Source organism: Haliotis rufescens, unplaced genomic scaffold (assembly GCF_023055435.1).
Source record: "Haliotis rufescens isolate VD_foot unplaced genomic scaffold, xgHalRufe1.0.p SCAF_19, whole genome shotgun sequence".
NCBI lineage: Eukaryota > Metazoa > Mollusca > Gastropoda > Lepetellida > Haliotidae > Haliotis > Haliotis rufescens.
In genome coordinates this window covers 16145295-16217383 of record NW_025963879.1, presented here as the reverse complement: position 1 = coordinate 16217383, position 72089 = coordinate 16145295, and the positions used below count along the sequence as shown (strand labels likewise).

At 39.2% G+C, this 72089-nt stretch overlaps 2 protein-coding genes and 1 long non-coding RNA gene across 3 annotated transcripts in view; 2 read left to right on the top strand and 1 right to left on the bottom strand.

The window, feature by feature from the left end:
- Positions 1–10278, bottom strand: part of LOC124137630 (flocculation protein FLO11-like) — a 35716-nt gene extending 25438 nt beyond the window's left edge. Inside the window, exon 1 of the mRNA XM_046504025.2 lies at positions 9979–10278. Within this exon, the coding sequence (XP_046359981.2) occupies positions 9979–10278 (300 nt within the window). The remainder of the gene's footprint in view (positions 1–9978) is intronic.
- Positions 10279–19984: 9706 nt separating this feature from the next.
- On the top strand, positions 19985–21274 carry LOC125381636. The gene is made up of 3 exons (XR_007221923.1): positions 19985–20083; positions 20665–20752; positions 21081–21274. It is a non-coding gene; the product is annotated as an uncharacterized LOC125381636 (long non-coding RNA).
- A 28848-nt stretch (positions 21275–50122) lies between these two features.
- LOC124137652 lies at positions 50123–56445 on the top strand. Its single transcript, XM_048398742.1, has 6 exons — positions 50123–50404; positions 50976–51063; positions 51393–51592; positions 53600–53685; positions 55523–55721; positions 55950–56445. Exons 1-6 carry the CDS (start codon positions 50204–50206, stop codon positions 56064–56066), a joined length of 891 nt encoding a protein of 296 aa, XP_048254699.1. The 5' UTR covers positions 50123–50203; the 3' UTR covers positions 56067–56445.
- The last annotated feature ends 15644 nt before the right edge of the window (positions 56446–72089 follow it).

The window sequence follows — 72089 nt, the reverse complement described above, 5'->3', positions numbered from 1 at the left end:
TGACTGTCGGACAAGAGGCTGAGATTCAAGTCAGTCTGCACAGAGGAGTGTACCAGGTAGGGCAATGACCTCTCGTGCCCTTTTGTGATCAAGTGGATGGTTACACATGACCTATATCAGGTTGGTCTATGACCTTTTGTGCCTTCTTTTGATGAAGTGGAAGATTACATATGACCTATATAGGGTTGGGCAATGATCTCTCGTGTTAAGTGAAATGTTGTTCCCTGCAGATATCATCTACAATGCTCGCTGGTGTTCATGCTGATAGAGGAGGGTCATTTAAGGTGAAGCAACTCGCTATGCAGAGTTACTCCACTTACCGCGCTAGAACCTTTGACAGTTGGTTTGAATACCAGGTTCTAGGTTTGTCAGCACCAACCCAGTGTACCTGGGATTCACCAAAGTGGTAACCAGGGGTAACCACCAACGACCTCCACCATTTCTAGTGAGTGAGTGAGTGAGTGAGTGAAGTTTTACGCCGCTTTTAGCAATATTCCAGCAATATCACGACGGGGGACACCAGTAATGGGCTTCACACATTGTACCCATGTCGGGAATCGAACTCGGGTCTTCTGCGTGACGAGCGAACGCTTTAACCACTAGGCTACCCGACCGCCCCTCCTCTCACATGAAGCTGAGACACAGAAAAACTATTCAAAGCTCAGATTTTCAAAGGGGTGTTAAACCCAACTCACTCACCCACACAACATGTACCAGGTCAATCATTGGCCTCTTGTAACCTCTAGCGAAAGAGGATACAATTCAAGGGAGGCCAAAAGGGTGGTGGGGTAGCCTAGTGGATAAAGCGTACGCTCGTCACTTCAAAGACTCGGGTTCGATTCCCAGCACGGGCACAATGTGTGAAGCCCATTTATGGTGTCCCACGCAGTAGTAATACTGGAATATATCTAAAAGCAGTGAAACATATCTCACTTACTCACTCAAGGTAGGTAAATAACAAAGAAAAACATATTTACCCTTATGCCCTTAGCCCTCTTAGAAATAACTACAAGAGAAAGATAGTTCTATGGCCGACATCAATAGCAAATCCAACTATAATGACTGCAGTTTCAAACAAACGTCACACAGCAACTATGTTTCTGTATAGAAACTCATCAGCACAAAAATCTAGATCCATAAGTTTTTGTTCTCCTCTGTTGACTTGTCACCCTACATAGTTAATGATTGTCGGTTATTTGTACGACTAATTATATAATGAGTTTCACTGCATGAACATGAGACTTTACACACGATAGCTATGACCATTGATAGAAGTTTCTTCTATATTATCACCTCAATATTGTATTGTTTTCAGGATTGAGATAAACGAGTGGTGCGATGCACCATGTTGCCATGTGATTCTCAAAGCACAGCATTCTAAAAGCGATGCGATGCGACGCGATGCGATGGGAATAATATTATCTGCTTATTGTGTGTGGTTACAACACGACACTAAGCCGATCCCGTGATCTGTTTCAGCTTGTAGTGGATGGTCACAACACATACAACTTCACCGAGAGAGTAAGGGGAGTGCTGCCCGATCACGTTCTGATCACCGGAGACGTCCTTGTACGAATGATTGAAGTCAATGTATGATCCAGGACGCACTGACCCTGGTAAACGCTGGTCTACTGGCCGATCAGATGACGCCTTTGGGGAGGCTTCAGTGGATGGAGGTGGTGTTTATGTCATAGAAGGCATTGTTTCAAAACTGTCTGAAGAGCGTCATTTTATAGTGAACGAGTGAATATGGTTTTACACCACTTTCAGCAATATTCCAGCAATAACACAGCTGGGGACATCGGACATGGGCTTCACACACTGTACTCATGTGAGATTCGGTGTGAAGAGTGAACAATTTAACCACTTGGCTTCCCCATCGCCCTCTTGAGTGAGTGAGTGATAGATAGACGCTTTAGTATTTAGTTATACCACTGAGTGTCAGCTAAATAGGGTCGGAACACCAAAAGGGGCTACAGTCAGTGACATTTACAACCTTTACAGTAAAAATAAGGAAGGATATGGTACTTACAGACCAAGGATCATTATCGGTGAGATGAAACCACACATATGTACACCATATCCTGGTGCAGCTCAGGTCGTTTGAACATGACAACCAGGCGTAGAATTAACGACATATTCAAGTCGGGCTATTCAAGATAAATGGTGTTTGCAAATGCACCTTTTTGTTGCTTCTATTTTGTTTGGACTGGCGTGACGAATGTAAATACCCCCAAGACATTTCTGTTAGTTAGTGTCAGCATCGTAAAACGTCGACGGCTTGAGGCACAAACGACGTCAGCCTGGTCACTGATGATAACTTGTATTGTGGCATCGTGGGGCATGGACACGCCCACACATATCGGCGGCAGATGTTTGTACCTACAAGGATTGTCAACAAGCCAATTGACTACTAGTATTTCATTGCAACTGTTCAAATTATATACTGAAAACATGTAAATATTTTTACTCATTGACATCTTATAATTCAAATAAATGTAACACAGCCTCTGGTGTCAGCATTATATTGAGAGAAGGGGTGGATGTATTACCCTGCACTCAGACTGTAAATAATTGACTCTGGGCCAGGCAAACAACTGGAAGCTTTCATGAGCAAGGTTCCACGCCGTCGAAGAACGATGACACACAATCAGCTCGTCTCACTAGGTCTAAGGGACCGCAGCGCAACGATTATTGTAAATCCAACACTTTAACACAGGCTACAGTTGCTCCATTTCTAGTGCTGAGATCGCTTCGTGCAAGGGGCCCAGGTGCTGATCATACACGGTGACCAATCGGTCTTCGTTTTAGTGGGTGGTAAGAATGGCTTATTCTGCCCTTGCAAACACACGGGGGTTAATTACTACTTTCATAGCTTTTCTCAGTTCGGTGAGCGACCATCGTAACACTACATTTGCTTTGGAGAACGTGGTAGACAAACGGTCTATGCAACAGGTCTCTCAAGATACAATGGACATGCCAAACAAAACAAAATGACCATGAGTTTAGGTGACAAAGCTGCTTTCATTCATATTCCCAAAATTTCCGTGTAGGCAGAATGTATTCTACATCGATTGTACCTTAAAAACTGTGAAATGTAGAAACCAAACTTGAGGCTGAAGTCATCACTCCTGCAGTCTTGTGGATATCTATTGCCACTCTGAATCCCCATGCTGAGACTTAGCTTTGGTAAAGATATCTAAATTAACCAGATCACGCAGCTGTACATATATTATTTTGTACCACTTTTAGCTATTTCAATTTTGGCTCTTTCCTGATAAGGCCTTACGCTTCTTCCAGAGCAATTTAGACTTTAGAAGGCCGTATTCTTCTTCTTTTGATAACGCTGCCTTGACATCTTACATACATTCTTATACCTATTTCTAGTAGTGGCGTACAATTTGAAGCTTTAGGTGGTTTCTCATGCATTCAGAAAAGTTTCTCAAAACACTAGTAAATAACTCACTACAACTGTCAACATCTATAGACGCTTTACAAATAGCAACAGTACAGAGCGATGATAGAACTCTTTCTGCATATGTTTAGAAATACCAATCGCAATGCATGCAACATGTAGAAATACAATTTACAGGTGTGAAAAATATACAAAAACCATTTACATGTACGTGGAATGTAGAAATACCATTTACATATATGTAAACTGTAGAAATCCCATTTGCATATATGCAAAATATAGCCATATTATTTACATATATGTAGAATGTAGAAATACCAGTGACATGTATGTTAAATATAGTGAGTGAGTGAGTTGGGTTTAACGCCGCTTTTAACAGTATTCCAGTTATATCGCGGCGTGACAGCTTAATGTGGGAGGAAAGCCCGAAGTGATGCAGGTCTCAGACCGTTTACATGTACGTGGAATATAGACATATCATTAACATATATGTAGAATGGAGAAATATTATTGACATATACGCAAAATATAGAAAAACGTTTACATGTACGTGGAATATAGAAAAACCATTTACACATATGTAGAATGTAGAAATGCCATTTACATGTATGCAAAATGTAGAAATATCATTTACATGTACGTGGAATGTAGGAATACCATTTATATGTGTGCAAAATGAGAAATATCATTAACATGTATGCAGAATGAAGAAATACTATTGACCTATATGCAAAATATAGAAAACCGTTTACATGTACGTGGAATATAGAAATACCATTTACATATATGTAGAATGTAGAAATGCCATTTACATGTATGCAAAATGTAGAAATATCATTTACATGTACGTGGAATGTAGGAATACCATTTATATGTATGCAAAATGTAGAAATATCATTAACATGTATGCAGAATGTAGAAATATCATTTACATGTATGTGGAATGCAGAAATAGCATTTACATGTATGTGGAATGCAGAAATATCATTTACATGTATGCAAAATTGATAAATATGATTTAATTGTACGTGGAAAGTAGAAATAACATTGACATGTAAGCAAAATATAGAAAAAAACGTTTACATGTATGTGGAATGTAGAAATACCATTTACAAATATGTAAAATGTAGAAATACCATTGACATGTATGCAAAATGTAGCATTTTCATTTTTATGTATGCAAAATATAGACATATCATTTACACATATGTAGAATGTATAAATACCATTTATAAGTATACAAAATGTAGAAATATCGTTTACATGCAGAAATACCACTTATATGTACGTCGAATGTGGGAATACCATTTATATGTACGTGGAATATAGAAATATTATTTACATGTACGTTGAATGTAGAAATGCAATTTACATATATGTTGAATGTAGAAATACCATTTACATGTATGTGGTATGTAGATATACCACTTTTATGTATGCACAAAGTAGAAATATCATTTACATGTATGTGGAATGTACAAGTACTATTGACATGTATGCAAAATATAGAAAAAACGTTTACATGTATGTGGAATATAGAAATAACATTTACATATATGTAGAATGTAGAAATACCACCTACATGTATGCAAAATATCGAAAAAACAACATTTACATGTACATGTATGTTGATTGTAGATGACCATTTACATGTATGCAAAATGTAGAAATACCATTTACATATATGTAGAAATAAGATGTATGTTGAATGTATAAACACCATATCCGTGTATGTAGAATGATACAAGTATGTCGACTGCAGAATTATCATCTACAAGTGAGAAGAATATAAAAGTACCATGCACATGTATGTAGAATGAAATATATATATGTACATGTATGTAGAATAGCGACGAAATAGTCACAATTGAAGACGATCGTGTTGAAGGAATTTTCACAATAGGTAGAACGATAAAAATGATTGGAGGTTATTATCCATCCTCAACACTGTCGTTGACATGAAAATAGCCTCTTTAATTTAATCACTAACCAATTCATTTCAGGTGAAAGAATCTTAATTGTTTTGACCTTTCAAGAAATGAAATATCAAGAGACCATTGGGAATCAGAAATTAAACAGCAGGTAGCTTCATTTTGCAAATTTCTGTATTGTAAGAAGGGAATATACACGTAAAGGAACAACGGGCAAATGAAAGTACATCCAATGTCAAGGACCGGGACTTTGTATGGACATATTTTGTCAACTACAGCTGCAGAACCAGATATGTTTTAATTAAAACTACGAACCTGAATATATATTTTTAGATAAAAACCTTGCAAAAATGTCTTTTTTGTGGCAGACAATTTCCTTTTTTTCCAACAATCACAAGTAGAATTATTTTTATTAAGAATTTTCTGGGCCAGCAAAGTTTCACCACAGAATATCAAATGGTTGGCCCCGTATCAGATATTCGTAGTCTAATTCATAGTCCCGTTATCAGTGACAAAAAGGTAATAATTTAATGTCGTCAACATCATAGGCATAACTCTTTCCCAGATTCTACCAACATCAATTATTGATGAAACCAAAAGAGACGATTCAATTCCTTTCACCTCAGTTTTCTCCCTTTCAGTTGAAGCTGAAACAATCTAAAGCATTTGCAGGTTATTGTGATGAAGATGTTTCATCGTAGAGTTGGTATTGTCTTACTTATTTATAAAATTGTGAAAATAGTAAATTGTAACAACTGTTTTCACTGGTATTCTGCATTACAGCATGACAAGTACATGACACAGGTGTTCAGAAAATTGATTAGTGATTCTATATACGCCTGTGCTTCTGAATGTCTGATGTCCTCTCTCTGTCACTCCATCGGCTATGAACCCGAGACACGCACCTGTTTCCTCAACAGTTACAGTAGCGGACGTGGGAGACTTGATCATAGACCAGGATTTATCTTCAGCGACATTGAACACTGGCCAAAGGTAGACAATTTCACACATACGTGTATATATGTTTTACTTTTACATGTGACTGTAAATCTATGCACGGTACTAGATTTAAAAGAGCTTCATACGACTCTGTTCAATAGTTGTTTGATAAGGGTTACAACATTCAAGGCCTCAAGTTTTCAATTTTTTTATGGTAGACATGCATGTGGCGAATTATTTTTAAATTTGACGCGTCAGTGAGATAAAATATGTTTGATGCATTTCCCTAGTTTGACTTGTTCCATATGTTCCAGTGATTTTTATCTGATGAACTACTGACTTTCATTGTTTGATTTAGGGTTGGAGGGGAGAATGTTCCGCGCTGTCATGCGCGAGGACCTCCAGGTGTCATGTAGATCGAATGCGTCGCGCAACATGTGTGCCTGGTAATATATTAATATATTATTAGTATATATTATGTTATACCAATGCCGTTCAATAGTAAGTGTCAATTGTTTGAATGCGAATAGGTTTTAATACCTTAGCTAGAGAGAGAGCGAGAGAGAGAGAGAGAGAGAGAGAGAGCGAGAGAGAGGGGAGAGAGAGAGAGAGAGAGAGAGAGAGAGAGAGAGAGAGAGAGAGAGAGAGAGAGAGAGAGGGGGCTTAACAGCCTACCCCCACCTTTCCATTATATGGTTAAACTTGGTAGCCGAAATATTCAACCATGAATTTCAGCATGAAGTGTAGTTCCGGTGAAATAAATTTTATTGATTATGAATTTTTTAATGGGTTGTTTTCCAAGCTTCAATTATTCTGTTTCAGAGTTCCAAGGATGTCTGTATCCACCGGAAGTAGCAGGCATGCGCAGAACCTATGATGGTCTTTATGAAGGGGCTGTCGCTTCCTACCGGTGCAAGCGAGACTTCAAACTTTGCCGTAATGGCACTCTCAGTTCTTGTCAGCCTCACGGACAATGGGAGGACATAGCTGGTCTGTGTGATCAGTTTAGATGGCATAACGCAGTAAGTACAAGATCATCTGTACTCTGTGAATGAGTGGTAATGGATTTGTGCAGAGGTATAAATAATACAGTTCTTCTTGCTATAGATACCAACGGACGTTATAATGGCCCGTCGTCAAGCAATATGAGGGCACCATCAAGTTACAGTGGTCCGCTCATTTCTGATAGCACCAGGGCGGTTGAATGATAATTCTATCCATCTTAGCTGTAATAAGAATTAAATTGAAGATTCTACCCTTAAGAATCACTGATAGGTTACGGTAAGGACACAAGGTTATCACAACAGTTCATGTTCACAATCGATCGCCGTCTAATGTTCTAGTTTGTAGTCATTAATTGTAGCATCATCCGACGAGTAATTCTGAAAAACCATAAGCATATTTTTTTATTTTGTAAACGATTTTTACCTTGGCTAATAAATATTATAAAATCATCATGGTAATTTATCAGCTATTCATAATTCGTTACCAACACATATCCCAATGTCACTGGGAGTCTTGTATCCATAAGTGCATGTAAAAATAAAAGCGACAAAACATTTTCCATACTCACAAGGTATCTCTACTAAAAGCCTTTTGTACCATTCAACTATATCATGAGCACGTGTTTATGAATCAAAATCAAATAGTGATGATACCAGGTGTTCGCAAAAAGGCGTGGCGGTCGGGTAGCCTCGTGGTTAAAGCGTTAGCTCGTCACGCCGAAGACCCGTACATGGGTACAATGTGTGAAGCCCGTTTCTGGTGTCCCCCGCCGTGATATTGCTGGAATATTGCTAAAAAAAGCGGCGTAAAACCAGTCACCAACACATGTACAGGAAAGTATGACCTGAAAAAAATCCATATGGTACCAGTCAAAATAGGGTTTTTGACCGACATCATTTTTGTCACTGATGCGCCATACTTGTAAATGTCCTCAACCTGCCATAAATGTTGTAACCCTGATCAAACAACGTTTGAGCAAGAATTGTATGGCGTACTTTGAATCTTCGTGGAAAGGGCATGCTCGATTGAACCTCACTATAACACAAAATTCAACAATGACCCAAACAGGTGCGCACAACCGGGCGGGTAATAGCAGGAAAATCTTTAAAGTAGGCCCCGATACAAGAACAACTTAAAGATGAAGCTGAGTGAAACCTGAGGCGACAGAAAAATCGCTAAGATTAGTTTTGTTTGTTTGTTTGTTTGTGTAACGCCGCACTCGGCAATAATCCAAGGTACATGACGGCGGTCTGTAAATAATCGCGTGTGGAGGAGACAATTCAGTGATTGACATTATGAGCATCGATCTAGGCAATTGGGATACGATGACAAGCGTCAACCAAGTCAGCGAGCCTAACCACCCGATCACGTTAGTCGCCTCTCGACAAGAATGGGTTGCTGAAGACCTATTCTAACCGGATCTTCACGGGTGGCTAAGATCACTAAATGGTATTGAACTCAAACTTTCCCCTTCCCTATGCTCCTGACAGAGGTAAGATGGCAAGTCGAAGCTGACTTCTTTATTCTTGTGTTAGCACCATTCACGTGCTCGTGGGTTTCACCAACGTGGTAAAGGTCTGAGACCTGCAATACTTCGGGCTTCCCTCCCACATTAAGCTGACACGCCGTAAAATAACTGCGTTCTGTTCAGAGCGGCGTTAAACCCATCTCACTCCCTCACTCACTTTATTAATTTTGATGCAAGTGGATTTACAGCATGAAGGAAGGTATGTCTCTGATGAAAATGGTTTTGCACCTGTAGACGGTGCCGTTCCGTTACCCCGTACCGTGTGGACCAGCGAGCAGGGTCAAGGTCACCGTCAGGGCAACAGCAACCAAAGCTGTAAGGTAAGTCGAATTCGAAACATTTTTATGAAACTGAAAATTGAAAGAACTGTTGTTAAATTAATTATTTCTAATTCCCCATCACTCATTCCTACAACAGTTTGTAAAAAGTAATCTGTGGCTGGGTAATTTTGTGTAAAGATACATTTGTTCTTCAAATGTCATCCGAAGTGAGACCAATCTTAGATTTTCTAACTGAAGCAATCATCTTATAATGATGGCGATGGTGATTATTATTATTATTATTATTATTATTATTATTATTATTATATATTTATTTTCTGTCTGAGTTATCATTTGTTAAATACATGCTGAACTGTATGACAGAGGGGGGTGATTTCAAATTAACTCGATATGGGAGAGTCGCGGATTTAGACACCATGACTCCATCAGCCCTAGTTTTGTTGGGGGAAGTATTCTTGTTTGCGTACCTGTGACAGGACTGATTTATTTCAGATGGTACGTGATGATGAAGAAAGGCAAAGACGTACTGTACATGGTAGACTTCCGGTTTAAATATGGAGGCGTTGTTAACCGTACAGTCACCAACACGGAAATAGGCGGCCAGTGGGGGGAAGAAGTTAGCTTCCCGTGGCTTCCTGTAACTCTCGGGCAGGAATCTAGGGTCGTGATAACCCTCGTTAGCGGTGTGTATGATGTGAGTATATTTCAATAACAAAAAACAGTCCTGTGAGTGATTGAGTAGGTGTGTAAGTTGGGTTCAACGCCGCTTTGAACAGTGTTTCAGTTATATCACGGCGTGTATCAAATCTCCCAAACCTACCTCAGAATTGTCAGGCATCTGAGTGAATGATAAGCTCAGTAATAAAACAAGAACGGTACCTGACAATATGTCTTCAACGAAAGCTTGCTCCTCTCTCCGAGAAAACAACTGCTCATCACGGCGTTCTTCTTCAGTTGACAGTTGATGGCGTCCCTCTCATCAAGTTCAAGGAGAGAACGGTCGGAGCAGCCCCGGACCACATCTTCATCGAGGGTGACTTGGCTGTGACAGTGATGGAAGTCACAACCTGATGACCTGCTGTCACTCGGGACTTCTCGGCTAAAACCGCTACCTATATTACGTAACACCCAGCCAACGGCGGAGTAGTGATACTGTTTGATTTCACACAATCGCTTCATGCAGTTCGTATAACGTTTTTTTCTAAAACAGGCTAAACTGGGAGGGACAAACGTTTACTCTTTGAACGTTAATTAGCGAAAGACCTGTCGCTAGACTTTACTGTGTCATGGAATAGTCCATTTGTGACAATTGGTGTCATTCAGGGTCAAGCTGAATGGCGAATCGTGCCCCTCTCTTGGAAATTTTATCAAATTGGTTCCATGATCGCGCAATCAGCCATAGCTAAGAAACCAGTCGCCTAGTTGCACCAGATCCGCCTCTGCTTTGTAAGTTGACATGAATATTGTGGTATTAATTTTCATCATCCGTGTATAAGATGTCTATTTTAATTTTGTTACAAAGATTTTCCAAGGTTTCAAAAGCTCCATATCTTTCATTTATGACTTGAATGTCCAATTGGGCAAGGTTATTGTTATGGAAACCCAGAAAGGACATTGTCGGCCTTACAAAAACAAGCAATTAGCCATTGGTCGCATTGTCGCGCTTTGAATAATATATTTTATTTTATCAAAGGGCGACAACGCGAATTTTTTCAAGGTCAACATATTGTCGCATTGTAGACCCATCAAAATGTGTAAAAATGGCGTTAAAATGCGCGACCACGCGACATATTAATAATGTCGCATTGTCGCCCTTTTCAAATGAAGTAGTAAGTGAATTATTCCACGCATGCGCCGAAATGGTTATACTCCAGTGGTCCTTTATTTTGTTAGTTCCAAAACACAAGTGGCAACGTGGGATTTTTTGCTCAAAATGAAAACGAATTGTTCATCGTTGTTTCATAAATTAGTTCATATATTGTTATTGTCTCCGTCGTTTTTCATAACCAAAACGTCTTTTTCAAGGCAAGAAACAAACAATTTGCATTTCTATTTAATTTAATTCCGGTTTCCGAAAACTTTTCAAATCGACGAGGACACACGGCTGGCCCTGTCGTTTAAGGCGGCGCAATCAAACCGACACGTTGTGAAATATCTGATGTTTTGTTCAAAGCTGCGTTAAGCCACATGTCACGTTAGCCTAGGGAAGTCCAAGGAGGGGTGATTATGTTTCTTGTTTTGGACTTCTGGCTTTCCTCCCACATGAAGCTGACGTGCCATGACCTTACTGAAATACTGTTCAGAGCGGCATTAAACAATACTCATTCACACACTCGCTCATGATATCCCTTTTGACGAAACGACGCAATTAAGATACGATGACATGCATTGTCGCCCTTTTCTTGTTTTTGTAAGGGCGACAATGCAGCAATGTCCCATCTAGAATTCCATATATAGTCACTCACTTTAAAGTAGTTTGCAAACAGGTTTTGTTACGGTTTCATTGATTGTTGTGAGCACGTAAGCAATAAAACACGTGTGTTTGCATGTCTTAGGCTGTTTTGTTTTTGAAATGAATTAAAATTGCAACATGAAAGGGTAATTGAGAGATTGTTGCTGAACGCCGAAGTCAACAATATTCAAGTTATATCACGGAGGTTTGTTTATAATTGAACCTGGGCCTGATAAACCAATGGTTCATGTTGTGAGCAACGCCCCACGACATGGGGGCACGATGACACACATTCAACCAAGTTACCAAGCCTGATACCTGTGAGGATCCGGGTAGAGAATAGGTCTTCAGCAACCCATGCTTGCCGTAAGAGGCGACAGACTCGCTGACTTCATTGATGCTTGTCATCGTATCCCATTTGTGTAGATCGATGCTCATGATGTCAATCACTGGATCATCTTGTCCAGACGCGTTTATTTACAGACCGGCGTCATATAGCTGGAATATCAGGATACGATGACATGCATCAACCAAGTCAGCGAGCCTGACCACCCGATCCCGTTAGTCGCCTTTTACGGCAAGCATGGGTTGCTGAAGACCTATTCTATCCTGGATCTTCACAGGTTGCTTTGTGTGAAGTGTGAAAAACGGACAAAAGACATTAGAGAGTGACTGTCCGTTTCTTTAAGCACCTTTTAGCAATATTCCAGCAATATCTCGGCGGGTGACACATTTGCTTCACACATTATAAACTTTGCTTGTTGTACCATAATCAAGCAAGGCAGTATAATGACTGGTTGGTTGGTTTGTTGTTTAACGCCGCACTCAGCAATATTCCAGCTATATGACGGCGGTCTGTAAATAATCGAGTCTGGACCAGACAATCCAGTGATTAATATCATGAGCATCGATCCACGCAATTGGGATCGATGACATGCATCAACCAAGTCAGCGAGCCTTGACCACCCGATCCCGTTAGTCGCTTTTTACGACAAGCATAGTCACCTTTTACGGCAAGCATGGGTTGCTGAAGACCTATTCTACCCCGGATCTTCACGGGTCCAGTATAATGAACTTGGTACATAGTTATATATGGTGGGTGAAGATTAACAGCAACCACAATTATCTTTCATAAGTGGAATTAACATAAGTAGGTTAACTGATAACAACAGAAGGTAAATATAGAAACAACATAACGGGCAGAGAACACTCGATGATCAAGCCAATTAAACAGGAATAAAAAAACCCTAATTAAACGGGTGGGATAGTTGGGAAAACTATTGCTTGATAAGTTCATAATAGCTTAGATCTCTGTTGATATAAGGTCTGTGGTGGCGAATCTGGACTGCTTCTGCTAGTTTTCTTTTAGTGAAGTCATGGAGGTTGTTGGAGAGGATTAGGATGTTTTCTCAAATGATGTTGTGATTGGGGCAGTTGCTGATATGGTCCGAGATGGGTGATTTACTGTCTGTCTGAAGTTTTCTGCTCTTGATTCTGATGTTGATGGTTCTATGTGTTTCGCCTACATAGGATTGTCCACAGTCACAGTCGATTTTATAAACTACACTCTCGGGTTCTTGGGGTTTGGTGGTGTTTCTGCTGATGGCTCTGAGTGGGCTTTTGAGTGTGGTGGAGCTGATGAAATGGTGGCAATGTTGGCTTGCTGTTAGAGGAGGCGGCTGATCGTGTGGAAATTTTTTCCTATGAAGGGGGTGGCGATGTTGAAGGGCGCTGGTTCAGGTTTTGGTAGTCGTGGATGTGCGATGGAGTGTGGAGGAGATGACTTGGTCGACGAGTTTGTCGGGTAATTGTTGAGATTAGTGAATACGTCATGACGGAGGTGCTGGATCTCAGGTTTGGGGTCAGCAGAAGAAAGGTTGATGGTTTGGTGAGTGTGGAGATGATGCCAGCCTTAGTTGTAAGGGGTGGTTGGATTTGTAGTGGACATACTAATCACTGTGGGAAGGATTTCTGTAGATGCTGGTTTGGAATCTGTTGGCCGGGGTTCGGGAAACAACCTGTGACGTAAAATCGAATATTTCCCAACAATGTATTCACGACGTCCACAAAACATAATCAATCTCCTGTACATAGGACGTTAAACGCACAGTAGTGATGAAAAGGATATGAATGGATCACTCAATATTGGTGAAGACACCGGGTGATCGCTGAAAGGGTACGCTGGTTTCTGTTCTTCCGGGAGCGCGCGCCACTGAGATATAAGCTTCAGGATTAATGTGATAATAAATGCATTTTGAAGTAGCAGGTAAACACAATATTGAGGGACTTTAATCTCGCTTGACTGCCATTTTACCCGAGTCTAGTCCCCGTCCATCGCTTCTGTGATAACTAGAAAATAATCGCAGCAACGAGAAAAAAAATATCGATATTTCGAGTATTTGAAATAAACCTGAAATAACGAGAACATAATCGAAATTACGAGAATTCAATCGAAATAACGAGGAAACAATTGAAGTTTCGAAAAAAGACCCAAAAGAGATTAAATTTGAACAAGAATGTCCGTGAGAATACGTTTGAGCACAATACACGTTGAGAGTTGGAACGAAAGTTCAATTATATTGTCACACGCACATATATCGGTTGGTACTTGCTAAAGAATCTAGACGTGGGTCGACTTGATCTTGAGTGTTCGTAGCATGGTTACATGAATATTGTATGGATGTCGTTGTTGCTGACGTTCGGGTAGGCTGGGCTGCTGTTCGTTGCTGACAATCGGGTTGGCTGGGCTGCTGTCTGTTACTGACAATCGGGATGACTGGGCTGCGGTCTGTTTTCTTCTTCGCTTTCCCGTCAAGATGGCGGCTGGCTTGACGCTGCTTTTGTCTCCCATCACCTCTGAACTACCATTTGCTTTGCTGCGAGTTAGGGTAGGGGGATCGTGCGTGAGTCACAGCAAACTCACGCTACCCGGATAATTCTCCATCATCTGTCCAAGGGCGTAAATTTACGTTTCGGCCCTCGGATGGTAGCTCAGGGTGATGACGGAAGACAAAACTCAGGGGTGAAGTTTAGACGACAGCAGCCATATTTATTGTTGATGGTTGAAATGAGTCGAAAAGGTACATGTTGATAATAACGTGACAGAACGCACACCGGGACCTAGTGGCCAATCTTCCCGGGTGGGAGAACCGTTCTGTCACTTACCTTCTGGCTGTCTCTCTCCCTGACTGACCATGTCAGTCGCGTTTTGTAGAGCGAGGAATTACGTAACGTGTGGCAAGGTCATTGTCCCACGTGTATGTATACACGTAAGATCCGGCGACGTTAGGAGGTGTTAATTGAAATGTATAGATAGCGCTGGAGATTAAGGGTCCTACCCGGAGGGGCCTTATGATAAGAGGGGATACGCCGAATGTTTGCTGAATATATGAAACAGACAAAGGGCATAGAATTTCGGTGCACTTGGAAACATATTGAACCAGTTAGGTATTTAGATAAATGAAATGTTAAGTAAAAGTATTGAAATGGTTTGCACAATTATAAATAAAAGTATTGAAATGGTTTGCACTATAACAATCAGTGAGCATGCATTACAAATAGAATCATTTTGTGTTCATGGTACACAGTTGCACCCTGATATTATACCCGTATTCTTGTTGCTACTTGCAGACGATATTGTCCTTTCTCTGATACTGAAACGTGTTGACGTCTTAAATTGTTTTGATAACTACCATTTGTCAGTTAATCTAGATGGGACTCAAATTGTCTTTAAAAAAGGTGGTAATTTATCAAGAGTCTAATCATAGTAAGAACGCACCCGTTCAGACAAAAACCGATTCTATATAGAATGATAAAATCGCTGTACATACATCATGATCTGTTTATTTAAATATTTGACTCCAAAATAAGCACAACATGGCTGAATGTTTGTTAAAGAAATGGTGTATTCAAAATTAATTTTGGATTAAAATCATATCTAAAAGAAATAACTACAGAATTTCGTGAGTGCACTTGCTCATTTGAGGGTGCGGGGTGAGCCTACTGGTCAACGCGTTCGCTCGTCACAATGAAGACCCGGGTTCGATTCCCTACATAGGTACAATGTGTGAAGCGCATGTCTGGTGTTCCCCGCCGTGCTATTGCCAAAGGCGGCGTAAAACCATACTCACTCACTCACTTAAGATGTTGTTCCCACCAGTTTCGACTTGAGACTGGGAGATACAGAAAAGAGCTAAAGTATCAAAGGTTGTGTTTGGTTTGTATACAGGGTCAAGTAGAAGATGAGTAACATTTTGTCATGATTATTATCATGCCTCCATGTCAGAATGATAAGATCTGAGTGGTTCATGTGGTCTTGATACAATACGATGTATACCGCCTTGGAGGGAATAACATTTCTCAGCGGGAGCATAAATCCCTTATACCCAACCACGAAGAAACCAGGCCGCATGCTTTTTCCGAGTCAGAGATAGTCACGTGCTATAGCACAAGGTAATCTCAGCTCAATCAAAGAGCTCTTTTTTTATTATCAATTTTTAAGAATTTGTTTAAATTATTTTACATTTAGATAAGATAAATTCGTTGAAGCACGATCGCGAGGGGTATATTATTCGTCATGATGTCTAGTTGCCAGGTTAGCCGATAATATTGGGTAGGCTCACCTAATATGACCATGTATAGGACATCTAAAGAAAACATTACGAATTTGAAATGCCGAAGAGTTTACACGATTTGGTATCTTTATCGCATATGTCATGTCAAAATGACAGTTTGACATTTACAACCGGTAAAACTGACAGGACAAGTACATATGTTTCCGATACAACGGTTTAATAACACAAACGTTAACAATGGAATATATAATGCACTAATTGTGAACGTTAAACAAGTATTTTTGCTAAAATGGATAGAATTATCACAAATATGCCCGCATGAGATCATAAATCTGGAGGCCACTGTAATTTGAAAGCAGTCCATTTTTCCCTAACGATGGGACCCGTGAATATTCCGGGGTAGAGTAGGTCTTCGGCAACCCATCCTTGCCGTAAAAGGTGACTATGCCTGTCGTAAAAGGCGACTAACGGGATCGGGTGGTCAGGCTCGCTGACTTGGTTGATGCATGTCATCGATCCCAATTGCGTGGATCAATGCTCATGATATCAATCACTTGATTGTCTGGTCCAGACTCGATTATTTACAGACCGCCGTCATATAGCTGGAATATTGCTGAGTGCGGCGTTAAACAACAAACCAACCAACCAGTCATTATACTGCCTTGCTTGATTATGGTACAACAAGCATCTATACCGAAAAGTCACTATCACGGTGCCTATCAAACAAAGTTTATAGTGTGTGAAGCGTAAAACAACAAACAAACCAACCAACCCTAACGATGGGCTGATATCTATTCTTTTGCTATGTGGTGTCATTTGCGTCACGTTTCGTGTTTTTGACGTCATCCTATATTATGTTCTATGACGTTGCTATCTGTAATTCAGTGACCCCCGTTGTGAGTCTTTTTTCTCTACGTGGTTTCTTTAAAAAATAATGTCTTTGCACGTCTCAATTTATGAAATTAAAAAACAAACCAGTGTCGAATAACGAATTACTGAATCAGAATTGTCATGCGAAAGATGTGAGGTGGGTGTTGGAAAATCCAAAATGGCTGTGACTGACGGTACACGGTCTCATATTAGGACAAAAACAACCATCTTGGATTTTTACTACGGTGTCCAGGCTCATTTGGGCTCAGTAGTGCTGCTGTCTGATTGGTCTATCCCACTTTGAGGCATAATAATGGGTTTTATGCGTCCTGCGTTAGGTTTCATACCACTCCGGCGATCCGTGAAGATCCTGGGCAGAATAGGCCTTCAGCAACCCAAGAGGCCGTAAGAGGCGACTATGCTTGAGTGAGTTTGATTTTACGCCGCTTTTAGCAATATTCCAGCAATATCACGGCGGGGGACACCAGAAATGGACTTCACACATTGTACCCGTGTCGGGAATCGAACCCGGGGCTTCGGTGGGACGAACGAACACTTTAACCACTAGGCTACCCGACCGCCCCATTAAAATTCTAGCTCTCTGCAATGTACTCAAGTATTATGCGGATTTATGTGTCACCATCAGGGGACAATGTTTGACTGTACTTCAACCCCATTAAATGCCAATATAAGTTATCAGTTACATCTAACTAGGTTATAACACATTCAGCCAAAAGCTACTTATCAGTCCTATTTCTTTAAAAAATCTATAATTAAATGAGAATTGACTTTTATTAAAAGATGCCTTAAATTCGAAACTTGACAAAAAAGTATCCCTTGTGAGAGAAAACTCTACACAGTCAAGTAAAACGTGCTTGACGGTGATTCTCTTATCACAAGGGATGCAAAATGGAGGATCATCGCATTTAAATAATTTTTACATTTAGTACTAGTGAGTGAGTGAGTGAGTTGGGTTTAACGCCGCTTTTAACAGTATTCCAGTTATATCGCGGCGTGTCAGCTTTATGTGGGAGGAAAGCCCGAAGTGATGCAGGTCTAAGACGTTTACCACTTCGGTGAAACCCACGAGCACGCCTCATCCGCGCACAGTCCCTCTTCAAGTACACACGCGTTTCAGTGTATCTAATCGCTTTCGCTTTGTACGTTTCCTTTGTACCCAGTCACGACCATTTCGCCGATTACGCTTTGAATAACATCTATTTCAAACACTCGCCGTATCGCATTTACACAATCGCCACCGTTTAACCGATTACGCTTTGAATACCACCTATTTCAGCACTCGCCGTATCGCATTTATTTCGTTCTACTCCCGAACTTCATCCTCGGGACATTTTTACACTTGTTTTACCAACTCACCACCTCGACCTTTTGTGATGCCTCCCAAGAGAAGATCAGCCGTCAACCACAAGCTGGTGAGGGGAGCCAAGCAGGCCAGGACAACCAGAAGACAAACCCGGGAGTACACATTGTACAGGAGGCAACAGCTGATGGTGAGTCTGCCAATTACGGAAATATCGAAGGCCCGGCCCGGTTAGCGCAAACCAACAGGTAAGGCTTGGTTTTAGTTCTCCCGCCATTTCGCCCAACATAGGGAGAATACCCGATGCTCACAACGAGGCCGACGGTGACGCGGTTTGGCCAGCCAATCAGAACGCAGGATACGGGGATTCCCTATCCTTCCGTGCGGATGGAATAGACGCACACGTCAAACAACAGGTGAGGGAAAAAATCTGGCGTGGCGAGTTTGTCGACCTCGGCACAATCCTACCAAACACCGAGGGAAGTCACGAGGACGGTACGATTACCATGGCGTACGACTCCTCAGGTAAGATAATTTTTAAACCAATAAAGCAGCAACCAAAGCGCCTGTCCCTGGCAAGCTGGACTTCAGCTTTCCACATTTTCATGTATATCTATGTTAGTAGGCACTGGTCGGCGACATCTGAGGTTGTTGGAACGGAGACGTCGGATCACAGTGTCCCGGCTAATGTGTCGATTATGTGCTCCTATGGTCTGTCGAGCACTTTCACTTGCAGTTAGGAACGGATGTCGCTGGTGTTGACGGGTAATCTGCCGATCTTGTCGAGGTGTGGTGACCCTAGGACGACCGCTCTGAGGAAGGTCATCTGTGGTCTGTGTAGCATTGTATCGATGCAGGAGACGGTAAATTGTGGTTATGTTAACGTTGAAATGACGGGCAACATCTTAGACAAACTCTCCAGCTTCCAAACGTCCGATAGCCTGGTTCCCCTGAATTTGAGTTAGGCATGACATTGTTGACCAAGGAGTGGTAGGTTCAAGAATCGGCCACAGTTTTATACCCACTACAGTTCGTGACAGTTCGTGCATTTTCGATTTCGCGAGAAATGGGTGCATGATACTCACATATTCATTGAAATGGTTTTTACTCGGGGCTTCCAAAATGCAACCAAAAATATTGATAACACCATCAGGCTTCACTACATGCTAAAACTCATATCAATTTATGGTTCCGTGTTTGTTACCTATTTGCTTAAAACCACTTGCGTTTCTTTTGCGTGTGAGCATATTGCGTGTGAAGAATACTTGATACAAATGGCAAATGCTAACTCTGTTGCACTTTTTCTAGAACGTCATTTCACTTAGGACTATTAAAGTATTTACTTGAAACCTTTACGAAACTCTTGGAAGATTGTTTCGAGACAGAGGAATTGTCTTACATGGAGAGGAAGACATACACACAGACACATATTGTAGTCGAAGAATGGCAACACCTAGCATAGCTTTGGTATCCGACCGTGCTGAAGTTTTGCTTCTTCTTTGTGGAATAGTTAGGTTTGTAAATAGTCAGAACTGCTTCGATGCTGCAATACAACATGACAAGTACATGGAACACCAGGCGTTCAGGAAGCTCGGGAGTCCGTCTCTGTATGACTGTGCGTCTGAATGCCTTGTGTCCTCTGCATGTCTCTCCTTTGGTTTTGAACACAAGACACGTACATGCCTTCTAAACAGAAACAGCAGTGCTCGTGTAAGCATTTCTCCAAGATCTGGGTTCGACTTCAGTGATATCCAACACTGGCCCAAGGTTTGTCATTCTTTAGTTTGGGCAAGATCTAGAATTACTTCTTCAATCTTCTCAAAACTGCTTTCACTGAATTGTAGCTATGGTCACTTGTTTAGGGTAATTGAACGTTGTTCTCAATGTGCAGTTCACCGGAATTACCACAAATTCTTTATTACAATTAGGAGCGACGTTTCAGTGTTGGTTCTTTCACCGTTATCAAGCACCGTTCACGTGCTTGATAAACCTTGTTAGAACCTACACCAAAACGTCACTGATAATTGTAATAAAGAAGTTTTTCTCTTATGTATCTTATTCTTATTTACCCCATGTAACCCAAGGGCTTGAGGCCACCGTCGCTCATTCACAACTAGAGGCAAGAGCGTATGTGATTTAAACACATGACGTGCTGTGTACTATCTGTTTCTATCACTATATATAGCCAAACATAGAAGATTGTTAAGAATATTTCAAAAAACGTCTTGAACATCCGATTGTTTTCTGGGTTGGATTCATTGGCCAAATGCCTAAATGGCTTCAGTCTATGTTTGAATAACTTTTCCACCCCCAACTTTGAGAAGTGCATTTGTATGTTATATTTCCAGACTCTCGCTGGTCCCTGTTTAGGAATGTCATGTCCCCTGACCACCAGCTGTCAAGTAGATCGACATGGCCGTGCAAGTTGTGTTTCAGGTATGTTGTAACTGATTATTTGCATGGGCAACGAGACATACACAGTTGCGTAACTTATTTGTCAGCCCATGTGTTTCAGGTATGTTGTCAGGTATTCACTTAAATAATCGAAATAACGAGAGAAAAGTCGAAATTCGTAAACCAATAAAGGAGAAATTTTGATATATTTATCTAAAAAATCGGATTAATGACAAAGACTAAAAATGAGGCTACCAAGGAAGCGTTATAAGTCTTTCGTTGGTGATTGGTGTTAGGGGAGGGTTTGGATTTGTTTGAGTCGTGGAACTTCATCGACGTAAACCGCAGATGAATGTGATTATCTACACAGAGTTTCGGGGCTGCGGGCATCCTCCTGATGTATCCGGGGCCAGCGTGACCCATGACGGACTCTACCAGGGTGCTGTGGCAAGGTATTCATGCAAGAAGGACTACATCGTCTGTCATCAGAGAAACACCAGTGTCTGTCAAGCCTCTGGACAGTGGGAGAATGTGGCAAGTCTCTGCGGAAAGTTCAGATGGAGGAATCCGGTACGTATAATGATGTTCCATACCACATTTTCCATCGCAATCGAAATAAGAGATCATGTTTAAGTTGACAAAATGATGTTCTGTTGAAAGGATATGATTTTCCACTTGAGCGTTCTTGTTATTTATTCTGTAACAACGATGCACGTAAAACATGTAATAGGTCCATTAACACTATACCCCGTTTGGATGCCGGGGTAGAACTGATTCCCAGAAACCTAACCTGGATCGCGATTTCAGGCTCTGTGACTTCGTACCCGAATGGAATGGATAGGTAGTCATGCTTTCACTCACTGGTTTTCCTGATCTCGGTTCTGTACAGGCGTCCGTTATTTAACCGGAATACAGCTGACTGCATGTTTCGACAAGATACTCTCTTTCATTCCCACTCATGATTCGCCCAAGTATTTCGTTAGGTGCATGTGGAACCTGGCGCATGTTATCTTTTAGATATTCCTCTAAATGTACGCTAAATCACGCGTGTCAACGAGCCGTACCGATACAATCAGACGTCATGTTTGTTTATGTTAGTAGCTATGCTGTTACATTAACGTAGCCAATCAGAATGCAAGACACCCTCAGTCTCGTGACCTGTCTTTGAGTGAAGAAGAAACCTGAGAACGTTCCCCGGTTCATTCTAAGAGAGGTCCACCTCTGTTGTCGTGTCCAGTGGTAGAGCGTCCGCCTGGAGACCGAAGGTCGTGGGTTGAATCCCCGGCCGCTCATATCATAAAACGTTTTACAGATGGTAATTGTTGTTACTCTGCCTGACGCTCGGCATTAATTGGCTAAAACAAGAACGGCCCGGTGTCGGTATACTGTGTCTGAGTGGGGTATTCATGTTATACTGCGGCATGGTATCTCAGTGTACTATAAAGTCGGCATTAGCCCGACTGGTACAAGCAGCCACATACACACACGTGCATGCACGTCGCTATATAAGTGCAATAATCTTGGACCCGACGTTAAAACCCATTTTACCTCAACATTCTCAGATAGTTTATATAGGCGCTGGAATCCTCTCTGTTCAACTGCTCTCTTTTCTCTGTGGAGAATAGTATTGTAGGCACTAGGATGGTGCCTCATCTGCAGACAATCCCTGGACCATATATTCCTTTGCCTAACGGGAAGCTGCCTTCACACCATAACAACACACAACATACACATAACAGCAGCAAAATATTCTTCCTTAGCAGCGTCCATTTGGCAAGATTCCTGCTAAAACTTTAATGGCCTGTCAATGATGAGTCTAAACAGCCCAACTTTGATCAAGTTTTTGATAATGTTATGGGGAGTTTATGCGAAATGATGGCATTATCAAATAACAATGGTGATGGTTTATACAGGATATATTATGTGTACGGGTTCGTAAAAGGACATATGATACGAGTATATAGAGATTAATACACGAGTATCCACCTGATACCATTTATCTTACAACGAGTTGCTTCAAAACGTATCTAATGAGCGAAAGCGTCAACCGACTTCCGTATGACATCACTACCGGTGACTGACTATTACAAAATGGCGTTTTCACTGCCAACAGGATGCCGAGGAGGATTTTCGTTTATTCGGGGATCGTATATACAAAAATGTGTCATGTAAACAATCAGAAACAATCTGAAAATCTGCGTGTTATTTGTTTTATGTTTTCCAGTGTAACCTAGAGAATTAGTCAGAAATGCAGACACATGGTAAAATCTGAATTTGTTTTTTTTAAAACAAGTACATTTCACAGCGTTCGTTTTCACATCTAATTTATTTCGCTTGATTTCATCTAGATTATTTGATCTCGTGACAAAGACCACTTGGCATTTGATTCTAAAATGTATGAGGAGTTCCGGGATGTGTGTATCGCAGCTGATTTTGAAATATACGTGATCTAATAGGCGTCTCATAACCGGCATACTGCAAACTTAATTTGGTAAACACTTTCAAATATGGCGGAAAGTACAAATAGGCGTTCGTGTGTGCATATTTTCCCTAACATTCTAAACGATTCCAGGCTTACAGGCGACGTTATAGATTTATCAATGGTGAATTGATGAAAAATAAATACCCGTGATCACTAATATGCTAGTTTTGAAATTCAATTCTTCGAGTAAATATCCGATATTTAGATTTCTTAACATACAGTAAATAACGCCGTGAATGGTGATTTAGTAATGTATCAAAAAGGGCGAGATGTCTTATGTACCTAATTTTCAGAGGTCGTTTACATTAATTTTGCTTTGCCTATAATGACAGTTAAGGATATCACAGAACAGGTAATTTCCCAAAGAATTAACAAACCTGTCACATGTTCAACGTTAAGGTATTAAAAAGGCATCTGATAACGCTTGTTTTTCTGTCTTTCTTCATACTTCAAGAATCTGAACCAAAATTACGGAGAACTGCTTTATTTTTTGTGTGCGTCAACTTGTGGTATCACTGAAACCTATTGAATACTGGTTTTTATCGAAGAGTAAATGCTGACGTTGAACATTAAGACTGTTAAAATATACCTTGTCCCCGGAATATATTGATATTTCAGAGCCACCTAAAATTCTTGTTTGCGTTGATTTTGTCACAACCACAGTGGAAAATTATCATTGGTTTTAGATTATGTGCCAGTTGGTTAAGCTTTGCGTGTGTCACTTGAGTGAATCATTTATTACGGATATTCGTAGTAACAATTCAAAGTCTGGAGATCAGTGGTATGCAGATGGAAGGATAGTGTGTTTTGTCATCTATAATTGCCACCACTATTTGCTTTTTGTAGCAGAGTTTGGACAACCTGTATGATCTGCCATGTGGACCACAAAGCAAGTTCAATGTCGTTGTCTTGGCTACTCCAACCAGAGCTTTCAGGTAACGTGGGGTTCTAATGATCTGCTTCCAGTGTGTGTGTATGTGTGTGTGTGTGTGTGTGTGTGTGTGTGTGTGTGTGTGTGTGGTTAACGATGCTTCAAACAGTATTTCAGTTGCTCCAAGGTTTGTTTCTTTGGTGAAATCCATTATCATGGAACAGTACTGGAAATATAAAATGTTACATCCCTCAACTTGGAACAATGAAGATTTAATCATTGGATTTTCTATTCAAGGAGATAGAAAAACGTATACTGTCAGATAGACATATCACATTTGCTGAACTTGAGGAAGACACATGTCTAAGTCATGGATCCATTGAAACTATTATTCATGAACATTTACAGATGAATAAGATATCTGCCAAAGTTTCTAAATTCTGATCTTAAGGAAAAAAGAAGTGACATTGCCAGAGACTATTTAGAGCTAATTCAAAAAAGATAAGTAAGGGGTGATGGAACATGGATCTACCACTATGATCCCGACTCAAAACGTCAGTCCATGGGATGGCACCATTCCACTTCTCCGGCACCAAAGAAATTCAAGTCTTCAAGGTAAGTGAAGAAACTTATGGTCACTGTATTCTGGGATGCGAAGGGTGTGATCCTTGTCGATTAAGTCAAAAGACGATTACCGGTGCCTACCATGCCGATTGTCTTCATTGCCTGTTAGCAGTGAGGAATGCTGACTGCTGGACTTCTACTACTTCATGACAATGCCTCTTCTCACTACTTTCGACTTGCATAGGTTGCTGTGCGACAATGTGGGTTCGAAGGGCTGCCTCACTCTCCAGACTCGCCAGATCAGGCCCAAGTGATTTCCACCTGTTTCCTAAACAGAAAGAACACCTTCGTGGAAAGCGGAATGACGAAAACAATGGATGGCTTCAACTGACTGCAACTGAAAAGCTTCACTATCGATATAAGAAGTGTATTGAAAAGCCGGGAGATTATGTTGAAAAATACAAATGTTGATTTTGTTTGTTAGACTTAGACCTTTTCGGCTGAAAAACCTTTCAATGCGACGTTAAATCTCATTCTCTCACTCACTCAGCATGGTTTTATCAATAGTAATCATGACATGTGAAACACAATAAAATGGATACTGTTCCTTCTCTTATAACAGACATCTGAATATGAACAAATTGCAAGAAATTCTGTGGCATTTAATTGGCTAACCATGTGGCATTTAATTGGCTAACCAAGCACGTTTTTTTATATTTTTTCCCCTAAACCACCTCGCCCTCTAATTGACAACTATTACCAGCTGGTTAGCTGATAAAATTATGGGCGGGCGGGAAGTGTCGCATTATTGCGATGAACGATGTCACTGATTTCGTATTGTTGTCTACAGTTCTTTTGAGTTAATGAATAAAACAAATAAAAAAGGAGTCTGTAAAGTTTTTGATAGTTGAGGTATATGTTGTTTTGCCCCACAGTGAGCACATAGCTTTTTACGTTTATTCGATTATCAACCGACGTAGGTTTAAAGGCTAAACAGCAATGAAAATGACATGAATGGATATCTAATAACCAGTGATAACACCAGGTGTTCGCGAAAAGTGAATCCATGTCCTGCCCTTCCGATAGCACCTGGTATTTACACAATTTGCCTAAAACAACTGCAGTGTCCCTCCAAAACTGTTTAACTACTCTTTTTCACATATATTTGTCGTTCACCTGCATGTTTTCAAGACACGAAACTACTCAAAGGAATATCAAACCATCAGTCACAAGACAAAAGATTTCCAGGACGTGTTTTCAACTTTCCATACACTTTAAAATTTGGCAAATCTAGTGAGCCAGGAGGACCTCTATCGTTATAGTTTGTCCCTTTGTTTTATTTCTACCTCAGTTTGGTTTTGTTACAGGTGTTCCGTGGCGCTGAAGGCAGGTGAGGACGTGACGTTGCTTTCAGAATTCAGATTTAACTTTGGATTAAAAAAGAACGTGACAGTTATCAACAGCAAGTTACACCATCGTTGGGGTATTGAGGAGCATAGACCGCTTCCTTTAACTGTAGGAAAGGAGTCTGAGATCCAAATATCTCTGTATCATGGAGAGTATAAGGTACGATCAGACTTGGAGTGTGCAATGGTAATGATGTTTTATTGTTGGGAACAATTCTGAACGACTTTCACTGGTGTTGTAGATATCATTTGAAATTCCTACATACTCACAGAAGCGTCATAATATGAACAAATATAAAACGCTATGGTAAAATGAAATGTGGTTCTGTAACCACAATTAAAGCAAATTGTCTACTAGTATAAAACGGTGCAAATTTTTACTTTACAGCTTGTGGTGGATGGTGTTCTTGTGATCAACTTTCCTGAGAGACTCCCGGGGAAACAGCCTAACCGCATACATCTGAAACATGACTTCATTGTACGTTTAATGGAAATCTCAATCTGATTCACAAGGACCAAGAAAGATACACACACTTGATGCATACATGTAGGTCTATAGCTTTGGATCTGTGGGATAAAACCTTAAAATTGTTGATATACTTAATACCAACAAATTGATTGTGTCAACGGTAACCAACTATGCATACTAAAATAATGTATCCTTGGCTGTAGGAGCTTCGCCCCTGCCTGTCCACTGATCAGTATAATTGTACAATAACTACTGTACTGGGACTGAGGCGTTTGCCCCGAAGTAGAAATATACATGACTTCCTAAAGCACCGTTAATCGCCGTGCAGAGTTGTGTTCTTTAAGCGTGTTAAAAACATCACTCGTTAGTTCGAATGACAGATTCACCTGATTACGTCCCTTCGTTTGTCAGCCAAATAAACCTGGTCAATCAATCAATATTGGTTTATTGTTTCTGTACAAAGGAGTCCTCAGGTCTATAGTACATGCATACATTTGTTTATGAGCAGTTGTCTTATCTATAGAAATAAATGTTTTTACACATGATTATAGTAAATGATTAAATAGTGTCAGAGAATATATATGGGAGAATTGGAGTTAATGAAATGTGAATCTTAAGAATTAATAAAGATGTACAATCTCACACCGGGAAAAGATTTCAAGTTGAAAAATCTTTTTATTCTTCAACCCTTTACACAATAAAATTGGAAGATACCTACATTCTCTAATCAATAGAGCTATTGTTTCCAAGAATGGGGTTCGTAATTTATTTATTACAATTTGTAATGAATGTGGTCAAATTGTTCAGACCGAAAGTAACACAACTAAATATCCAGATACATGTACTCAAATATGAGAGTTGCTGGATTTCCTGATTGACAATATCTTCAAATTTGGGGTAGAACATCATACAAGTAGAATCTATCCCAATGGGTACGAACTGTACTCCTCTCCCAGCTTATATGCTACAATTTGCATACGAACAGGAGTGTGTGACTGCTTTAGTTTAATTAGTTTGTTTGTTGTTTAACACCGCACTCAGCAATATTCCAGCTTTTAGTTCAATTAAAATAGCGACCCCTGCTAAAAAGTTAAAACTCAGTTACAGATTTTTGATAGTTCGGGTCCATATGAATGTGATGCACCCGACTACTTTCACGATTTTCAATTTGATTTAGTTTCAGCATTGCAAAATGAAGTGAGTTTAAAATATTTGCAACTAGCTTGCGTTGGATGCTCCGGCTATATCGCACTATGTGGCATTGTTTCCGAAAGTGTTTGTTAATGAATGAACGCCCTTGGCTGTTCGAGAAAATCAGTCAAACTAAATATCATCGATACAAGTCATACGAAAACTCCGTGGTAGTGTGCCTGACCTCTGATTCCTTGGCCCCAAACATCCCAAATGTGAACAATATCATTCCGTGTTGATACATTGATGTCCAGTGTAAACGTGTAGATCATGGTTATCTTTTCTTATTCTGAGGGTGATGGTGCCCTTCGTTTATTGAAGCTGCCTTTGGGCTCTTCAGTATGGGGTCGTACAGTTAACAGGAACTAGTTTGATGAGCTCTCTGGGTTCCCTTTTCCAAAATGGTACGGACAGGGTGTAAGTTTGGCTGATCGATCAAGGAAAGGGAATAATGTTGATGGTCCAGCGGGGATACTGGACGGCTTCAATACCCTTCAGTTGAACTCACATCAACAGGAACAATTTGTTAATGTGTATGCATAGAAATGTCAACAATGTTCATGCTTGGGCATATATCAATATTCATGCACAACAAGACATGCAGCCGATTTCGGTTTGGGCTGTTTACGAACTAAAACTGCTGGTTTATTATGTAACCAGAGTGTTTTTTGTGAATACATCACGCCAACTCGGAGTCGATGGCTTGCGGTATAAACAGTTTTATTTTATACATGTATATATATACATACAGCAGACACCATGTGCCGGGTCAACACATAGTGGTAGTGGTTTTGTCTTGGTGCCCCGGAGCACCCAGCCTTACCCTAGCTAGGCTAAGGGTAAGACCTTTCTCTCCCTGTCGCTCTCTTCTCCCTCTCTCTTTTTCTCTGGACCAAGGCTTATATAACCAATGTCCCCTGACATTTAGTAAGTGATGAATAAATGTAAACAATAATACATCAGTGACATACTTGCACATCTCGTTCAGGATGGCAGACAGTCGATGTACAATAAAAGGGGGATTAACAATTATATTATAAATAACGGCAATTCAGTGTTTCAAGGCATATAGATGTCCTGGCTCCAGGGTAATTAGCTTTCGGAATCAAATGTTCATTCAGACAATTGTTGTCGTAAATCAGTTGCTATGACATTATTATAACGAGTGTTTTTTAAAACGTATCTTACAAGCGAAATACACTCGTTGTTATAAAAACGGTATCTGAGGGGACTTGTTTAGTCGTCTATATATCTTCAGCTCATCTATCTACCAAAGTTGAAAATCAAACAAACAACTGTGAAACCATATTCATTGTCCTTAGTGGAGCGGCTGAGTGCAATAAAAGAGCCGAATTGTTCACTTTGAGTTAAAAGCATGAAACTTGGCACAATAAAACTTTAACCATGGTGATTAATTTTGGCTATAGGGCCAAGGTAAATGGCCACCATTTTATGCCTGAAATTTAACCTGCTTCTTGGTATTGTTCATGGAGGGTGCTAATGAAGCTATTACCGAGAACTGACAAAATTAATGCCATGAAAGCCAATTACTACTGAAAAGTAAGAAACAAATAGTTAAATAGTTTTATTTAAGGTGAATATGGTTGGAAAATATTTGAAGCAATTATCTGAGATTGTGGAATAACTGTTTGTTGGGTCTTTGAGATAAAATAATGATATTTTACACATTAACAGCTCTGAACAAGGTGAATAGTTTTGGCTATGGGGCCAGCAACATGGTCAAATGATTTTAAAGATGGCCGCCTTTGAGGTATATGTTGTTTTGCCCCACAGTGAGCACATAGCTTTTTACGTTTATTCGATTATCAACCGACGTAGGTTTAAAGGCTAAACAGCAATGAAAATGACATGAATGGATATCTAATAACCAGTGATAACACCAGGTGTTCGCGAAAAGTGAATCCATGTCCTGCCCTTCCGATAGCACCTGGTATTTACACAATTTGCCTAAAACAACTGCAGTGTCCCTCCAAAACTGTTTAACTACTCTTTTTCACATATATTTGTCGTTCACCTGCATGTTTTCAAGACACGAAACTACTCAAAGGAATATCAAACCATCAGTCACAAGACAAAAGATTTCCAGGACGTGTTTTCAACTTTCCATACACTTTAAAATTTGGCAAATCTAGTGAGCCAGGAGGACCTCTATCGTTATAGTTTGTCCCTTTGTTTTATTTCTACCTCAGTTTGGTTTTGTTACAGGTGTTCCGTGGCGCTGAAGGCAGGTGAGGACGTGACGTTGCTTTCAGAATTCAGATTTAACTTTGGATTAAAAAAGAACGTGACAGTTATCAACAGCAAGTTACACCATCGTTGGGGTATTGAGGAGCATAGACCGCTTCCTTTAACTGTACAGGCTGGCTCCAGCCATGAAAGCCAATTACTACTGAAAAGTAAGAAACAAATAGTTAAATAGTTTTATTTAAGGTGAATATGGTTGGAAAATATTTGAAGCAATTATCTGAGATTGTGGAATAACTGTTTGTTGGGTCTTTGAGATAAAATAATGATATTTTACACATTAACAGCTCTGAACAAGGTGAATAGTTTTGGCTATGGGGCCAGCAACATGGTCAAATGATTTTAAAGATGGCCGCCTTTCTCAGGCCGTCAATTCAGGTGAGGCCTGGAATTCTAACTGCGCTGTGAGACAGTTTACGTTCATCGACAGTTTTTTTAATTATAGCTATTATATAGTTATCTGGATCTGTGCTTAGACATTCAAAATGATGGCACCATGCGTACCAAGCGATAGAGGAATGCTTTTGATTTAGGACTCGTGAATTTCCACTTGACGTCGAGCACTATACAATTAGCTCCAGCATTTTGTGTCTACATTTCTCAATTGCTTAAGTATTTAGGAGATATATAATTTATTCAAAGTTCGCGGAAAGACATATCCGCTTACAATTAAGCTTTTGGCTTAAGGTTTCGCCATCAAAGACCTGCGTGAGTCAAGAAACAGTATGGTGAACAGTCAGAGGAATTTACTGATATGGAACGTCGTTTGTCAACATGATGCGCGATGCTATCCAATTTCGCGAACACCTGCAGTCACCAAAGAAGCAAACGTCTAAGACCTGCATCACTTCGGGCGTTCATCCCACATCAAACTGACACACTCAGATATACCTGAAATAGTGTGGGACTCAATTACTTTGACCAACCATTGAAATAGTGAACAAGAAGTCGACATTCGCCAGTCAAAAAGCAGCTTTAACGAGCCTACAGGCGACATCCATTCCAGATTACACTTTGAAAGACTTTGCCAAAGCCTATGTCGACGGTGGAATTAACTCTTGGCGTAATCAAGGACGGCATCGGCATCACCGTCCCGGAAGTTTAAGGCACAACATTTAAACAGTCAATAAGAAATACACGAACACAACGATGAACGGACTTTCCAGCTCAGTCATTCATGAGTTCAACTTCAGGGCGTTTCCTGCGAGCGACACATCCTGCTCGCGATCGTCCGTACAACAGCTGTCGGAATACCAAGCTGACTAACAGTATGAATATAAATACGTATATGGTAATGGACAACATTGGATAGACAAAGAGACAACTAATTTTTATTTAAGATGGATACGTAAGTGATTATCGACTCAGACAATGGGATAATCGATGAAGGCTAATAATGCCATAATATGAATAACAGTGATCAATGAGAAGTGACATCGTAGCACAGGCTGTCCGACAGTCAATATACAATGGAATGGTGATGAGGATTAACAATGGCGATTAGCGTCATTTAAATAATGACAATTAAGTGATGCCATGGCTACGATGTAATTAGCTTTTGGAATTAAATATTCAATCGGACAAAGGTTGCCCTGAATCGGTCGCTTTGACAATATCGATTCAAAATTAGAACCTTAAACAAAACAAATTTCTGAAATGGGTTTTACGCCGCTTTTAACATTATTTCAGTTATATCACGGCGTGTCAGCTTAATGTGGGAGGAAAGCCCGAAGTGATGTAGGTCTCCGACGTTTACCACTTCGGTGAAACCAAGGAGTAAGGGTATGGTGCTGACAAACTTAGAATATAATCGGGTCGAACCGTGATTCGAACCTACAATCATAGGTTGCTGGCGTGCCCAAGGGACGCAACCCTGCACAGGAATCGCGGCGCCTTAGACGACTGGGCCACCCGTGCCCCCGTTTAACATATAGAGGATAGAGATTACATGGCACAACTTCCCTCGGGCTATATAAAGTCTCTTCCGTTTCAAATGTTTATTGAATCGAGAAATAGACAATGATTTTGACGGAATCAGTGGTGAGTCGTACAGTCCGTAACTGTCGGTACCTCGTTACCCCCGTGTTAACATTTGCTAGGTTGCATGATTAGAAAACATATTCAGACTCTCTTTCCCGATCTGGTTAAGCGACGCTCTGTTTGGTCAGCTGAAAGGTTGTTCGGACAAGACCCCTACTGGGAAGTCCTGAGATTTTGTTCAGCGGTAGCAAGAACTAAGATAAAGTTTTAATGAGATTATATATTGTTTTTTTGTGATTCCAAATTATGCATGTCAAGTCTGTTTAAGGTGCATTTAATTCTAATTGTAAACAAACATATGTAACTTATATAATATTATATTTTCTGTTACTCTGTACATTTATAATCTCACCAACTTAGCACCATCTGAATAATAATGTTAGTATACGAGTACTTATACATTAAGGATATTTATCATCCCAAACTGGCTCCAATAGGAGATATCGCAATGAAATTGCATCACAATGCTTTAATTTGTGGACCATTGTGACGTCATTGATTACCGTGACGTCACAAGCAAATGACATCACTATGGCTCTGCTACTGAAGCTGTTGGCAGTACTTTTCCCACTTAAGACGATGGGCCTAGATTTTCGAAACGATCTTAGCTACGATTAATCTTTACAACTTACGGTCAAAGATAAGATATCTTAAATTTAAGATAAGATAGATTTTCGAAACTATCCTAAACCTGTCGCAGATCGTTCAGAGCTACGATACCTATCGTAACTCTGACAGAGAACTCATTTGTGTTAGAGATTGAAAAAGCGGCGTGTTTCCCAATGACGTCTCGGGGATTTCCCAGCTGCTGACAATAACAACAACAAAGATAAGTGACAGTGAATTCATGATCACATTGTCAGGTCACATTGTTTAACGCGCAAATATTTGAGTGACATTCAGTACAATCCTACATGCGTCCTACCTGTAGACATTTTGTTTTTATGATAAAAGATGCCATAACTACCCGAACATTGCAAACCCAATAAATGTCATAATCAATAAGTGTAGTGTTACCACACTACAGCTATTAGAATTGAACAGAAATGTGCAGAAAGATACTTCACTATTTTCCCTTCAAATGGTCTTCTCGCGAGCGCGCAGAACTTTATGTGAACACATTGCGTACAAAGTCAAGGGCGAAAGTAAGGGATGTTATTCTAAATGACGAGACGTATCACAATCTTCGTAGATGAAAGTATCATCTACGTAGATAATACTTTCATCTACGTAGATGATACTTATATCTACGTAGATGTAAGTATGCTCTAAGTATATGCTACTTTCATCTACGAAGATTGTGATACGTACACGCCCAATACGTGCTACCTACGACTACTTAAACCAACTTTCTGTCTGTTTGTATGTCTGCCCCAAAGTCTTCAAAACAGCTTAAAACAATCCTAATAATTATAGAGGTATTTCACTATTAAGCACTTTCAGTACCCATCCATTCTTAATGCAAGGTGAGCATTTTGTGCAAGTTATTATGAAAACATTAGCGAATCACAAGCTTGATTCCGGAAAGTAAATGGTACAATAGAAAACATCTTCAATAATAATGTTGTTATTCAGCATAGTCTATCTAAAAGACGTGGTAACTTCAATACACTTTTTGAAGACTTAAAAATAGCACTTCATTTCGAAGATAGATCTAAATTGTGGTTTATTCTGAAGTGTAGAGGATAGGTATGCTCTTGAGTACCTGAGTCTATATAAAGTTATTTAAAGGGATGAATAAGGGCTATTAAAATTTTTTCAGTGTGTTTCGACTGTCCACGAAGTCTTAGACAAGGTTGTGTGATGAGTCCTTTCCTGTTCTCATTGTTTATCAGTGAACATGCATTACAAATAGAATCAGTTTGTGTTCCAGGTGCACAACTGCACCCTGATATTATACACGTATTCTTGTTGCTACTTGCAGACGATATTGTCCTTTTTTCTGATACTGAAACGTGTTGACGTCTTTTTTTGTGATAACTACCATTTGTCAGTTAATGTAGATGGGACTCAAATTGTCTTTAAAAAGGTGGTAATTTATCAAGAATCTAATCATAGTAAGAACGCAAAAACCGATTATATATAGAATTTTAAAATCGCCAGGCATACATCATGATCTGTTTATTTAAATATTTGACTCCAAAATAAGCACAACATGACTGTATATTTGTTAAAGAAATCTTATAATATAAATATCATTGCCAGCTTCATGTCTGAATTAATGCTTCGTCTAAAATCTTCTTATGTGCAAACACAGTCCCACCATCAAGTTCAAAATGAACCCGGGTTCGATTCCCCACATAGGTACAATGTGTGAAGCCCATTTCTGGTGTTCCCCGCCGTAATATTGAGAAAGGCGGCGCAAAAACCATACTCACTCACTCACTTAAGATATTGTTCCCACCACTTTCGACTTGAGACTGGGAGATACAGAAAAGAGCTAAAGTATCAAAGGTTGTGTTTGGTTTGTATAAAGGGTCAAGTAGAAGATGAGTAACATGTTGTCATGATATTCATCATGCCTCCATGTCAGAATGATAAGATCTGAGTGGTTCATGTGGTCTTGATACAATACGATGTATCCCGCCATCGGTTCGGCTGCTGGTGATTGTAGTCAATGTTAGCCACCATCGCTTCAGCTGCTGGTGATTGTAGTCAATGTTAGCCACTAATTAAAATTTACAAATATTCTACGATTAAAAATTACAGTAGGAATAACAAACTGAATGATTTGGTCTTATGATACCCTCTCAGGAGGACAATATTTTACGCTACTTCAATCTCCTTCGAGGGCACAGCAACAAACAATCTAGGTTAATAATTATACCATTCCATTTCGTAAAAAGTAACTATATGTACATCAAAATTTATCAATTAATTCTGCGAAACCGCATTATCAGTGGTTCAAGGGAGGTCACTCTATCTCACTCCATCGGACGGGCAAAGTGGGCCTCAGTAGACTCAGTAGACTTTCAATTGAATATATCTGCCAAATTGATTACTTAAAAACTCAATCTAAGAGTCATTTATTTACTCAAAATGCATGAAATAGTATCAATAAAGTAAAACAATAGCAACCGACACGAACACTTGCCCCGCGAAACTAGGACGTGGGCTCATTAATATTCATGAGGGTATTCCTTTTGCGGAACAGTCCCCACGCTATCTATGACGCGATTGGTTGAGATTTTGACCTTTGACGTCATAGATAGGGGTCACTACAGAGAGTTCGATGGCAATATCATCACCCCGTAATTATGGGACATGGAAGAAATTCGAGAATGTTGCGTTAATTTAACGTGTGTCAAGAGTCTTCGTGTTTGTAATTCCGAGTTCTGGTTAAAGAGGAGTTACCCTATCTTCTTCAAGTGCAAGGACAGATTCTGTTTTTTGTGGATTTACATCTCAAGAAAACTGTGCCCCTATTGAAGATTATAAGGAAGATGAGGTAAATGACCACTTATATTCACATGGATTTAAACCACTCTTTCCTGAACATGATTTGGATGTTCTGTGTTACTACAAATACCAACTAAGACCTTCAACAAAAGGAGATATAAAATAAATACTTTGAATGCTGTTTTTTATATGAACAGGCTGAATTTGAAATTCTACATCCATCAGACATTTAGATATCCACCTAAGAACACAATTGAATTTACTATCCGGACACTTTTAACCAAATATCTGAGTGGAGTTCGGGAAAAGTATAATGAACTTCTTGCTTGTTTTTGTGTGTGTTGTTCATTATAATGTTTCTACCCACAATCTTACATTACTCATATTGCCATATTTACCCACACCAATATTGTGAAAAATCTTGCATACAATTGGAACTATATATCGTCTTTACAATATTTAACATTTCATGATGACTCAGTTGAACGTATCTTTGGGAACAGCTACATGATGACCCAATTTGCAATTATTTCCAATGAAGGATTCAAGATTCTACTTGTCAGAAGATTGGATGGACTAACTGTTGTGTATGTATTATGTTATTTGTCCGACCCGCACATTGGAGGAACATCAAATCTTCAATACATAACAAAACCGTAGTTGGCTCAATCACTGTTTAATGTAGAACTGGCACTGCCTCACACAGCTGCCTAGGTTACAACAACATAATGACGTCACACCTAAAGTGACGTCACTGCACGTGCGCATTGGCGCACTTACAATGTAAACATACCTAACATGCACAACACTAACCTTTGTTGGAAGATTGTTCTGGTGGGTAGAATCACTTTTGTGTACTGGCATTTACTCCAAGCCATACAGTTGTTGGATAGCCATGGAAGCATTCAAGCATTTCACTGGACATTCTATTTATTGAAACATCATGGAATGTGATTTAATTCAGATTGGTGCGATATGTAATGACTTTGAAGAGGCCTGTGATTTTATGAAAGAAAACAATCTGATAGCTTCAACAATGAACTGTGATAAATGTAATATGTCTATGTCATGGCAGAAAGATAAAAAGAACAAATCAGATGGCCATGTGTGGCGTTGTACTAAATGTAGAAAATGTAAATCTGTTAGATTTGGAAGGCCAGAAAGCTTCACTTGGCACACTGTTAATGGTTTTGTACCTTTTATGCCATGACGTTCCAGGTCACATCATTAAAAATGTTGAGCGTGTGTTAGAACACTGTTTACAACTGGTACAATCTATACCGTGATTTAATGTCACGTTCTCTTCTGGACGATCCTGTTGTCCTTGGGGGTGTTGGTCATGTGGTGGAAATGGATGAAAGTAAATGGGGGAGGAAGAGAAAGTACAACATGGGTTCCAGTCAGGGCATTAGAAACTTTTGGATCTTTGGCCTTATTGATAGGCAAAGTAAGAAGGTTCTGCTTTTTAATGCTCATGACAGAACAACAGACACCCTATTGCCAATAATCGTTGCCCATGTTGAAGTCGGTACACAAATAATTACTGATGAATTCAAATCCTATATTTGTCTACAAAAGGCAGGGTATGAACATGACACTGTAAAGCACAAGGATGGTTATGTGAACCCCAAAACTGGGGCCCATACTTACTCCATTGAAGGATTTGAGTGAATGTATGTTTACCCTCATGCTTGGCCTTATGAACAAATACTACACATTTGTATGAACATTTGAATGAATCAAACCAATTTGATCATTTCTGATCTCTTGATGAGAATGTAATCTACTGATTATCTCATTTGACAATTTGTCCATTGTGCTTGGAAACATAGAAATGTTTCCATTAAATTCATATGAACATAGCATCAGTTATTGTGACACTGTTACCCTTTACAATGTTTGTGATGTTCATTTCAAACATATCATGAAGGACACATGTATGTATAACATATTTCCTGTCAATAGTTTGACAGATAGTGCTACATAGATTTCTATTCATCATCTGTGCAGATGATTCAAGTTGCCTCAATTGTGTTTCCAGTATTCAGTGTGAAATATGATATTGTTTCCATCAATATCAAACTCAATCATTGTGATAATCATGACAGAGTGCAGAATCATTGTTTGTTGTTTTGTTTTTAAACGGTTATTCTTAAACGTTCCCGAGATTGATATTTTATATGCTGGTGTTGCACAGATTGCCACTGATAATATGTCAGATATTTCCTGTTTAAATAGTTCTGGTGAAACTAACCGTGATAGAAATGACATGTGTGGGTGAGTGTTTCATAAATAAATTTTCATTACCATGATTACAACTTTGTTCCCATTAAAATACCCATACTGGGTATTTTGTTTGTGACATTACTGAGTTTGTTACTGTTTCTATTTGATTAAGATATTTGTGGAAGATAAATATCAGTGTGTATTGAGGACGCTGACGTGTGAGTTCATATTTGAAAAAGATAAAATGAAACAGAGTTCCCATCAAAAGCTGCTATTGTGATGACTAATACTAAATGATCTGAATGTCATTGTTATATTGCAACTGATGTCACATGTTTTGATGAAATGATATGTTGAGTCTTTTTGTTTTGTTATGAATTAATAAAATGTTAGTTTTTAATCTTCAGAATGTGTTTATGTTTACTTACTGTTATGGTCTTTCATTTTGAAAGGTAAGACTGGTAGATTTACTCATATCTTAAAATGTGGGCCCACTCAGAAATATCTCTATAAGGATATAAAAAAAGTGGGCACACATTTCGGTTTTTGATTTTGGTGCCTAAAGGTTTGTTGGCGAGATCATTTGTTATTCTTTTTAATAACTACGGTTCCATTACTACAGTCAATAGATTAGTTTTAATATGGTGATATTTGTTGATTTACTGAATTTTTAAAATGTGGGCCCACCCATAAGAATGTCTATAGAGAGAAAAAAGAATAAGTGGGCCCACATTTCTGTTTTCACTGTATTGCCTTGTTTTGAAGGTGAGATCATTTGTCTTTCTGTTTTATAACTACGGTCAAAATATTTTTTTTAATTGTAAGAATTGTATTGATTTACACATTTTTTAAAATGTTGGCCCACTCAGAAAAATCTCTTTAAAGATATAAAAAAAAGTGGGCCCACATTTAGGTTTTCATTCATGACGCATACAGTTTTGTCGGTGATATCGCGTACTGTTTCATATCTACAATTATTTAGATGATTAGGACTATGAAATGGCCTACCTTTCATGTCTCAGATATTTGTTCCACGCCACAAGATGCTCAGTGTTTCAGTAAGGGAGTCCCTCCGAAATGTGGGCCAACATCTGTTACCCTCTAATAACCAGCTAGTAAGTGATCCACAATTCAGTAATGTTGACAAAAACTTGTAACAATCGTAAAGCATACTACTGTTGTTCGTATTGATGGGAATGATTCACTAAATATAATACCCTGTGCAGTTTTAATGATGAACCGAGTGACAGGCGGAACAGATTATCGCTTTCACAGCGCCATGTTTTTTCTCGGATACGTAACGAAACAGCATAGCTCCAATGTATATTTAGAGTTAGCTCCCTTCGACACTCGAACCACTGATAATGCGGTTTCGCCATTAATTCTACTTTAAAAAACCCAACTTGTTATCAAATGAGAACTGAGATTAAAAATATCATTTATGGATGAAATATTGATCCCTTGTAATGGCAAAATCAATACAGTCAGGCAGAACGTGCTTGACTCTGATTCTCTCATCACAAGGGATACAAAACGGAGGATCCTCAGCTTTAAATAAATACTCGTGTGTATATCTTGAATGGCCAATACGACACCGTCGTAAAATGACCTCTTCAAATCTAGACTGACAACCCAAGTAGGTGTAACCGATATTTGGTTTTATTTGATGATATTTATTGATACCTACTTTGGTGTCCCACTTCTTTTGCATAAGATCTCGGATGTAACATCTGATCACAGGTTTGTAATCACTGTATGGAATTAGAAATGGTGTCACAGATTTGTTGAGTGCTGCTTTAGCAGCAACATCTGCCATTATGTTGCCTTTTATGCAGACATGACTGGGTAACCAAGAAAAGACGATGTCATATTGGCCAGTTGAAAGATCATTATAAAGTTCTAAAATTGTGAACATAATTGGATGACTAGAAGAGACTTTTTTCAGTGCCTTAAGACAAGATAAAGAATCAGAAAAGATTATAAATTGTTTATATGCAGACTGTTTTTGAATGCATACCAAGGCTGTAAGGATAGCATTGGCCTCAGCAGTGAATATAGAGCTATTGTCTGGTATTCTAGAAGATAAATGTTTTGATCCGATGACGGTGGCAGATGCTACTTTGCCATTATCCTTGGATCCATCAGTAAAGTTTGAATGGTGAGTGTCGAATTTATTTCTTAACTGTAAATATTCTTGTTGATATACGAGTGGATTAGTCTCAGATATTATAAAACGTGTGGGGGAAATGTCTACTTCTGGCCTCACCAAATGCCAGTGAGGAGAAGACAAAAGGCGGTAAGGAGAGAGGAGATCTAAATCTATATTAGCAGCAATAACATGTAATTTAATCCGAATTTCAAGTGGGGGAACCATCTTTGGTTTTCTCCGAAACAGTTCTTCATATAGGGGATGACAAAACGGAGTCATAGGCAGGATAAGAAGGGTTGGAGTGTAATTTAATGATATATTGAAGAGACAATTTAATACGGCGTAGTTTCAAAGAGGGTTCATCAGCCTCGACATAGAGGCTGTCAACAGGAGAAGTTCTAAATGCACCAAGGTATTACTCTTGCAAGCTCCAGCATACTCAATGGAGCCATAGTCTAATTTGGAGCGGAATAATGATCTATATAAGTGAAGGAGGGTTGTCTGGACCCCTCCCTACTTGAATTCGAGACGGCTTTCAATAAATCGAGGGCCTTCAGGCATATAGTCTTTAAATATATAATATGTGGCAAAAACGTCAAATGGTGGTCGAAAATCAATCCCAAAATTTTGGCCTCTTTTACAACCTTAATTGGAGTGCCATCGAAAGAGAGCTCTGGGCCTTTTTGGGGTTTATATTTAAGACAGAAATGTATACAATTTGTCTTGGTCTGTGAAAACTTAAATCCATTCTCAAGACACCATTTATGAATTTTATTAAGACACAACTGTAACTGTCTTTAATGGTATGCATATTTTTACCACGACATGAAATATTAAAATCATCCACAAACAAATGACCCATCGATTGAGTCATTTAATATTTTAGATAAACTATTTATTTATATGCTAAACAATGTGAAAGACAAAATACTGCCCTGTGGAACCCCCTTATCCTGACTATAATGTTCCGACTGAGTTGATCCAACACCAAATTGTCTGTCTGTTAAAAACTGCGATACAAACTGAGGCAAGCGGACCCTCAAAACAAAGACATGTAAATCTTTTAAAAAACCATGCTTCCAAGTGGTATCATAAGCTTTTCAAGATCGAAAAAAGATAAATACAGCATGTTGTTTATCTATAACACCATTTTTTTATAAATGATTCTAAACGAACCAAATGATCAATTGTACTTCGGTTTTTACGAAAACCGCCTTGGATGTCAGTGATTAAATTGTTGGTTTCAAGAGACCAAACTAATCAATTGTTTACCATGCGATCCATGGTTTTACAACCACAACTAGTTGATGAAATAGGTCGGTAATTTGATGGATCTGTATGATCCCTGCCAGGGTTTGGTATGGGTACAACGATGGCATTTCTCCATGAAGGAGGAAAATTTCCCGTTGCCCAAATATCATCGAAAATATTCAGTAGTGTTGTGAGACAAGATGCAGGCAAGTGCTTTAAAAGCTGATAATGGATATCATCAGCACCAGTTGCAGTATCATGAGCTTGTGCTAAAGCAGTGTGTAGCTCATGAAGTGAAAATATTTCATTATAATCTTCGCCATTGTCAGAATTAAAATTAACTTTTTTCCTCTCTTGTTGCTTTTGATACTTCTGAAACTTTGGATTATAATTTGACGAAGAAGAGTGTTGAGCTAAAGTTTCACCCAACTTATTTGTAATTTCAGATTTTTCAGTCAATTAAGTATTGTCATCTTTGAGATGATGAATACTAGATTTGGAACCTTTTGGAATCTTGTTCCATACCTTTTACATTGGCGTGCGTGAATATATTTTATTCTCCCAAGCCTGCCGTTTAGTATGTTTAAAAACTCGTCGAGCCTTGGTATAATTGACTTTTATATTTTTTAAATTATGAACAGTAGCATGGCGTCGAAAGTATATCTCTGTCTTCTTCCTAGCGTGTTTGCATTCGTCATTAAACCATGGTTTACGAATATGTTGGTTCACAGAGGACTTAGGAATAGTTTCATCTGCTATACCTTTCAGTTGATCGGAGAACAACTGAATCGTGTCAGGAACATCCATAAAAAGGTCTTGTTGCAATTTGTGAGATGGTCTGAAATAATGGCCATTTGTCCTTGGAAAAATTCCATCGTGTTTTAGGTGGATCATCTTTGGGATTAATAGCTGTAACTAGTGTCGGAAAATGGTCACTGCCACAAAGGTCATCATGGACTGACCATTCAAATTCATTGTATATATTTGAATCTGTGATTGACAGATCTAAAGCAGAGTACGTTCCGGTTTCAGGACGTAATTATGTGTTCGAGTCATCGTTGAATATGCATAAATTATTATTTGAAATGATATCTTCAAGTTTCCCTTTATTGTTAGTAACGGAACTACCCCATAGAGGGTTATGTCCATTAAGCTCACCCATGATGATACAGAGCTGGTCAAATAAATCCTGAAGATCGGACTGCTGAAGATTTGAAGATGGTCAAATATACAAGGAACAAAGTGTGAAGGTTATTTGTAAAGTGAGACGAACATCAACAGCCTGAAGGTTGCAGTTTACAGGAACATGGCGGCGGATAATGCCCTGCCTTACCAAAATGGAAGCACCGCCAGTGGCTTTATCACCGGGTGGTGAAAAGAATGTTAAGATATATACTGTCGCATTTCAAATAAATCATTTTGTTTAAGATATGGTTCTTGTAAACTAAATGCTGACGGTTGAAAATTTTGTGCTAATAATTGTACTTCATTAAAATTGTTCCTAAGTCCTCTGCAATTCCACTGAATTAAATTTGGAGATTGGCTCATGGAGGTTCTATAGGGGATCTTTCACGTGTATGTGAGGATGATGGACTCCTATTTCTGAGTTCTGAAGATGGATCCACTTCCATCTCCAGAGGGTGAAAGCTGTAATGTAGAATGGGCCTAAGGCCTACACAATTTGATGAATAAAAGATTGGAAACTGTTAACTAAAATGTGAGTTTCCTCCGCTTCTCTTCTAATCACATCTCTTGTGCTGTTTGTGTGGGAGCGTTGGAGGACAGCCTTAATTGATGCAAAATAAATACTATTTCGGTCTGCCATGGGGGGAAAAGAGTCCTGTTGTGTAACTGATTGACGACGTATTTAATGTTTGTTGTTATTTGTGCAATTTGCAACCACCTCACCCCAGAAAGTGAAACTGAATGAATGAAGGAATAAAGACTGATACTACAGTAACAAAGTAGTCAAGATATTTATTTATATAGTGTAGTTTGCTAGCTCTTCTCACCACAAAAGGAAACAGACAATTGAATATGAAGTGATCAACATGTTCAGTGAGGAAAAACATGAAAATGAACATTCATCAAGATGGAAATTAGTGGGGTTTTAACAACAATGTTCACATGAAAACAGTTCATTCTTCTCCCTTTTCTTTCATATATTTCATATAAATTAAACATGTAGCATTATTTCATCACCTCGAAACTTTAACTGTCATTACATGCAACATTGTCCAATGTAACAGCAGCGGCTTGGGAAATAGCCGTAAAGTAATCATAATAATAGATATAATAAAATCCTCCTTTAAAGAGAGAAATTTGTCTTTTTAAACACTATAAAAACAGTTCTGGTATCATACACTCCATAAAGTGGGTATTCTGTTTCTAAACATATTTTGCCTCAAAATTTCATGAACCATAATTCTCTCAACCGAGATGGCATAGAATGTCTAAATTACACAGTCAAACCCATTTGTGTCCGAACTTGATAATAATATTTCAATTTTGACGATGGGTTTATCATGTTTACAGTTAATTATTGATCTGCGCCCCTATTATAATATATCAGATAAAGCAGAAATGTATATATCATACTCCAAGTGTTCATCAAAGACGGTAACCATGCTAATTTCAGGGCATGTTATCTCAATGGGCTGGCCCATTATAGCTGGCATTAGTAAAGGACTCAAACAAGAAGACAAAGGCTCTGTCTTTATCTTAACCGGCGGTCGACTGCCGGGTTAAACAAGCATTAACTCAATTCAATCACCATATTGGATGGTCCATGTCCACTAAGTATAGAACAGCATGTTCATTATCAAAACCAATGGTTGACGAACAACGATACTTGACACATCCAAGTCACACATTTTACACAGCCAATCTTCATTTTTGGTTGGTGCTACCGGTGGGGCAGGGCAGGACATGCTTCCCTTTTTCACAAACACCTGGTGTCATCACTGCTTATAATTGGTCCGCTCATATCATTTTCACTGGTTATTTCCCTGTGGAATCTGTTTCGGTGGATAATCGAGATTGGTTATTATCTCATGTTGACATTTTATATTTACATACATCTACATATATAATTGACAAATGTTCCTGTATATTATGTACTAAACTGCATTATTCCAGCTATATGACGGCGGTCTGTAAATAATTGAGCCTCGAACAGACAATCCAGTAACTGGCATCATGAGCATCGAGCCATGCAGTTGTGATACGATGACATGCATCAACCAAGTAAGCGAAGATTCCGGGTAGAATAGATCTTCAGCAACCCTTGCTTGTCGTAAAAGGTGACTATGCTTGTCATAAAAGGCGACTAACGGGATCAGGTGGTCAGGCTAGCTGACTTGGTTGATGCATGGCATCGATCCCAAATGCGTGGATCGATGCTCATGATGTCAGTCACTGGATTGTCTGGTCAAGTGAAATTTCATGATTAAAAAACAAAGCAGATGACAATAAAACCGATCGCCCAAACGCATCACGGCAACGGCCATGGTAAATCGATGCACGTGAGTTCCGTGCAAATTGAAATGCACATGCGTTCCCCCATTTCTTGCCCTATAACAATTCACCCAGATCGGATAACATTCATTCGTTCTTGAATTGCTACCACATGCCGAGACTGACAAGAAATCAGCGACACCAAGCCCTTGGACGATTGCAAGCTGGACAAACCGCCCGGCAGGTAGCCAATGCATTTCAAGTCCACCATATACAGGCTCCAGTAACGGTACCAGACCACCAACACTATAGATGACCGACCACTTAGTGGAAGACCAAGGGTCACCACCCGACGTCAGGATCGTCAGATTGTGCGACAGCATCTTCAAGACCGCTTGGTTACTGCTGTGAAAACTGCTCGACAGACCATGGGGACACACCAGCGACACATTAGTGCTGACACCGTGCATCAACGATTGACGAGCAGACACCTCCACTGTCACAGGTCACACCGAGGACCCATTCTGACACCACGTCATCACCGGGACCGTCTTCAGTGGGCAACACAGCACCAGTATTGGCGTCACCAGCAGTGGAGTAGAGTCCTCTTCTCAGACGAGAGCCGTTACTGTATCCAACAGCAGATAGCAGAGAGAGAGGGAGTCTGGCGACTGGATGCTTGTGTTGTTGAGAGAGACTCGTGGGGTGGTCCGAGCATCATGGTGTGGGGTGGAATTGGTCTTGCACAGAGGGTCGGCCCTGTGGTCTTCCCGAATATCAGTCCAGGGAGAGGCAATGGTGTCACAGCAGCTTGGTACATTGATCAAGTCTTGAGACCACACGCCACACCTCATTTGGCACGTCGCCGCAACCACGAGTTTCAGCATGATAACGCCTGTGCCCATACTGAGAGAGCAGCAAGAGACCTCCTCCAGCAGAATGGCATAAGAACCATGCAGTGCTGTCCTCAGTGCCAATTTGAATCCCATTGAGCACCTGTGGGATGAGATTCAAAGACGACTGAAAGACGTCCGACCAAGGCCGACAACTGCAGGTGAACTGCGTCAGGCGTTCCTCGGAGTGTGGGCTCAAGTGCCTATGGTACTCATCAACCACCTCACCCATTTCATGTATCGACGTTGCACGGCAGTTATCAGTGCACATGGCGGACAACGAGATATTGACTTATGATGCCATTTTCTCAGAGACTAGTGTTGTGTTTCACTTTAAGAACATTTGACACATTAATTTCAACCTTGATGGTCAGTTTTGCCAAGTTTCATCTTTTTAATATGTCTCAAAGTATGTTTACAGTGTTTGGACAAATAAGGTTTCTCATATTCATGGAGACGTTTATTTTGCGGTTCAGTATATATTGAATTACTTGTGGGATGTTCATATAGCGTACATATGAAAGCAATATGTATGGTTCCTTTATCTTCTTCTTGATTTAATGGTTTTTTTTTGATACTTGATACAAATCGCAAATGCTAACTCTGTTGCACTTTTTCTAGAACGTCGTTTCACTTAGGACTAATACATTTTTTATTTGAAACCTTTACGTTACTCTTGGAAGATCGTTTCGCGACAGAGCAATTGTCTTACACGGAGAGAAGACATACACACAGACACACATTATAGAATCCAAGAATGGCAAAACCTAGCATAGGTTTGGTATCCAACCATGCTGAAGTTTTGCTTCTTCTTTGTGGAATAGTTAGGTTTGTAAATAGTCAGAACTGCTTCGATGCTGCAATACAACATGACAAGTACATGGAACACCAGGCGTTCAGGAAGCTCGGGAGTCCGTCTCTGTATGACTGTGCGTCTGAATGCCTTGCGTCCTCTGTATGTCTCTCCTTTGGTTTTGAACACAAGACACGTACATGCCTTCTAAACAGAAACAGCAGTGCTCGTGTAAGCATTTCTCCAAGATCTGGGTTCGACTTCAGCATGTTTTAGTCATCATTGATCAATTGACCGATCATTGAAAGGCGATTAAAGACGTATCAAAAAGACACTAAGGTTAACTCATAGATTGCTGTAGACTGCAACTGTTAGCCTAGACACGGATCGAGTCGATACTACCATAGTTTGGATGTGCATTTCTTTGTTTTGTTCACCAGGGTGGGTCGTAGCGAGTATATTCGTGAACGAAGGTGCAGTCAAACTCTCTGGCGTTTCTCAATGTATTCTAAAACGCTGAGTTCAAGATTGAAGGGTCTAAATGATCCGAAAGAACGCTTCTGTACGTATTCGTTCTTGGGACGTCCCAAGGGTTTTCCCAGGAATGTGGAAGTAGTCCGTCAGTGTTTACGTCATTTCAAGAACACGGTCTCGTGAAAAACGTATGAACGAGGTGACCGATTACTCGTCCAATTGAAAAGCTGTATATCGCATAAACTTCAAATAAAAACATGATATTAATATATTCCAGGGTGAACTGCTTCTCCAATGTATCATATCGTCACCTCATTAACTTATAAAACCTCTTTAGATTGAGTACGTCATTGGCGGATCTATGAGTTGGATCGGATGTGAGGACTGACAGGGATAGTTTTCAAATGACAACATATACTTCCTGAAAATGTTTATGCTTGTGGTCTTTGATTATATGTACATTGTCAATGACATGTTGACGTGAGATATGTTCGTATTTACAAGTAAGTCTCACTAGATGGATTCTAATATGAACACAATGAGTGAGTGTCTAATGATTCTCAGTTTGCTACCACTTCGACTACTGGGGTTCTGAATAGTATTAAAATTACTTGGTTCGTGTGGTGGACACCAATCTTTTGAGCCGATAATTCTCCTCATAAACTTGAGGGGCCATGACCTTTTGACGCAGGTTGTAAATAGGTACTTCTTACATCTACTTCATACAGTGTATGTACATGTATATATGAGTGTAATATAATGCAGTGAGCAGAGTGATCGATTTTCCAGTCAGTTGTTAGATAGGTACAGGTGCCCGTGGAAACTAAGGGAGCAACTTTTGGATTTGTTTCTGAAACAAATTACATATGCCTCACATTGTATGCCCTTTTCTTGCAGTCTATAATTCAGAAGTGTTTTTATTAAACTGTGACCTGACCAAGACTGGAGAATTGGGGACAAACTCCCAATGCTTATCAAATGTCCCAACGGCGAGCACCTCCATTGGCCTCTCAAAGTCAAGGCTCCTGGCCTTCACATGTTAGAACATTTCTCGGGGTAAAAGGCTGCTATCTGAAGACTGAAACCAGATGCTTAGGGTAGAGGGGGTTCGTCTATCTAGGCTGGCTGCCCTTCTTGGCGAAGGAAAGATCCTTCCCAACCCTACTGCCCTGGCTAAACGTGTAAACTCCCACAGCAAATCGGAAGTTGGACTTCCGAAAACAGTCTGGTCAACATCCTTATTGTGACATCTCTCATACTAGCAGTACTATCTCTCACTTTACCCTTGGATCTATCAGTGATTTTGAGGGGATGAGGGAGGGTCTGTTGCATGGGCCCAGATCAGCGCACTGGAACGACGGCAAAAAACGGGAAGCAGCAGTGTATCGATGCTAATCCTAACTTGAAGGTAGAACATGGCACTCGGGGGTGAAGCTCCCAGCCAGAAAGGTGCTGCTGTTGTTTAACGCTGCACTCAGCAACAATGCACCCATGTGACGGCGGTCAGTGCCAGACATCCCAATGGTTGGCATAATGAGCATCGATCCATGCAATTTGGATACGATGACATGCATCAACCAATTCAGCGAGCCTGACCGCCTGACCACCTGATCCCCTTAGTCGCCTCTAACGTCAATCATGGGTTGCTGAAGACCAATGCTAAACCGGATCTCCTACTACAGAACCTTCACAGAGAGACGCCAAGCAAAGATGGGACCATATACTCTCCACGCCACTGCTCTCTCAGCCTTTGGGAAGAAGCAGGGGGCTTGCTCGAAGTCCAGTCCTGCATGCTCACCCTTGTTTCTAAGGGAGGACGTGGACCGCTAACAGAATGCAAACACTGTATCAACCAGACGCCCCTACAACCTCTCAGAACAGAGAGAAGCTCATAACGTCAATTACTAGGCTGTCAGTTTCAGATATGATTATTTACAGACCACCGACATGCAGCTTTAACATTGCTGATTTCATTGTTCAACAAAACACAAACTAAAACCTCGTGCTTTACTGCTGATGTTTGATTCGTTTACTTAAACTGTGTGATTTGTGGAACAAAAGTTCCTGTGACAACAATATTTTAGTGTATTTTTCAAACAAGTAAAGTTTGGTTTTCAATATTGTAGTACATGTATTGAATCAAGTCACACAAACGCAACTGCTGCAGAAAAGCATGCATTCCAGCAAAAGTTGACTTTTATGCAAGCCCTATGCATTTCACTACCCAAGAATGGTTATGGAAACATGTGCGTTAACGGGATTCCATATGCATTGTTTAGCATCGTGCTGACTACAACCACTCAGAAAAACAACAAAATTACTTGATGCCAGTGGGACAGACAGACAGGCCTTGTTTCGAGTCTCTATGGTTACAATGTGTGAAGCCAGTTTCTGGTGTTCCCCGCCGAGATATTGCTGGTATTCTGTTGAAAGTGGTATAAAGTCACTCTCTAATGTCTCCTGACCGGGGCATTTTCCACACGAAGCATTAAACAAGGATGTCCTTACATCCAGTGATTCAGTCATATCACTCCGTACACTGATCTTCCAGTGGAAATGCTTGGTTACAATAGGTCTCCAGTGACGATGCTTGTGTTAAGACGAAAATGTATAGCTTGGTCAGGCTGGGTGACTTGGTTTCCTGTGTGTAATTGTACCTCATTGGCGTGGGATGTTGCTCTGAATATGGCCTAGAATAGATTATTTATAGACAGCTGTGATATAACTTGAATATTGCTGTCTGAGGCATTTAACAATATTACCCACTTTCCCTCCATCGTAATTTCCACCAGTTAAAACAAAAACCAATAAAAAAAAAGAAAGAAAATATTTGTTTATTACTTACGCATACACAACAATCTATAATGACACAATATCAAGCACTGTTTATAAATTACTTTACAGTGACATTAACATTGGAAATTGCAATCATTTATGGGGAGAATTAGTTACTTTTTTCGACAGAGTTCTTGAAAACTTTACACTGAGAAAATACAATCAACATTTTTATCCAAATAAATAAATAAATTGTTTGCTGTATTTGATGGATGCCCTGATAACAAGTATTGTGAAAATATTCTCTTATTCTGTTTCTCCTTGAACAGAAACAAACGCTGAAATGGAAAATATATGTTACAACTTGACTGTTGCCATTTCTACAACTTAATGCTACATGTTTAATCATTTATAACTTAAGGCAAATATATATTGAATTACTTGTACAGCGTACGTATAAAAGCAAGATATATGGTTCCATTATCGTATTAATAATTTAATCGTTTTGGGATACTTGACAAAAATGGCAAATGCTAATTGTGTTGCACTTTTCCAAGAACAACATTTCACTTAGGACTAATAAAGTATTCATTTGAAACCTTTACGTATTTCTTGGAAGATCGGTTTGAAACTGAGGAATTATCTTTCACACATTATAGTCGAAGAATGGCAACACTGAGCATAGCTTTTTTATCCGACCGTGCTGAAGTTTTGCTTCTTCTTTGTGGAATAGTTAGGTTTGTAAATAGTCAGAACTGCTTCGATGCTGCAATACAACATGACAAGTACATGGAACATCAGGCGTTCAGGAAGCTCGGGAGTCCGTCTCTGTATGACTGTGCGTCTGAATGCCTTGCGTCCTCTGTATGTCTCTCCTTTGGTTTTGAACACAAGACACGTACATGCCTTCTAAACAGAAACAGCAGTGCTCGTGTAAGCATTTCTCCAAGATCTGGGTTCGACTTCAGTGATATCCAACACTGGCCCAAGGTTTGTCATTCTTTAGTTTTGGCAAGAATTACTTCTTCAATCTTCTCAAAACTGCTTTCACTGAATTGTAGCTATGGTCACTTGTTTAGGGTAAATTGAACGTTGTTCTCAATGTTCACCGGAATTACCACAAATTCTTTATTACAATTAGGAGCGACGTTTCAGTGTTGGTTCTTTCACCGTTATCAAGCACCGTTCACGTGCTTGATAAACCTTGTTAGAACCTACACCAAAACGTCACTCATAATTGTAATAAAGAAGTTTTTCTCTTATGTATCTTATTCTTATTTACCCCATGTAACCCATGGGCTTGAGGCCACCGTCGCTCATTCACAACTAGAGGCAAGAGCGTATGTGATTTAAACACATGACGTGCTGTGTACTATCTGTTTCTATCACTATATAGAGCCAAACAAAGAAGATTGTTAAGAATATTTCAATAAACGTCTTGAACATCCGATTGTTTTCTTGGTTGGATTTATTGGCCAAATGCCTAAATGGCTTCAGTCTATGTTTGAATAACTTTTCCACCCCCAACTTTGAGAAGTGCATTTGTATGTTATATTTCCAGACTCTCGCTGGTCCCTGTTTAGGAATGTCATGTCCCCTGACCACCAGCTGTCAAGTAGATCGACATGGCCGTGCAAGTTGTGTTTCAGGTATGTTGTAACTGATTATTTGCATGGGCAACGAGACATACACAGTTGCGTAACTTATTTGTCAGCCCATGTGTTTCAGGTATGTTGTCAGGTATACACTTAAATAATCGAAATAACGAGAGAAAAGTCGAAATTCGTAAACCAATAAAGGAGAAATTTTGATATATTTATCTTAAAAAATCGGATTAATGACAAAGACTAAAAATGAGGCTACCAAGGAAGCGTTATAAGTCTTTCGTTGGTGATTGGTGTTAGGGAAGGGTTTGGATTTGTTTGAGTCGTGGAACTTCATCGACGTAAACCGCAGATGAATGTGATTATCTACACAGAGTTTCGGGGCTGCGGGCATCCTCCTGATGTATCCGGGGCCAGCGTGACCCATGACGGACTCTACCAGGGTGCTGTGGCAAGGTATTCATGCAAGAAGGACTACATCTTCTGTCATCAGAGAAACACCAGTGTCTGTCAAGCCTCTGGACAGTGGGAGAATGTGGCAAGTCTCTGCGGAAAGTTCAGATGGAGGAATCCGGTACGTATAATGATGTTCCATACAACATTTTCCATCGCAATCGAAATAAGAGATCATGTTTAAGTTGACAAAATGATGTTCTGTTGATAGGATATGATTTTCCACTTGAGCGTTCTTGTTATTTATTCTGTAACAACGATGTACGTAAAACATGTAATTGGTCCATTAACACTATACCCCGTTTGGATGCCGGGGTAGAACTGATTCCCAGAAACCTGATCTGGATCGTGATTTCAGGCTCTGTGACTTCGTACCCGAATGGAATGGATAGGTAGTCATGCTTTCACTCACTGGTTTTCCTGATCTCGGTTATGTACAGCGGCCGTTATATAACTGGAATACAGCTGACTGCTTGTTTCGACAAGATCCTCTCTTTCATTCACACTCATGATTCGCCCAAGTATTACTGAAGGTGCATGTGGAACCTGGCGCATGTTATCTTCTAGATTTTCCTCTAAATGTACGCTTAATCACGTGTGTCAACAGAGCCGTACCCATACAATCAGACGTCATGTTTGCTTATGTTAGTAGCTATGAGGGAACGATGCTGATACATGAACGTAGCCAATCAGAATGCAAGACACCCTCAGTCTCGTGACCTGCCTTTGAGTGAAGAAGAAACCTGAGAACGTTCCCCTGTTCATTCTAAGATAGGTTCACCTCTGTTGTCGTGTCAAGAGGTAGAGCGTCCGCCTGGAGAGCGAAGGTCGTGGGTTGAATCCCCGGCCGCTCAAATCATAAAACGTTTAACAGATGGTAATTGTTGTTACTCTGCCTGACGCTCGGCATTAATTGGCTAAAACAAGAACGGCCCTGTGTCGGTATACTGTGTCTGAGTGGGGTATTCATGTTTTACTGCGGCATGGTATCTCAGTGTACTATAAAGTCGGCATTAGTCCGGACTGGTACAAGCAGCCACATACACACACGTGCATGCACGTCGCTATATAAGTGCAATAATCTTGGACCCGACGTTAAAACCCATTTTACCTAAACATTCTCAGATAGGTTATATAGGCGCTGGAATCCTCTCTGTTCAACTGCTCTCTTTTCTCTGTGGAGAATAGTATTGTAGGCACTAGGATGGTGCCTCATCTGCAGACAATCCCAGGACCATATATTCCTTTGCCTAACGGGAAGCTGCCTTCACACCATAACAACACACAACATACACATAACAGCGGCAAAATATTCTTCTTCAGCAGCGTCTAGGCTTACAGGCGACGTTATAGATTTATCAAGGGTGAATTGATGAAAAACAGATACCCGTGATCACTGATATGCTAGTTTTGAAATTCAATTCTCCGAGTAAATATCCGATATTTAGATTTCTAAACATACAGTAAATAACGCCGTGAATGTTGATTTAGTAATGTATCAAAAAGGGCGAGATGTCTTATGTACCTAATTTTCAGAGGTCGTTTACATTAATTTTACTTTGCCTATAATGACAGTGGAGGATATCACAGAACAGGTAATTTCCCAAAGAATTAACAAACCTGTCACATGTTCAACGTTAAGGTATTAAAAAGGGATCTAATGACACAGGTCCCTTCTGCGGAATGACTGCATCTGATAACGCTTGTTTTTCTGTCTTTCTTCATACTTCAAGAATCTGAACCAAAATTACGGAGAACTGCTCTATTTTTTGTGTGCGTCAACTTGTGGTATCACTGAAACCTATTGAATACTGGTTTTTATCGAAGAGTAAATGCTGACGTTGAACATTAAGACTGTTAAAATATACCTTGTCCCCGGAATATATTGATATTTCAGAGCCACCTAAAATTCTTGTTTGCGTTGATTTTGTCACAACCACAGTGGAAAATTATCATTGGTTTTAGATTATGTGCCAGTTGGTTAAGCTTTGCGTGTGTCACTTGAGTGAATCATTTATTACGGATATTCGTAGTAACAATTCAAAGTCTGGAGATCAGTGGTATGCAGATGGAAGGATAGTGTGTTTTGTCATCTATAATTGCCACCACTATTTGCTTTTTGTTGCAGAGTTTGGACAACCTGTATGATCTGCCATGTGGACCACAAAGCAAGTTCAATGTCGTTGTCTTGGCTACTCCAACCACAGCTTTCAGGTAATGAGGGGTTCTAATGATCTGCTTCCAGTGTGTGTGTGTGTGTGTGTGTGTGTGTGTGTGTGTGTGTGTGTGTGTGTGTGTTTACGATGCTTCAAACAGTATTTCAGTTGCTCCAAGGTTTGTTACTTTGGTGAAATCCTTTATCACGGAACGGTACTGGAAATATAAAATGTTACATCCCTCAACTTCGATCAATGAAGATTCAATCATTGGATTTTCTATTCAAGGAGATAGAAAAACGTATACTGTCAGATAGACATATCACATTTTCTGAACTTGAGGAAGACACATGTCTAAGTCATGGATCCATTGAAACTATTATTCATGAACATTAACAGATGAATAAGATATCTGCTCGTAGGGTGCCAAAGTTTCTAAATTCTGATCTTAAGGAAAAAAGAAGTGACATTGCCAGAGACAACTTAGTGCTAATTCAAAAAAGATAAGTAAGGGGTGATGGAACATGGGTCTACCACTATGATCCCGAGTCAAAACGTCAGTCCATGGGATGGCACCATTCCACTTCTCCGGCACCAAAGAAATTCAAGTCTTCAAGGTCAGTGAAGAAACTTATGGTCACTGTATTCTGGGATGCAAAGGGTGTGATCCTTGTCCATTAAGTCAAAAGACGATTACCGGTGCCTACCATGCCGATTGTCTTCATTGCCTGTTAGCGGTGAGGAATGCTGACTGCTGGACTTCTACTACTTCATGACAATGCCTCTTCTCACTACTTTCGACTTGCAAAGGTTGCTGTGCGACAATGTGGGTTCGAAGGGCTGCCTCACTCTCCAGACTCGCCAGATCAGGCCCAAGTGATTTCCACCTGTTTCCTAAACAGAAAGAACACCTTCGTGGAAAGCGGAATGACGACAACAATGGATGGCTTAACTGACGGCAACTGAAAAGCTTCACTATCAATATAAGAAGTGTATTGAAAAGCCGGGAGATTATTTTGAAAAATACAAATGTTGATTTTGTTTGTTAGACTTAGACCTTTTCGGCTGAAAAACCTTTCAATGCGACGTTAAATCTCATTCTCTCACTCACTCAGCATGGTGTTATCAATAGTCATCATGACATGTGAAACACAATAAAACGGATACTGTTCCTTCTCTTATAACAGACATCTGAATATGAACAAATTGCAAGAAATTCTGTGGCATTTAATTGGCTAACCAAGCACGTTTTTTATATTTTTTCCCCTAAACCACCTCGCCCTCTAATGAACAACTATTACCTTGTTAGCTGAAAAATTATGGGCGGGCCAGAAGTGTCGCATTATTGCGATGAACGATGTCACTGATTTCGTATTGTTGTCTACAGTTCTTTTGAGTTAATGAATTAAACAAATAAATAAGGAGTCTGTAAAGTTTTTGATAGTTGAGGTATATGTTGTTTTGCCCCACAGTGAGCACATCGCTTTTCACGTTTATCAACCGACATAGGTTTAAAGGCAAAACAGCAATGAAAATGACATGAATGGATATCTAATAACCAGTGATAACACCAGGTGTTCGCGAAAAGTGAATCCATGTCCTGCCCTTCCGATAGCACCTGGTATTTACACAATTTGCCTAAAACAACTGCAGTGTCCCTCCAAAACTGTTTAACTACTCTTTTTCACATATATTTGCGTTCACCTGCATGTGTTCAAGACATGACACTACTCAAAGGAATATCAAAACATCAGTCACAAGACAAAAGATTTCCAGGACGTATTTTCAACTTTCCATACACTTTAAAGTTTGGCAAATCTAGTGAGCCAGGAGGACCTCTATCGTTATAGTTTGTCCCTTTGTTTTATTTCTACCTCAGTTTGGTTTTGTTACAGGTGTTCCGTGGCGCTGGAGGCAGGTGAGGACGTGACGTTGCTTTCAGAATTCAGATTTAACTTTGGATTGAAAAGGAACGTGACAGTTATCAACAGCAAGTTTCACCATCGTTGGGGTATTGAGGAGATACGACCGCTTCCTTTAACTGTAGGAAAGGAATCTGAGATCCAAATATCTCTGAATGACGGAGAGTATAAGGTATGATCAGACTTGGAGTATGCAATGGTAATGATGTTTTATTGTTTGGAACAATTCTGAACGACTTTCACTGGTGTTGTAGATATCATTTGAAATTCCTACATACTCACAGAAGCGTCATAATGTGAACAAATATAAAACGCTATGGTAAAATGAAATGTGGTTCTGTAACCACAATTAAAGCAAATTGTCTACTAGTATAAAACGGTGCATGTTTTTACTTTACAGCTTGTGGTGGATGGTGTTGTTGTGATCAACTTTCCTGAGAGACTCCCGGGGAAACAGCCTAACCGCATACATCTGAAATATGACTTCATTGTACGTTTAATGGAAATCTCAATCTGATTCACAAGGACCAAGAAAGATACACACACTTGATGCATACATGTAGGTCTATAGCTTTGGATCTGTGGGGTAAAACTTTAAAATTGTTGATATACTTAATACAAACAAATTGATTGTGTCAACGGTAACCAACTATGCATATTAAAATAATGTATCCTTGGCTGTAGGAGCTTCGCCCCTGCCTGTCCACTGATCAGTATAATTGTACAATAACTACTGTACTGGGACTGAGGCGTTTGCCCTGAAGTAGAAATATACATGACTTCCTAAAGCACCGTTAATCGCCGTGCAGAGTTGTGTTCTTTAAGCGTGTTAAAAACATCACTCGTTAGTTCGAATGACAGATTCACCTGATTATGTCCCTTCGTTTGTCAGCCCAATAAACCTGGTCAATCAATCAATATTGGTTTATTGTTTCTGTACAAAGGAGTCCTCAGGTCTATAGTACATACATCCATTTGTTTATGAGCAGTTGTCTTATCTATAGAAATAAATGTGTTTACACTGAAACTTATTAAACACATGATTATAGTAAATGATTAAATAGTGTCAGAGAATATATATGGGAGACTTGGAGTTAATGAAATGGAATCTTTAGAATTAATAAAAATGTACAATCTCACACCAGGAAAAGATTTCAAGTTGAAAATCCTTTTTATTCTTCAACCCTTTACACAACTCGCAATAAATTGGAAGATACCTACATTCTCTAATCAATAGAGCTATTGTTTCCAAGAAAGGGGTTCGTAATTTATTTATTACAATTTGTAATGAATGTGGTCAAATTGTTCAGACCGTAAGTAACACAACTAAATATCCAGATACTCAAATATGAGAGTTGCTGGATTTCCCGATTGACAATATCTTCAAATTTTGGGTAGAACATCATACAAGTAGAATCTATCCCTATGGGTACGAACTGTGCTCCTCTCCCAGCTTATATGCTACAATGTGCATACGAACAGGAGTGTGTGACTGCTTTAGTTTAATTAGTTTGTTTGTTGTTTAACGCCGCACTCAGCAATATTCCAGCTTTTAGTTCAATTAAAATAGCGACCCCTGCTAAAAAATTCAAACTCAATTACAGACTTTTGATAGTTCGGGTCCATATGAATGTGATGCACCCGACTACTTTCACGATTTTCAATTTGATTTAGTTTCAGCATGGCGAAATGAAGTGAGTTTAAAATATTTGCAACTAGCTTGCGTTGGATGCTCCGGCTATATCGCACTGTGTGGCATTGTTTCCGAAAGTGTTTGTTAATGAATGAACGCCCTTGGCTGTTCGAGAAAATCAGTCAAACTAAATATCATCGATACAAGTCATACGAAAACTCCGTGGAAGTGTGCGTGACTTCTGATTTTTTGGCCCAAATTATCCCAAATGTGAACAATATCATACCGTGTTGATATATTGATGTCCAGTGTAAACGTGTAGATCATGGTTATCTTTTCTTATTCTGAGGGTGATGGTGCCCTTCGTTAATTGAAGCTGCCTTTGGACTCTTCATTTGGGGGTCGTACAGTGAACAGGAACTAGTTTGATGAGCTCTCTGGATTCCCTTTTCCAAAATGGTACGGACAGGGTGTAAATTTGGCTGATAGATCGAGGAAAGGGAATAATGTTGATGGTCCAAAGGGGATACTGGGCGGCCTCAATACCCTTCAGTTGAACACACATCAGCAGGAACAATTTGTTAAAGTGTATGCATAGAAATGTCAACAATGTTCATGCTTGGGCTTATATCAATGTTCATGCACAACAAGACATGCAGCCGATTTCGGTTTGGGCTGTTTACGAACTAAAACTGCTGGTTTATTATGTAACCAGAGTGTTTTTTGTGAATACATCAGGACAACTTGGAGTCGATGGCTTGCGGTATAAACATTTTTATTTTATACATGTATATATATACATACAGAAGACACCATGTGCCGGGTCAACACATAGTGGTAGTGGTTGTTGTCTTGGTGCCCCGGAGCACCCAGCCTTACCCTAGCTAGGCTAAGGGTAAGACCTTTCTCTCCCTGTCTCTATCTTCTCCCTCTCTCTTTTTCTCTGGACCAAGGCTTATATAGCCAATGTCCCCTGACATTTAGTAAGTGATGAATAAATGTAAACGATAATACATCAGTGACATACTTGCACATCTCGTTCAGGATGGCAGACAGTCGATGTACAATCAAATGGGGATTAACAATTGTGAGCATCATATTATAAATAACGGCAATTCAGTGTTTCAAGGCATATATTTGTCATGGCCCCAGGGTAATTAGCCTTCGGAATTAAATGTTCATTCAGACAATTGTTGTCGTAAATCAGTCGCTATGACATTATTATTACGAGTGTTTTTCAAAACGTATCTAACAAACGAAATACACTCGTTGTAATAAAAACGGTATCTGAGGGGACTTGTTTAGTCGTCTATATATCTTCAGCTCATCTATCTACCAAAGTTGAAAATCAAAGAAACAACTGTGAAACCATATTCATTGTCCTTAGTGGAGCGACTGAGTGTAATAAAAGAGCCGAATTGTTCACTTTGAGTTAAAAGCATGAAACTTGGCACAATAAAACTTTAACCATGGTGATTAATTTTGGCTATAGGGCCAAGCAAAATGGCCACCATTTTATGCCTGGAATTTAGCCTGCTTCTTGGTATTGTTTATGGAGAGTGCTAATGATGCTATTACCGAGAAGAACTGACAAAATGAATGCCATGAAAGCCAATTACTACTGAAAAGTGAGAAACAAATAGTTCAATGGTTTAATTAAAGGTAAATATGGTTGGAAAATATTTGAAGCAATTATCTGAGATTGTGGAATAACTGTTTGTTGGATCTTTGAGATAAAATAATGATTTTTGACACATTAACAGCTCTAAACAAGGTGAATAGTTTTGGCTATGGGGCCAGCAACATGGTCAAATGATTTTAAAGATGGCCGCCTTTCTCAGGCCGTCAATTCAGGTGAGGCCTGGCATTCTAACTGCGCTGTGAGACAGTTTACGTTCATCGACATTTGTTTTATATTATAGCTATTATATAGTTATCTGGATCTGTGCTTAGACATTCAAAATAATAGCACCATGCGTACCAAGCGAAAGAGGAATGCTTTTGATTTTCGACTCGTGAATTTCCTCTTGACGTCGAGCACTATACAATCAGCTCCAGCATTTTGTGTCTACTTTTCTCAATTGCTTAAGTATTTAGGAGATATATAATTTATTCAAAGTTCGCGGAAAGACATATCCGCTTACAAATAAGGTTTTGGCTTAAGGTTTCGCCATCAAAGACCTGTCAAGAAACAGTATGGTGAACAGTCAGAGGAATTTACTGATATGGTACGTCGTTTGTCAACATGATGCGCGATGCTATCCCTTTTCGTGAACACCTGCAGTCACCAAAGAAGCAAACGTCTAAGACCTGCATCACTTCGGGCGTTCATCCCACATCAAACTTACACACACAGAAATAACTGAAATAGTGTGGGACTCAATTACTTTGACCAACCATTGAAATAGTGAACAAGAAGTCGACATTCGCCAGTCAAAAAACAGCTTTAACGAGCCTACAGGCGACATCCATTCCAGATTACACTTTGAAAGACTTTGCCAACGACTATGTCGACGGTGGAATTAGCTCTTGGCGTAATCAAGGATGGCATCGGCATCACCGTTCCGGAAGTTTAAGGCACAACATTTAAACAGTCAATAAGAAATACACGAACACAACGATGAACGGACTTTCCAGCTCAGTCATTCATGAGTTCAACTTCAGGGCGTTTTCTGCGAGCGACACATCCTGCTCGCGATCGTCCGTACAACAGCTACAGTATGAATGTAAATACGTATATGGTAATGGACAACATTGGATAGACAAATAGACAACTAATTTTTACTTAAGATGGATACGTAAGTGATTATCGACTCAGACAATGGGATAATCGATGAAGGCTAATAATGCCATAATATGAATAACAGTGATCAATGAGAAGTGACATCGTAGCACAGGTTGTCCGACAGTCAATATACAATGGAATGGTGATGAGGATTAACAATGGCGATTAGCGTCATTTAAATAATGACAATTAAGTGATGTCATGGCTACGATGTAATTAGCTTTTGGAATTAAATATTCATTCGGACAAAGGTTGCCCTGAATCGGTCGCTTTGACAATATCGATTCAAAATTAGAACCTTAAACAAAACAAATTTCTGAAATGGGTTTTACGCCGCTTTTAACATTATTTCAGTTATATTACGGCGTGTCAGTTTAATGTGGGAGGAAAGCCCTACGTGATGCAGGTCTCCGACGTTTACCACTTCGGTGAAACCCAGGAGCAAGGGTATGGTGCTGACAAACTTAGAATATAATCGGGTCGAACCGGGATTCGAACCTACAATCATAGGTTTCTGGCGTGTCCAAGGGACTCAACCCTGCACAGCGAATCGCGGCGCCTTAGACGACTCGGCCACCCGTGCCCCCGTTTAACATATAGAGGATAGAGATTACATGGCACAACTTCCCTCGGGCTATATAAAGTCTCTTCCGTTTCAAATGTTTATTGCATCGAGAAATAGACAATGATTTTGACGGAATCAGTGGTGAGTCGTACAGCCCGTAACTGTCGGTACCTCGTTACCCCGGTGTTAACATTTGCTAGGTTGCATGATAAGAAAACATATTCAGACTCTCTTTCCCGATCTGGTTAAGCGACGGACGCTCTGCTGACATGACCCGTACTGGGAAGTCCTGAGATTTTGTTCAGCGGTAGCAAGAACTAAGATCAAATTTTAATGAGATTATATATTGTTTTTTGTGATTCACAATTATGCATGTCAAGTCTCTAAGACAAAATTGTTATGGATGAGCAACTTCTTTATTACAATTGGGCGACGTTTCGGTGTAGATTTTAACACCGTTATCAAGCAAATGATGTACAAACTAGGTATGAGCATGATATATATACATAACAATAGATAGATGTTTATATAACAGATAAGGTTGATGTACACTGATTGATAGGTAGTTATGATAAACAAGTTTATACAAGAGATAGGGTTGATGTACAGTGATTGATGGGTATGGGATTAACGTCGCCCAATTGAAGTTGCTCATCAATAACAATTTTGTCTTAGTTACCATTCCAACTTCTAGCTCTAAATGCCACTCAAAGAAGTCATGTCAAGTCTGTTTAAGGTGCATTTAATTCTAATTGTAAACAAACATATGTAACGTATATAATATTATATTTTCTGTTACTCTGTACATTTATAATCTCACTAATTTAGCACCATCTGAATAATAATGTTAGTATACGAGTACTTATACATTAAGGATATTTATCATCCCAAACTGGCTCCCATAGGAGATATCGCAATGAAATTGCATCACAATGCTTTAATTTGTAGCCCACTGTGGCGTCTTTGGTTACCATGACGCCACAATCAAATGACATCACTATGGCTCTGCTATTGAAGCTGTTAGCAGTACTTTTCACACTTAAGACGCTGGGCCAAAATTTTCGAAACGATCTTAGCTACGATTAATCTTAACAACTTACGGTCAAAGATAAGATATCTTAAATTTAAGATAAGGTAGATTTTCGAAACTATCCTAAACCTGTCGCAGATCGTTCAGAACTACGATACCTATCGTAACTCTGACAGAGAACTCATTTGTGTTAGAGATTGAAAAAGCGGCGTGTTTCCCAATGACGTCACGGGGATTTCCCAGTTGCTGACAATAACAACAAAGATAAGTGACACGGAATTCATGATCACATTGTCAGGTCACATTGTTTAACGGGCAAATATTTGAGCAGAAATGTGCAGAAAGATACTTCACTATTTTCCCTTCAAATGGTCCTCTCGCGAGCGCGCAGAACTTTATGTGAACACATTGCGTACAAAGTCAAGGACGAAAGTAAGGGATGTTATTCTAAATGACGAGACCTTTGATCGAACAGCTGGCGTTCAGCATTTAAGATGCGTGTTCAAGTCTGATGTAACGTGATGTATACTGGGTCGATCTAGATCCATAATTCTTTTCAAAATTTGAAAGTGACACTAATTTTCGTTTGCAAAGAAAGATAATTTAGGAATTGTCAAGTTAACGTGAACACACATATAATGTAGTCCTTTTCTATCATAATAAATTAAGTAGAGCTAATAAACTGATTTCATTTAAATCTGGCCGAGGAGCGAAATACATTATAATTGTGTCAAATCTATTCCAGAACGCAGTTCGAAGATGTTTGGCTTGTCTGACAACATTGCTGGGGATCATGTACTAATATGTGTCCATTGACCCTATACATTACAACGATTTTATTGTCTGAATTGTCTCAAGTATCTATACATTTTTTTGACATAATACGGGTACATGTACACTTACATATCAAAAAGACCAAAATCAATTATTATTTTAAAATCAATTCATTGAATGCAAAATTCAAAGATTATTGTGTTGACAATGTCTATTTTATATTGATGAGTAAACTACATTCAATATCCGTTTTCTGCGAACATATATTGGAAAGTGAATTTTGGACCATGTTCAAACTATGCAACTTTATGACGACATTGTAAAGCCGAACGAGCATGGAAACCCATTTTTATTTCATTTTTAGATACGAAAATCTGTGCTTTACTTTTGCTGTCAACATGTCAATAAATATATTTGGTATGAAAAGACCCTCGGGTGAGATTCTCTATTTGTCGGATTGTAATGGTGACAGCACCCAAATTTCTCTTTCTTCTCCAAATTACTCATTCTAAAAGATATCGGACATTATTTAGCTCAAATGTTTTAGTAACATAGGCTCTATTAGAAACGTACTTATCTGCCCTTGATTTGCATCCTCGTATCATGTTTAGGCGAACATAACGTCCGGTGCGTTCATGCTTCAGTCGCTTATGACAAAGGACCTAGTCACTATGTGAATAGCCACGCTAAGGGTGTTCATTCAAGCTCTGATATCTTTCACCAAAAGTTCCACATGCCATCTTCTGACTTCAGTGTTTTACTTGTTTTTCAAATACTGTGTACGACTGATGTACAGAAATACATTTTTCTAATGTCAAATGAGACAGGTGTTTCAAAGTTGCCAAGACCCTTTATCATTTATGATCTCGCCGTTTGGCATCAATATAAATGTATTATTGATGGAGTTTTATATCTAGTGACATAAATTTGATTATTTTTATACGTGCATATTTTAAACATATGTTTTACTTTCATTCGAAGAAAAGTATTGTTTCAAACTGTATAATATAGTCTTTATGGAAGCGTATTAGTGCCAAAGTTTTGTATCATCTACGTGGATAATACTTTCATCTACGAAGATTGTGATACGTACACGTCCAATACGTGCTACCTACGACTACTTAGGACATATTGTCCTTTTTTTCTGATACTGAAACGTGTTGACGTCTTAAAATCTTTTTTTGTGATAACTACCATTTGTCAGTTAATGTAGATGGGACTCAAATTGTCTTTAAAAAGGTAGTAATTTACCAAGAATCTAAACATAGTAAGAACGCAAAAACCGATTCTATATGGAATTTTAAAATCGCTATACATACATCATGATCTGTTTATTTAAATATTTGACTCCAAAATAAGCCAGCATGACTGTATATTTGTTAAAGAAATCTTATAATATACATATCATTGCCAGCTTCATGTCTTAATTAATGCTTCGTCTAAAATCTTCTTATGTGCAAACACAGTCCCACCATCAAGTTCAAAATGAACCCTTTATGGTGCATTCAAAATTAATTTTGGATTAAAATCATACCTAAAAAAAATAACTATAAAGAATTTCATGAGTGCACTTGCTCATTTGAGGGGGCACGGGTGGCCCAGTTGTCTAAAGCGCCGCGATTCGCTGTGCAGAGTTGCGTCCCTTGGGCACGCCAGAAACCTATGATTGTGGGTTCGAATCCCAGTTCGCCCCGATTATGTTTCTAGGTTTGTCAGCACCATACCCGTGCTCGTTGGTTTCACCGAAGTGGTAAACGTCTGAGACCTGCATCACTTCGGGCTTTCCTCCCACATTAAGCTGACACGCCGTGATATAACTGGAATACTGTTAAAAGCGGCGTTAAACACTCACTCACTCACTCACTTGCTCGGGCGCTGGGTTAGATAAGTGGTCAACGCGTTCGCTCGTCCCACCGACGACTCGGGATCGATTCCCTACATAGGTACAATGTGTGAAGCCCATTTCTGGTGTTTCCCGCCGTAATATTGAGAAAGGCGGCGCAAAACCATACTCACTCACTCACTTAAGATGTTGTTCCCACCAGTTTCGACTTGAGACTGGGAGATACAGAAAAGAGCTAAAGTATCAAAGGTTGTGTTTGGTTTGTATACAGGGTCAAGTAGAAGATGAGTAACATTTTGTCATGATTATTATCATGCCTCCATGTCAGAATGATAAGATCTGAGTGGTTCATGTGGTCTTGATACAATACGATGTATACCGCCATCGGTTCAGCTGCTGGTGATTACAGTCAATGTTAGCCACCATCGCTTCAGCTGCTGGTGATTGTAGTCAATGTTAGCCACTAATTAAAATTTGCAAATATTCTACGATTAAAAATTACGGTAGGAATAACAAACTGAATGATTTGGTCTTATGATTCCCTCTCAGGAGCACAATATTTTACGCTACTTCAATCTCCTTCGAGGGCACAGCAACAAGCAATCTAGGTTAATAATTATACCATTCCATTTCGTAAAAAGTAACTATATGTACATCAACATTTATCAATTACTTCGGCGAAACCGCATTATGAGTGGTTCAAGGGAGATCACTCCATCTCACTCCATCGGACGGGCAAAGTGGGCCCATATTCGAAACTAAGGAACTCAGTAGACTTTAAATTAAACATATCTGCCAATCTAAGAGTCACTTATTCACTCAAAATGCATGAAATAGTATCAATAAAGTAAAACAATAGCATCCGACACGAACACTTGCCCCGCGAAACTAGGCCGTGGGCTCATTAATATTCATGAGGGTATTCCATTTGTGGAACGGTTCCCACGCTATCTATGACGCGATTTGTTGAGATTTTGACCTTTGACGTCATAGTTAGGCGTCATATGCTAATCGCTTTACTACGTCTGCCGATTTTTTACTACGGAGTGTTCTATGGCAATATCATCACCCCGTAATTATGGGACATGGAAGAAATTCGAGAATGTTGCGTTAATTTAACGTGTGTCAAGTGTCTTCGTGTTTGTAATTCCGAGTTCTGGTTAAAGAGGAGTTACCCTATCTTCTTCAATTGCAAGGACAGATTCTGTTTTTTGTGGATTTACATCTAAAGAAAACTGTGCCCCTATTGAAGATTATCAGGAAGATAAGGTAAATGATCACTTATATTCACATGGATTTAAACCACTCTTTCCTGAACATGATTTGGATGTTCTGCGTTACTACAAATACCAACTAAGACCTTCAACAAAAGGAGATATAAAAGAAATACTTTGAATGCTGTTTTTTATATGAACAGACTGAATTTGAAATTCTACATCCATCAGATATTTAGATATCCACCTAAGAACACAATTGAATTTACTATGCGGACACTTTTAACCAAATATCTGAGTGGAGTTCGGGAAAAGTATAATGAACTTGGTTCTTGTTTTTGTGTGTGTGTGTTGTTCATTATAATGTTTCTACCCACAATCTTACATTACTCATATTGCCATATTTACCCACACCAATATTGTGAAAAATCTTGCATACTATATATCGACACAACAGTCTTTACAACATGTAACATTTCATGATGACTCAGTTGAACGTATCTTTGGGAACAGCTACATGATGTACCAATTTGCAATTATTTCCAATGAAGGATTCAAGATTCTACTTGTCAGAAGATTGGATGGACTAACCTTTGTTGGAAGATTGTTCTGGTGGGTAGAATCACTCTTGTGTACTGGCATTTACTCCAAGCCATACAGTTGTTGGATAGCCATGGAAGCATTCAAGCATTTCACTGGACATTCTATTTATTGAAACATCATGGAATGTGATTTAATTCAGTTTGGTGCGATATGTAATGGCTTTGAAGAGACCTGTGATTTAATGAAAGAAAACAATCTGATAGCTTCAACAATGAACTGTGATAAATGTAATATGTCTATGTCATGGCAGAAAGATAAAAAGAACAAATCAGATGGCCATGTGTGGCGTTGTACTAAATGTAGAAAATGTAAATCTGTTAGATTTGGATGGCCAGAAAGCTTCACTTGGCACACTGTTAATGGTTTTGTACCTTTTTTGCCATGACGTTCCAGGTCACATCACTAAAAATGTTGAGCGTGTGTGAGAACACTGTTTACAACTGGTACAATCTATACCGTGATTTAATGTCACGTTCTCTTCTGGACGATCCTGTTGTCCTTGGGGGTGTTGGTCATGTGGTGGAAATGGATGAAAGTAAATGGGGGAGGAAGAGAAAGTACAACATGGGTTCCAGTCAGGGCATTAGAAACTTTTGGATCTTTGGCCTTATTGATAGGCAAAGTAAGAAGGTTCTGCTTTTTAATGTTCATGACAGAACAACCTATTGCCAATGACCATTGCCCATTTTGAAGTCGGTACACAAATAATTACTGATGAATTCAAATTTTATATTGGTCTACAAAAGGCAGGGTATGAACATGACACTGTAAAGCACAAGGATGGTCATGTGAACCCCAAAACTGGGGCCCATACTAACTCCATTGAAGGATTTGGGGGCAATGCAAAGGCAAAGTTTAAGTCAATGCATGGTGTCCCAAGAGAAGAGTTAGCTGCTCATCTTGATGAGATTATGTTCCGATGGAACAACACGAGTGAATGTATGTTTACCCTCATGCTTGGCCTTATGAACAAATACTACACATTTGTATGAACATTTGAATGAATCAAACCATATTGATCGTTTCTGATCTCTTGATGAGAATGTAATCTACTGATTATCTCATTTGTCAATTTGCCCATTGTGCTTGGAAACATAGAAATGTTTCCATCAAATTCATATGAACATAGCATCAGTTATTGTGGCACTGTTACCCTTTACATTGTTTGTGATGTTCATTTCAAACATATCATGAAGGACACATGTATGTATAACATATTTCCTGTCAATAGTTTGACAGATAGTGCTACAAAGATTTCTATTCATCATCTGTGCAGATGATTCAAGTTGCCTCAATTGTGTTTCCAGTATTCAGTGTGAAATATGATATTGTTTCCATCAATATCAAACTCAATCATTGTGATAATCATGACAGAGTGCAGAATCATTGTTTGTTGTTTTGTTTTTAAATGGTTATTCTTAAACGTTCCCGAGATTGATATGTTATATGCTGGTGTTGCACAGATTGCCACTGATAATATGTCAGATATTTCCTGTTTAAATAGTTCTGGTGAAACTAACCGTGATAGAAATGACATGTGTGGGTGAGTGTTTCATAAATAAATTTTCATTACCATGATTACAACTTTGTTCCCATTAAAATACCCATACTGGGTATTTTGTTTGTGACATTACTGAATTTGTTACTGTTTCTATTTGATTAAGATATTTGTGGAAGATAAATATCAATGTGTATTGAGGACGCTGACGTGTGAGTTCATATTTGAAAAGATAAAATGAAACAGAGTTCCCATCAAAAGCTGCTATTGTGATGACTAATACTAAATGATCTGAATGTCATTGTTATATTGCAACTGATGTCACATGTTTGGATGAAATGATATGTTGAGTCTTTTTGTTTTGTTATGAATTAATAAAATGTTAGTTTTTAATATTCAGAATGTGTTTGTGTTTACTTACTGTTATGGTCTTTCATTTTGAAAGGTAAGACTGGTAGATTTACTCATATCTTAAAATGTGGGCCATTCAGAAATATCTCTATAAGGATATAAAAATAGTGGGCCCACATTTCGGTTTTTGATTTTGGTGTCTATAGAGAGAAAAAAGAAGAAGTGGGCCCACATTTCTGTTTTCACTGTATTGCCTTGTTTTGAAGGTGAGATCATTTGTCTTTCTGTTTTATAACTACGGTCAAAATATTTTTTTTAATGGTAAGAATTAAATTGATTTACACATTTTTAAAAATGTTGGCCCACTCAGAAAAATCTCTTTAAAGATATAAAAAAAAGTGGGCCCACATTTCGGTTTTCATTCATGACGCATACAGTTTTGTTGGTGATATCTCATACTGTTTCATATCTACAATTATTTAGATGATTAGGACTATGAAATGGCCTACCTTTCATGTCTCAGATATTTGTTCCACGCCACAAGATGCTCAGTGTTTCAGTAAGAGAGTCCCTCCGAAATGTTGGCCAACATCTGTTACCCTCTAATAACCAGCTAGTAAGTGATCCACAATTCAGTAATGTTGACAAAAACTTGTAACAATCGTAAAGCATACTACTGTTGTTCGTATTGATGGGAATGATTCACTAAATAGAATACCCTGTGCAGTTTTAATGATGAACCGAGTGACAGGCGGAACAGATTATCGCTTTCACAGCGCCATGTTTTTTTCTCGGATACGTAACGAAACAGCATAGCTCCAATGTATATTTAGAGTTAGCTCCCTTCGACACTCGAACCACTGATAATGCGGTTTCGCCATTAATTCTACTTTAAAAAACCCAACTTGTTATCAAATGAGAACTGAGATTAAAAATATCATTTATGGATGAAATATTGATCCCTTGTAATGGCAAAATCAATACAGTCAGGCAGAACGTGCTTGACTCTGATTCTCTCATCACAAGGGATACAAAACGGAGGATCCTCAGCTTTAAATAAATACTCGTGTGTATATCTTGAATGGCCAATACGACACCGTCGTAAAATGACCTCTTCAAATCTAGACTGACAACCCAAGTAGGTGTAACCGATATTTGGTTTTATTTGATGGAATTTATTGATACCTACTTGGGTGTCCCACTTCTTTTGCATAAGATCTCGGATGTAACATCTGATCACAGGTTTGTAATCACTGTATGGAATTAGAAATGGTGTCACAGATTTGTTGAGTGCTGCTTTAGCAGCAGCATCAGCCATTGTGTTGCCTTTTATGCAGACATGACTTGGTAACCAACAAAAGACGATGTCATATTGGCCAGTTGAAAGATCATTATAAAGTTCTAAAATTGTGAAAATAATTGGATGACTAGAAGAGACTTTTTTCAGTGCCTTAAGACAAGATAAAGAATCAGAAAAGATTATAAATTGTTTATATGCAGACTGTTTTTGAATGCATACCAAGGCTGTAAGGATAGCATTGGCCTCAGCAGTGAATATAGAGCTATTGTCTGGTATTCTAGAAGATAAATGTTTTGATCCGATGACGGTGGCAGATGCTACTTTGCCATTATCCTTGGATCCATCAGTAAAGTTTGAACGGTGAGTGTCGAATTTATTTCTTAAATGTAAATATTCTTGTTGATATACGAGTGGATTAGTCTCAGATATTATAATACGTGTGGGGGAAATGTCTACTTCTGGCCTCACCAACTGCCAGTGAGGAGAAGACAAAAGGCAGTAAGGAGAGAGGAGATCTAAATCTATATTAGCAGCAATAACATGTAATTTAATCCGAATTTCAAGTGGGGGAACCATCTTTGGTTTTCTCTGAAACAGTTCTTCATATAGGGGATGACAAAACGGAGTCATAGGCAGGATTAGAAAGGTTGGAGTGTAATTTAATGATATATTGAAGAGACAATTTAATACGGCGTAGTTTCAAAGAGGGTTCATCAGCCTCGACATAGAGGCTGTCAACAGGAGAAGTTCTAAAAGCACCAAGGTATTACTCTTGCAAGCTCCAGCATACTCAATGGAGCCATAGTCTAATTTGGAGCGGAATAATGATCTATATAAGTGAAGGAGGGTTGTCTGGACCCCTCCCCACTTGAATTCGAGACGGCTTTCAACAAATCGAGGGCCTTCAGGCATATAGTCTTTAAATATATAATATGTGGCAAAAACGTCAAATGGTGGTCGAAAATCAATCCCAAAATTTTGGCCTCTTTTACAACCTTAATTGGAGTGACATCGAAAGAGAGCTCTGGGCCTTTTTGGGGTTTATATTTAAGACAGAAATGTATACAATTTGTCTTGGTCTGTGAAAACTTAAATCCATTCCCAAGACACCATTTATGAATTTTATTAAGACACAACTGTAACTGTCTTTAATGGTATGCATATTTTTACCACGACATGAAATATTAAAATCATCCACAAACAATGACCCATCGATTGAGTCATTTAATACTTTAGATAAACTATTTATTTATATGCTAAACAATGTGAAAGACAAAATACTGCCCTGTGGAACCCCCTGATCCTGACTATAATGTTCCGACTGGGTTGATCCAACACGAAATTGTCTGTCTGTTAAAAACTGCGATACAAACTGAGGCAAGCGGACCCTTAAACCAAAGTCATGTAAATCTTTTAAAAAAACATGCTTCCAAGTGGTTTCATAAGCTTTTCAATATCGAAAAAAGATAAATACAGCATGTTGTTTATCTATAACACCATTTTTTATAAATGATTCTAAACGAACCAAATGATCAATTGAAATTCGGTTTTTACGAAAACCGCCTTGGATGTCAGTGATTAAATTGTTGGTTTCAAGAGACCAAACTAATCAATTGTTTACCATGCGATCCATGGTTTTACAAACACTACTAGTTGATGAAATAGGTCGGTAATTTGATGGATCTGTATGATCCCTGCCAGGGTTTGGTATGGGTACAACGATGGCATTTCTCCACGAAGGAGGAAAATTTCCCGTTGCCCAAATATCATCGAAAATATTCAGTAGTGTTGTGAGACAAGATTCAGGCAAGTGCTTTAGAAGCTGATAATGGATAATATCATCAGCACCAGTTGCAGTATCATGAGCTTGTGCTAAAGCAGTGTGTAGCTCATGAAGTGAAAATATTTCATTATAATCTTCGCCATTGTCAGAATTAAAATTAACTTTTTTACTCTCTTGTTGCTTTTGATACTTCTGAAACTTTGGATTATAATTTGACGAAGAAGAGTGTTGAGCTAAAGTTTCACCCAACTTATTTGTAATTTCAGATTTTTCAGTCAATAAAGTATTGTCATCTTTGAGATGATGAATACTAGATTTGGAACCTTTGCCTTTGATTTTCTGGATCTTGTTCCATACCTGTGACATTGGCGTGCGTGAATTTATTTTATTCTCCCAAGTCTGCCATTTAGTATGTTTAAAAATTCGTCGAGCCTTGGTATAATTGACTTTTATATTATTATAATTATGAACAGTAGCATGGCGTCGAAAGTATTTCTCTGTCTTCTTCCTAGCGTGTTTGCATTCGTCATTAAACCATGGTTTACGAATATGTTGGTTCACAGAGGACTTAGGAATAGTTTCATCCGCTATAGCTTTCAGTTGAACGGAGAACAACTGAATCGTGTCAGGAACATCCATAAAAAGGTCTTGTTGCAATTTGTCAGTACAGATGGTCTGAAATAATGGCCAATTGTCCTTGGAAAAAATCCATCGTGTTTTAGGTGGATCATCGTTGGGATGAATAGCTGTAATTAGTGTCGGAAAATGGTCACTGCCACAAAGGTCATCATGGACTGACCATTCAAATTCATTGTATATATTTGAATCTGTGATTGACAGATCTAAAGCAGAGTACGTTCCGGTTGCAGGATGTAATTATGTGTTCGAGTCATCGTTGAATATGCATAAATTATTATTTGAAATGATATCTTCAAGTTTCCCTTTATTGTTAGTAACGGAACTACCCCATAGAGGGTTATGTCCATTAAGCTCACCCATGATGATACAGAGCTGGTCAAATAAATCCTGAAGATCGGACTGCTGAAGATTTGAAGATGGTCAAATATACAAGGAACAAAGTGTGAAGGTTACTTGTAAAGTGAGACGAACAGCAACAGCCTGAAGGTTGCAGTTTACAGGAACATGGCGGCGGATAATGCC

What these genes read in the sequence shown, in the direction of transcription:
- LOC124137652 (XM_048398742.1), top strand. Translation starts at nt 50,204, where the DNA reads ATGGAACATCAGGCGTTCAGGAAGCTCGGGAGTCCGTCTCTGTATGAC. An exon ending in AGTTCAGATGGAGGAATCCG is followed by an intron (nt 51,593 to 53,599) that starts GTACGTATAATG and finishes TTTTTGTTGCAG; the next exon opens with AGTTTGGACAACCTGTATGA. An exon ending in ACTCCAACCACAGCTTTCAG is followed by an intron (nt 53,686 to 55,522) that starts GTAATGAGGGGT and finishes GTTTTGTTACAG; the next exon opens with GTGTTCCGTGGCGCTGGAGG.